Below are 72,089 nucleotides of genomic sequence, written 5' to 3'. Positions count from 1 at the left end.
ATAGTTTAACTTAATTTCCCACTGCCTTGGTTTAAACCCTAGCCAGTCAGCTTGTTCACTCACTCCCAGTGAGTGGTGCCAGGCTGACAGCAACCGAGGCCCCCCCCACCCCCCACCGCCCCCCGAGGCTCTCCCCTTCCCCGCTCCCGGAGGAACGGGGAGGAGGATCGAAAGAGTGCAACTCCCACGGGTTGAGACAAGAACAGTCCAGCAACCAATGTACAACACAAATCACCACCGCTACTATCAACTACAACAATGATAAGAGAAAATAACAAGGGAAGAGAATACAACACCACCGGCCAAGAAACGAGTCCCACCCGGAAGCCCGTGTCCTTCTGGGTAACTCCCAGTTACCCGCCACCCCAGCCATGACGTGCTGTGGTGTGGAATACCTCCCCAGCTAGCCTGGGTCAGGCGCCCCGTCTCTGCTTCCTCCCGGCTTCGCCTCCTCCCTGGCAGAGCATGAGCCTCACAAAGTCCTTGGTCAGGGTAAACATCCCTTAGCAACAACCGAAAACATCGGTATCACCAGCACTGTTCCCAGGCTGGAAGTCAAAACACAGCACTGCACCAGCTACCACAAAGGAGAAACATGACTGTTACTGCTGAACCCAGGACACCCACCAAGAAGAGCTGAACTGAAATTTTATGCAAATGACAGAAAGAATACCCTTTAAGTATTCTGCAAACTTCCTGATACCCGAAATGTTTGGTGCTCCCTTCTTCTGAGACTGGGACCGTTCATGTCAAAAGCAAACTATCTTTACACAACTGAAAATACTTGCAAGTGTTTTGCAGTAGCAAGAGTGTTGCAAGGAGGGAAAGAAGGACTTCAAGTTAAGCTGAACTATTTTTGTAATATATTTGTAAATGAAAACTAATGATGCTGACTGAGTTGAAAACTCAGTAACCAGTACAATGAATAAATTTTTAAAAACCTGCCTTATTTCTCTCTCCTAAATAATGTTTTTAAAAATAAATCTGCTATGTAGCAATAGTAAGATGAAAACAATTTCCTTCTTTTGATTTTAGCAACTTATGTAATAAATAGAAATAATGTTAGGGGACAAAAAAATTGCATTTTCCCTCACACTCTGGCTAAGAGTCTAAGGAAAAAAACCTGCATATAGACCAAACCTTTTCCAAAAATTGGTAGTAAAAAAATCAGGAAATGGAGACTGGTCAAAGGAGGTGATCCTGCCCCTTTACTTTGCTCTTGTAAAACCTTACCTGGAGTACTGTGTGCAGTTCTGGTGTCCTCAACATAAAAAGGACATGGAACTGTTGGAACAAGTCCAGAGAAGGGCCACGAGGATGATCAGGGGACTGGAGCACCTCCCGTATGAAGACAGGCTGAGGAAGTTGGGTCTGTTCAGCCTGGAGAAGAGAAGGCTGCGTGGAGACCTCATAGCAGCCTTCCAGTATCTGAAGGGGGGCTATAGGGATGCTGGGGAGGGAGTCTTCATTAGAGACTGTAGAGATAGGACAGGGGGTAATGGGTTAAAACTTAAACAGGGGAAGTTTAGATTGGATATAAGGAGGAAATTATTTCTTGTTAGGGTGGTGAGGCACTGGGATAGGTTGCCCAGGGAGGCTGTGAATGCTCCATCCCTGGCAATGTTCAAGACCAGCTTGGACGAGGCCTTGGGTGATATGGTTTTGTGTGAGGTGTCGCTGCCCATGGCATGGGGGTTGGAACTAGATGATCTTAAGGTCTTTCCAACCCTAATTATTCTATGATTAATTTGGTCTGAAGATCTGCATGCCTGTCTCCACTACCAGCCCACTTCCACTTCACATTGTGAAGCTCAGAACTTCCCCAGGTCCATTACACCTCTCTTGCCACTTCTTCTCCGTGCAGCCTTTTGCTCCTGCCCTGCCTTTCTGTTTGACAGCTATTAGTGGCTGTAACAGAAGCTATACAACAGTGGCAGCTTTTTTAGTCATTTTTCATGCTACTCTGTTATTTCAGATCGTTAATACAAGTCTCTATGGACACACCATTTAGAACAAGTGCTTCAGCAACATATTTACAAGGCACTTACATTTTGTTCAGCTAAAACTGTTTCTTCTACTCTCTCTCCTGCCTCAAAGGAACTATCACTAACACAAAAGCTCATCTTTTGCATACAAATCAGTGACAAGATGTAGTGGCATTAGGCAGACCATTTGCCAAGTAATTATATATGCTACCTTAAAAAACATGGGGAAAAATAAAGCAAGACTTTCCAGATGCTACAAACTTTTTCTTTAGTCATTGAAATTAAAATGTAAATTAGGAATATGTGTGCAAGTGAAGTTAGTATATTAATTTAAATGACTAGACAGATATAATTTGGCCTGTGTATACTGGAAAGCTCATCCTATATTTTTTTCAGCCAAGATGAGAACCACTAGCACCAAAACCTCTTTCCCAAAAGAGGTGTTCTGTGTAAGTCTCCTTTAACAAAGACATTCAGAAAAATCTGCAACTGTGCAACAGAAAGTGCTGAACCTCATAAGCTGGAGAGATATTCAAAGTAGCAGCCCTGGAAATCTTGATCACAGAAAGAAATAGTTAAGGGTAATTTTAATATTGTTGTTTGCTGTGATTGCCTTTATCTCTGACTCTTCTGTGAAGCAAAGATATGAGTATGTTGCCTTTACAAAAAGACTGCAACGGACCACAGCAGGGTGTATTTTACCCAGTGCTTAACTGTATTCTTACCCTAATGGATAAATCTCAAAAGACCGGAAAATTGTCTTATGTCTATATTTGCTCAGGGAACTTATTTTCAGAGGGGCTTAGTTTCCACATAGGCTCTTAAATAAAGAGGCCAGACTTTCAAAGTAGTCAATCATTTTTCTTTTCCATGACTCCATAGGCACCACTGGAGCAGCCATGATGTTACAGCTGATTTTGGTTCCTGCTATGTAACAAGGAGAACACCTGGGGATTAGATCTAGGTCAACCCTGCTGGCTACCTCATAAAGGAATTTTTGGGTACATCCTGCTTATCAGGATAGACCTGAAAGTGTACCTGAAGCATCTCATTCTCACACAGCACACCTGAGTGTTGGTCTCCTGAACATCTGTCCAGGAGCTGTCCTGTGGCCCACACAAGGCAGACATGGGGGTATAAAGATTTTCCTGGACAGCGGAATGCCATGTGCAATATGGGTGGGCAGATAATGCAAGCAGATTTTCCTGAGGCTGGGTCTGAGCCCCTAAAGACAACATGGGCCTAAATTGCCAGGTGTCACGAACATGCTGAGCATCCTGCGGTCCCTGAAGAGGCAAATGTAAATATAGACAACTCTTGAGTGGTACCAAGGGATTTTACTTGCTTGTATGATACCAAGGGACTTTGCCTTTTCTCTCCTAAACAAAGGTGGTTCCCTGCTCTGCATAAAATATTCTGTGTGTTTCATTTTCTGATCTCTAAATCTGTGATCACTGCAGTCCCTGACACTAGGCATCAGCATGTTCAGAAATAGTTAGGAAAAGCTATTATTGCTTTTTTTTTTGTTTACTGGTGTTTACAACTGCATAGTACAGGAAAGACATTTCCAAATTCCCCTGTTGCAGCCTTTGCATCTGCAGATAGTGCAGGTAGAGTATTTATTGTCAAATTCCATCCAAAGAGCACTACTTGCTTTAGTGTCAGGAGAATGTTCAATGGGTTTTCTGTGCTCACAGGCCTGATAATCTAACTACATCCTGTGGGGATTCATACTAAGGATTCCTTTTGAAAGTCCCGTTTGTGCAGATTTAAATGCTTCTCAGATTTAGTTATTGTGAATAAATAAATCAAAACCACCAAAATGTCAACTGCATGTTTCTTTACAAAGTACTGCATGTTCATGTTATGCACTGAGAAGCAGCATACTCAATAAATGGGATTACTGAATCAGAACTGAGAAATCTAGGTTTTATCACAACTCTGCCATGATTTACGTTGTGATTCTTGGATAATCCTTCATCTTCCCAAACTTCCAATTCCTTCCTTTTTTTTTTGTGCTGTAGTTATTTAGAATACAGTATTTTCATGATAAACACATTCTCCCTTTTGCCCTTAGCACAAGAAGATACAGACTGAAGTGCAACATCTAAATTCAAATTGCTTAAACTGCACTGCAGCTGCAATAAACAAGAATCATTAAGATAAATATTTCCTTTTTACCACAAAGATGTGTAGCATTTCTTGTTTATTCCAACAGTGCTAACTAATGATAAATGCAATCTGGACTTCAAGAAGAATATGCTTTGCTTTCGTATTTCATGCACTGCAGTTCTTTGGTTTGAAGCCAGTCTGTTTTTATATTCCAAATGCGATTCCCCAGAGCAGGTCACAAATAACTCTTGTTCATTCCAGGACCAAACAAGAGATTTCAAAACCTGGGGAAACAAGACTAGACTTTTGCTATTGTAGGGCTTTTTTTTCAAGTCTATTGTTTTAGTTTGGGATGCTTTTTACTCACAGTTTATATGGGAAAGATGCTCTAGAACATCATTCCTCAGGCAGTTTACTTATAACATATGCTTGTTAATGGAAATTTGGCACTTTTTTAAAGACAAATGTTCCAAGACAAAAAATAAAACCCGCTTTTTCACCCTGTAGGTAAACAGTATTTTACCTTTGACTTCCAAAATTATGATGGAATTGGGAAAATCCCTTTGGGAAAATTGTGCTTGTTAACTTCAAAAAGGAGGAGCTGTGATGCGATGTAGACCCACAACACCTGTCTTAAGTAGAGAACATTTTTAGCCTCAGCAGCTGAGGCACCAACATTGAGTGGAAGGTAAATTAGCTTACACTGACCTGCAGTTTGGCCAGCTCAGCTGTATCTGCAGTACTGCCCAGATACTGAAGCATAGATATAACCTTGTTTATAACATTTTAATGTTTGCATTGGATGTTTCACTTCTGCTTTAAATACAACCTTTTGCAAATTAAAAAACTTATTCAGAATTTCTCTGTTATAGGAAACTGACCTGGTATAACAATACTGGCATTTTCAGAAAGGAACTCTTGTCTTTTTGTGGACACTTTTTGCCACTACAGAGGTTCTTTACCTCGTATAGCTACTCCTGTACAGGAAGAATAATAAACCATACAGATAAAAATCAGTTTTAAACTGCTATAAATTCCCTTATTCTCAGAATTTAAGCTGTGGCAATTTTATGGTTTTTAAAAATAACTTCATATTTGCTTAAGTCTGTAGTAAACCCACCAGATTTACAGATTTTAGCTAAATGGGGAAAAAAGAAGAAAAGGAAAGGGGAAGGGGAAGGGGAAGGGGAAGGGGAAGGGGAAGGGGAAGGGGAAGGGGAGGGAAGGGAAGGGAAGGGAAGGGAAGGGAAGGGAAGGGAAGGGAAGGGAAGGGAAGGGAAGGGAAGGGAAGGGAAGGGAAGGGAAGGGAAGGGAAGGGAAGGGAAGGGAAGGGAAGGGAAGGGAAGGGAAGGGAAGGGAAGGGAAGGGAAGGGAAGGGAAGGGAAGGGAAGGGAAGGGAAGGGAAGGGAAGGGAAGGGAAGGGAAGGGAAGGGAAGGGAAGGAGAAAAGAAACCAAGCCCCTCCTTCAAGAAAACCAAAAAATAAAGAAAAAAAACACACAAAAAAAAAACAACAAACAAACAAAACAAACTTCAACCCTGCCCCAACAATTTAAAATAAAAATCACAAAAGTGAAAATAAACTGCTGTAAAATCTCTCTCATATACAAAGGATTACCTCCCAGGCTAGGAATTCCGTTCCTCTTTCACCCTGTTAGCTACCACTATTCCCAACTTGCTTATAAAAATAAGATGAAAAATAGAACAGCATAAGTCTCTTATGCTCTCCCCAAATATTTCTCTGAGAAACATAAAAAAAAAGCGAATATTATATATAAATTTGTTTGTTCTCTCAGTATTTTCAGCTAATGGGTGGCCTTAGTTTTGAGTAAACTCAGGTAAGAATCCTTAAGTCCAGGAACACCTAATTCCAAACACCAAATACTAGGTGATTTTCATTCTTTGGCATCAGTGCCCAGGAAAGTGCATTGCAAGTTCACATACATAGGCATTTGAGTAAATCCTAGTTAGGGCAGGTTAATCCTAACAGGCAGATTTGATAAGTGAACAGGGATACCAGCCCTCATCCTACCTATCATTGTGGTTAGACCTTCAGCAACCCACCCACCTTCTGCACTGTCCATGCCCTTCAGAACTGTCATGACTCAGGTGTGCTGCAGAAAGGCTGGGTTTCAATGCAACCTGATCAGCACATGGTAAGACTTACTGTGCCAGCTGCACTAAGGCTACACAAAATCTTAAAGAAGCTGAAGGAATCAGCATAGTCCTGAGCAATCCTTAGGTTCACTCTGCTTTTATTTCCACAAGACCCTGACCCTGGGTGTCTTGGATTAATTGATCTGAGCTGGTGGTGGCCCCTGAACACCTTTGTCCTCTGCACGGCTTCTCTGTGTTGCTCAGTATCTCACAAACAACTCTGCAGCATGCTTCATTAGTGATAATGGATAAACTGCTCTGGTTGATAGATTGTTAAAGTGATGCTGTGTCTGCATGCCTTCACCCTTGGTGCTGCTGCTGAGCACTTGAATGGTGGGTGAGCAGTGTAACGGAGGTTTCACAGCCCCTGGATTGCACCAGCTCTTCTACCCTGCTTTTGTGCCCATACTGGCCTCTGATAAAGCTTTGCTTGAGTGCTAATGATTGTATAATGTGCTGCCTTTCCTGCTGATCTGTGATGAAAATGCAGGTTGCTACACTTCATCTCAAACAAGCCACTGACTGAGTCATTGGTCCCAATAGAGTAATGCTGGTGTCTACCCTTGACGAAGGCATTTGTGTCATTAGCCATGCAAGGTTATAAAATGTAAAAATATCTACCGCCTTGTGACTTAAATGTTCTGCATTTTTAAAAGACAGAAATTCAGAAGTATCAGTTCTCTGACCATAAAGAGAACAGTATCTAGCAGTGCACACTATTACACTTTTATTCAGGATAATATTGACATTGCTGTAAGTCATCAAGCTATTCTAAATCTAAATATTTATAAAGCAAATCAGTATGGTAGAAAGCCATGGGTATATGCAGAGCTGTTCCTACAACACTGCAGCAGCAAACAAGGGTCAGATCATTAGGCAGGTATGAACTGTAAGATTTTCTTCAGTTTCCAGGAAGAAATTTTGCATATTACTGAAGATTTTCTCTTCCTTTCTCTCCTAAATGTCTGCATTCAACTTATGGTATTAACCAATGCAAGCTTAGAAATGCAAAACAGTTAGTTTTGATATTTCATTCCTTTCTTGCACCTGACAGAATATAAATATGAGGTCTTGTATTTATACCTAATCTGTGCTTGTTGAGCTAAATTACATCTCTCAGAACATGATGGGAGTGTCATGTAGATGATCCATTCCCAGAAAAATTCCCACCAGTTTCTCCAACAGCAGTTTGTCCAGAACAGACACTGGAATAAATGTGGAGAAAAATATTAGGTAACTTTTGATTTAATGTAACTCTGCTGTTAATGTCACTGGGACTGATGTCTCAGGCAGTGATTCCAGGCCATATATTCCTCTTGAATTCCCACAATATTTAATGATTTCATAATCTTTTTTTAAAAAGTACATGGTCTGATTCCCTGTTAATATAGAAAAGAAATCAAGATGCAAGCAGTTTATCAAAATCAAATAGACAGATGAAAAAATAATTGTTACTTAAAATCTTACAGATTTCAAGTCTTATTTTTAAAAGTTATGAATGCTTGTGATGGCACATAGCAATGTGTCACACAGATGTAGTCAGGAGTGAGACTTTCAGTGTAGGTTACTTGCACATAGGTAGTGAAGTCCATGGTCACTTTTACGCTGTTCCTTGCCCATTGTGGGCACACAGAGCAGTAGTAGCATCTTTCCACAACCTAGACCTAACTTTATTCTCTCAGGCTTGGAGAAATACCAGCTGGAGGTTGCTGTGAGAGATGCTGCCAATGTGCACAACGGTAGGGCTGCCACCCAGAGGGACCAGGGTAGAAGGAGAGGGGAGTCAACAGGACCCCCACGCACATGGGGCAAGATCACTCAACAGCCCTGCCCTGGGCAGTAAAAGCCTCAGCAGAAATGCCAGTGGGGCAGGAAGCAGCTCTGAGAAGGTCCTGTGACTTCAATAAGATTGGGATCGTGCCTCCATGAATAAGCAAACTCTTCACTAAGGATGCAAATCCAAGAACATTTCCAGAGGTCTGATTTTCCCCTTAAAAGATCAGAATGGAACTGAAACTGAAAAGCTTTTGAAAAGGTAAGACAAAAAATAGGAAGCTTGTGATACATCTCTTCAGCTCATTAAGCTTTCCTTTTTGGAAAATATTTACTACAGTGCATTACAGCTAAATTAAATATGGTGAATGGATCTCTCCTAAGGGTATAAAGTAAATTAAACCAGGAAGAAAACAAATCTAATTGTATTGCATTTTGTATAATCAAGCAACAGGAATTCCTTATTCCGACTCAGTTCTTTACCTTTGGTAAGACTTACACTTCATCAACTAGAATAATTTTTCTTTTTTTTTCACTTTAAACCAAAAAGGTGGCTGAGGAAAATAATTGAAGACAAAATATTTTTCAGACCTTTCTTCATTTTATATGTGAAGGATATACAGAAAGTTAACAAAAAGTCTGAAGTTTCCGCTCCAAATTATACCATATATTATACACATTCTTCTCCTACTTCTTTAAACTATAGGGGAAAAAGTATATGACCGAGTTAGCAAGATTATATTTTAGCTTTAAAAAATCCATTTCATTATAAAACATGACTCCCCTTGTATGGAGACATTATAGTGTATCTACACTCCAGAATTAGATAGATAACTAGAAGGAAAGGACATAGTAGATAAGAAAAGCTATATTCAACATCACATGGGTGTCCTGGGTTCAGCAGTAGCAGAAAAGAAAGTGATAGAAGAAGCTTAACATTTAGAAGAAATGGATGTTAAAAAAAGATGTAAATCTATGCCATTCACAGATTAAGAGGCACACATCAAATATAGCACTAAGAATTCAAATGTCTTCTGCACTTTTTGAGAATTGTTTTTTGGGAAGGGTCACTGGAACCATATGAGAGAGTTTGCACATTGGTCTGAAGTGCCCAGAGCCTGCCTCTGAAATGGCTCCAGGGATAAGGAGCACTACACTTCCCACTGAAGACTGAATAGTAGGCAGTATTAAAATTTAACTAAACATACCAAGAGTCAAGTATTTCCTTGTTAGCATATTGACATCACTCCACAAGGGTCGACCTATCTTCAGTGTACTTACTTCTTTCAGTATAAACACAAATAGACCTTCATTCACATAGATCTGAGATAACAAAATGTAATATTGAAAGAGTATGAAGCTTACCATGAAAGTATCTAGTATGTTATTGGATTTGCTTACTCCTGGGAATGCACAGTACATGAAGTGAACCTAAGAGTGACCAGTGAAAATACAGATAAACAAGTAATACCTATAAACATCAAATTGTAGACACTGCTAAAGCTCATAAGTGTGGAATACCTCCAGAGTTTCTACTTTACTTATTTGCAGGTCAGAAAAGGTAGAATGGTACCTCCAAGTTCCCATTTACGCTGATTTATCGTTTCTTTACTGGAAGTGTTGGAAAAATTACAAGTACCTAAAGAAATTAATCCGACCGAGGTCAGTGGAATCACTGGAAATGTGCTGTGATTTATCTAAAGCACACAGAAAAGTCACCAGCAAAATAAACTTGCTTATTCATACAAATATTGTAATGATATATTGGTAATGGACTGCCCATATATACCTGCAGGACATATGAGTGGACAATTAAACACTTTTTTGGAACATGAAAGCATTTTGTATAACACCCTCAAGTTCTTAGTGTTAAACAATGGGCTCAGTCTGAGCCAACACTCACATGAATAATTCTAGTTTTAGTAGTCGTTAGGGACTTACGGTGTGGCAATTTTTATATATTTTTTTTTTAATCTGCAAATAGGACATTTCTTAGATTTAATTATTCTTTCATTAGTTCTTGCAGAAAGAGAAGTAAATGAGTTTAGGTTCCCTACCACCACCACTTCTCCTAGCTACTGTGATAAGTGGCACAAATTCAATAAGTAAGCAACAAAGGGACTGGTTCAATGAATGCACACATTGACTTAGGAGCCTGAAAAACAAAATATATAATATAGCTCTACTAATGTGTATTAGCTGACAAATTATGTACTGGAAGGGTAATATGGGTACATATGCTCTTTCATAAATGTGATGTTCTGTTAATTTAATTTCAAGTCTCTTGCAAAAAAAAATGAATATTGCCTACTTATTTTGGCATTCTGTGTAGTGGAAATATCGTAACTGAGAATTCTGCTGTTGTTAGGGCAGACTGTTTTTCTTTCAGCCTCAGAGCTATCTGTATGCTTCTAATGTCTCTCAAGCAGGTGCCAAGGCAGGCACCATGCAAAGCAGGCTGGTGAGCCACAAGCCCAACAGACCAATCCTACTGGCAGTTCACAGAAGAGCTGATACTGCTAGGACTATCAGCCAGCACCACCACTTTTGCAGGGCCACCAGTCTTCTGTTGTCATCTACTATTGAGGCACTGCTTAAGAGAAGTCTGTCTGTGGCAAAATTTAGATGTTTAAAGTTGTTATTAAACTTTTACTGCCCTGACTATATTGATCCAAATTCTCTCATAAGAAAGTCAATGGCAACGCCAATAGCAGGCATGAAAAAATGCACCTTTATTTAATGCCATTTGTCTTCATATTCATCTGTTAGTTCAAGTCAAATGTACCTTAACTGTTTGTGTTTTACCTTGACACAAACCTTGATGGTATCAATTACTTATGCAGTGTGCCGTAAGTCTGAAGGTTATTTGAAGACATGATGGATGCAGACTGTTTGTTTTTTTCAATCTGAACAGCTCCATTGTCTCCACATGCAGGGTAAAAGGACAGAAAGTACCTAGTTAATCATTTAAAGAAATCCTGGTAAGAAATAAACTAATATTTTGCTGAAAAATATTGCTATGTGCAAATATAGTTTGTTTCTTACTTTTATGTGAAGAGATTGAATTAAGAACATTAATGAAACTTAAATAAAACAATCTAATTAGGCATCTTCTAGGAAATTCATTCCTCACCACACAAACCAAAATAATTGGGTAAAATAGATAAGGTTAATTAGATACATTTTATGGACCAATATAAAAGTGATACACAGCACAACACTCAGACAAAAAATAAGGAAATATGCCTATAAACATATTAGTGTAATGCTGTGACAGAGATTTTTAGATGTGCAAGAGTTGGAAAATTCTAAATTACACCTCCCACAGCAACTGTATCTCAGCAGTAATGTGTATATAAAAATGTCAAGTCTAACACTACATACTGTACAGTACTTAAAAAATGCCTCTATAAACAAGTTGATTTATTTAGGGCTATTCCGGGATTCAGATGCTCCACAGAATGTCTCATAGTCTTTCATTCCCCAGTTCACAAAGTATTTAAGCAAACACCTAATGTAGGGCATGTAGCCAGTCTTTTTGATGACACTTTCAATCACATAGTTATTGCAAGAAATAAAGTTAGTGTTTCACTAAAATACAGCTATGTAAAACTTATAAGATACGTTCTATGTAGCATGGGCCTGACTGTGGCTCTCCGGTACGAGAAGTGGTATAATGTTAAGCATGCTATATATGTCGACGTTATCTCTTTTCAGTGGTGTTTATATAAACCCTATCGTATTTTTCTGTATTTGTCACTGACTCACAGAGTAAAGCTACATTCATGCTGCAGCTAACATAAGGCCTGATCCTTCATTTTGAAGTAATCAGCTTTTCCTGTCTCCAATGTCAAATGCAAGCTCGTAATGAACCAGATAGCATTAACCTCCATCATATGAAGCATAAGGCACTGTTGTCAAGTTACAGATGACTGAGAAATTATTACTGCAGAAAAAAAGTGACACCACAGACAGACAAACACATACATTTGTGGCAGACACAAATTTCTTTTGTTAACATAGTGTGAGATGACACCACCTAGACAGACTTACTGAACATCAGAAACTCTGAATTAAGGGGGAGGCAGATGAAACCATAACTTGGATTCATCTTAACAACCATGAGTAATTCCATAGTTACTGGATGAAGAAATTCTGGTGAGAGTGTGGTGTGACTAAAATAAACATTTGGGGAAAAATATGCATAAAAAGAAAGTTACATGTGAGTATGTAACTAAAATAATCTTTCTGGAGAGAGTGCTCTGCAGAGATAGTTTGTACCAGTTATGTTCCTTACTATCTTGCTTGAGAAACATCTGCATAGCTTGCATAGCTTGGAGGCTGAGAAATAGAGAAGACAATGAAAGTAAAGGTTTGGTAAAGAAGTAAGAGTAGAGAAGTACATGTGGTATCTTTTTCTTTTTTTTTTTTTTTTCAATTCATGTATTTCTAACAGGCTCTGAAATCGTTCTGAAAATATTTAGTTAATTTAGCTAAAATTGCGTTTTATTTTTCCCAGAGATAATTAAAATAAGATATCCCTTAAGACAGCTGCATATTAATGAAGAGTCTTTTTTAAAGGAAAGCAGTGCCTTACTATGTATCTTTAACACTGGTTCAAGACCAGTGTTTTGAACCCTCCTTTGGTCATTTTCAGTGACACCCAAAAAAGTCAGTCAACCCTTTCAGAGGCTTTAACAGTGGGTTAACAAAAGAGGAGCTAAGTGCAGAAGAAATGGTCTGCGTTGCCCAGATTTAGCAAGGAGCTCTTTCCCCAAGGTTTCCAGCAGCACTGGCAGTATAGCCGGTATCGACAGACCTTGGTTTCTAGCGCTGCCAGTTCTGCCTACAGACCCTGGTGCTGCCCACTGTGGGCTGCTCATGTGCCTTGCCCAAAACTTGTTGCACCTTTCAGCTAAGGTACTCTGAACCAAATTGCCCTAATCTTGATCCCAGCTGTATTCTTGTATGACAACTGCTTCTGTACATCAACTCCTAAATTTCGCATTTCTACAAACCTGAAGAGGAAAACCTTTGCATGTAAGGGATGCATGTCAGTATGCTTTGCCTGCCCTAATGTACTTTAGTGGTCCAAAGAGGAGATATGGGAGTAATCAGAGTCCTAACTAAGAGATGTTGAGCATCCTCTGTGCCCTTTGGGGATTTGGTGAGGTGCTGAGTGCTCAGCATCTTGTAGGATCCAAAAGTTCATCAGCCACAGAAAGCCTGAGGGCTGTAGTACTCCTGCTCATTCAACTACATATGCAGCTGGGACTTCAAGTTTAAAACTAATGCTGAAACATTTGTGAGGCAGAGGGAGAGGACATTTTTCTAAAGCTGGATGATCATTTTCAGGAGAAAGAACCAAACAATTGCCAACTGCAAGATGATTGCATAAGGTTTGGGATTGTTGTTTTATTGTTCTTGTTTTAAATCATATGTAGAAAAAGCCTATGCTGTATGTTGTTGATATTTGTAGGAGGAGGTTAATTAGTGTTGGCAGAAGTCCCGGCTAGACATATGATACTGTCTGGTCCAAGCCTTATAGAACAGAGACAAGTTAAAAAGGCAGAGGGAAGGAGGAAGGGTTTCTTCTCAACAGTCCTTGACAGAAAAAACATTCAGCAATACAAACATAAAATAATTGGATTCTTTTTCTTTGCTTTCTTCATTTCTTCTCCAGTGAAGTATTTGATTTATCTGTTTTTTTTTTACCTCTTTCCAAGTCTTACTTCTGTTGAGTAGCAATAAAGGTGGCTGTGCCTCTTTTCCGAGCCAACTACCAAAGCACTTTGGGAGTTATTTCAGCATTCTGTGTGGTGCAGAGAACGCCTGTGAAATTTTGATAATATAAATCAAGGGCACAAATTAGTCAGATTAGCATGGATTTCCTCTTTAATAAATCCACCACACCATACAGTATTCACTGGGACCAGATTCTTGTGCTTTGCTTTTTCCACAATAAGGACTTTTCATCAAAACAGTGATGTTTTCTGTTTCTTTAGGGGAGAAAAGAATCTTCTGCAGTGCATTCAAGTTAGAAGATGGATTTTTTTAAAGTGCTAAAGCTACAGTCTTGCACTATTGTTTTTAACAATTTTGAAAAATGCTTGATATCCCTACATGTCTAAATAGTAGCTGAACAAAACTTTGTTTATCGTCTAGTCAGTGTTTGAAAGCAGTATGCTTCCTATGGTTCCTATGGTTTTCCAAGTCATGTAGATTTTGTCCAATAGATCTCAATCAGAAGCATTTTTAGACATGAAAATATCTGCCAAGATTTGACACTTTCTTGAAAGGCAGCAGCAACTGCACCTTTTATGTAAAAATTGCTCATTAGACAATCTCACCTAAAATAGTACAAGAGATTTGTTTTTAACTAATTTCTAAGAACTCCTCATTTGTTTATGTACCAGAAAGGACAACTGTCTACATAAAAAAGCAGCAAAAAAAATGGTAAACAGTGTCCTTTTGGTAACAACTACGTTTCAGGGTCTTATAGGCACACAGGTCCTATAGGGTCCTTGTAGCCCCCATCTGAGAGATCACAAGTTATTGTAAGGCCTCATGCCTGTGTTTTGACAGCTAGTCACTTAAATCTATGCTGCTCCAGGCCCTACTCCCTGTTTCATACAAAGATGAATCTACAACCCTTAGAATTAGTTTTGTATTGCCACTTCTCGTATCCAAAATATGTCACAGAGTTTAGGTTTCCAACATAAAAAAGGAAGAAAAAAAGAATGTTATTAATATGTTTCCTATGTTTTTAAAACAGCATTTTAAAGTACCTGGCATCTCCCAGTTCAATTATCTTATATATGTGCAAATTTGGTGTTTGTGCACACAGTTCTGTATATTATTCATTGTAACTAACAGATTTTTAATTCAGATTTATTAGCTGCTATTGCCATTGCATCTGACAGCTCTTTAGAGACATAGTGTCTGCATGCCAGACACTGACGGCTCTTTAGAGACATAGGAACAGCAAAAGCAGATGGAAAATGTAGTCGAAAGTGAGTTGACTCCACCCACAAAGAGCTCTTACAAGGCCTTTACTGATTCACTACAAGTTTTGAGGTAAGCAAAACACAAGAAAGCAAAAATAATGCTAGAATACAGCAGAAATGCTGAGCAAAAATCACAAAAGATAAAAATCAGAAAATTGAACTCTATAGTCCTTACCTGACTGTTCTACAGGCAATGTTATATGTGTGACCGGTACACATATATCACTATATGTAGATGAAGTATCACATTTGGTACAATTGTTTTTAAATGTAATGTATGGCTTAATATTATATAAATTGTACTGCAGAGCATTTATGAGTCTACTATTAAATGCAGTACTATACATAAATAATTTAAATCAAACTATATTTGTCAACTAAACCAACAAAATATCTTTAATGATACATTACCCTTGATTTTTTTATTGTGTTTGTCCCCTTAGCTGTTGACTGGTAAAAATCAGTATTCTGCAATTGATCTCCCAGTCATTAGAATGAATTAATGATGTCCTACTGGGTTTCCAATGTAAAGCAAAGATCTTTTCTTTTAAATTTCCATTTTGTCTGACACCACTGTGTAAACAAATGCTCTACCACAAATACAAATTATCAGGTGGGAAGTAAACAAACAAACAAAAACTAAAAAATCATCTCCATAATTAAAAAAATGTAGTAAATACTTTTCTTTCTTTTTTTTTTTTTTTTAATTACTAGCCTCCTGTGAGATTTATAAAAACTATTCCACTTAAATCAGCTCACATGATAGAGCTTCTCTATCCATGATGCCAGCATCACTGCAGGTGATGGCCAATATACCCAACAGTGCAAACTGCCCATCAACATCCTCACCACCTTGGGTTACACATTCCATCAACTGGGAAAGCAAAGGAATTGCCAAATGTAGGGGTGGACCCAAGGAAGGAGATAACAGTAGCCTTTTGTGAACTCCAGTCGCTGTCCAGTGTGTGAGTGGGAGATTGCAGTTGAAGCTGAACTGTTAAGGTTGGGCTCGGCTGTCCCCACTCATGTCAAGTCTCCACTTACTGATGGAGACCATTGTATCAGTGTGTTATGTCCAGCTGCTGTCCCCCCTGTCTGGGGACTGACACTGGATGCACCTGGGACCTATGCACAGCTCAGGAGTTATAGCTTTGCCCATTTCCCTTGTTCTTCCTTATACATACAAAGACTTTAAGTATCTTTTCAAAAAGATATGACTACAGAAATATCACTCTTCACCAGGCCACTCTTTTGCTTTATACTCCAGAGACATCAAAAGCCTAGAAGTCACCTGTGAAAGACAACCACGTCACAAGAACGATCTGAGCAGCATACAGAAGGAAGAGAAGACATCAGCACGAGATGTGGTGAATGTGTTCTTCTAATCCCCATCAGAAATAGATACCAAGCTCCTCTGATTTCTGCTTACGTATCCTCACAGACTCCATAACAGATCCCTCACTTTCCTGCACATGATTTACTGCAAGAAAAGATCATATTTTTTTGTGTTATCAGCATTTTCACTATTTGCTGTGCAAAGCCATCTGCTCACCACGGCTCTGATAGTGAAACTGCCAAAATACTTGAATCTGTATGCTCAGTAATTTGTAACTCTGTGTATTTAGTTAGTTACCCTTCAGAGATTAAGTATCTTCTAACAATAAGGCAGCATTGGTATTCATATGTTGAAAAGATGTGACCAGCCAAGAGCTGGGAAGCCCTCAGAGTTTCTCTGGCTAAAACTGAGAAACTATCTCCATTCATTCATGTGGCTGAAATGTACAGCTACACTAAGAGAAATTCTCCAAAGTCAGTGCTGAGCAACAGAAAGGCTTTAAGAAGCTAAGTCTTAGTTCTTCTACATTTTGTGCTCATAAATTGTATTCTTAAACTTTTAAATGCACAAAAAAAATCTTAGAAGAAAATGTGAATTTTATTATATTTGCAAATTAATTGCTGAGACAATTTTTTTTTTCCCTTCAGCATCTCAAATATTTCCATTTTACAGGCAAAAAAAATTTCAAGCACAACATTTATTTTATTTTGTTTTATCTTATTTGCAAACAAATATTATTTTATTTTATTTTAATTTCTGTTCTTCCAATAAAAATCCTTTAAATACTCTTTCTTGGAAATAACACTTCAAACATCCCACACAAAACAGAGTAACAAAATGGAAGTGGGAATCTGAGCACAGGAACTCCTGGAAGGAGGAGCTTGATATGAAGATCAAGAACTTCAAGGGCAGCTTTGGCTGCAGTGACCATGAGACAGCAAAATTAAGCTCCTAGGAGAATTCAACAAAGCAGAATTATAACTATGGACTTCAGAATTATTGATTTTAGCCTTTTCAGGGCTTCCCAGGTCTCTATCAGAGCTTGTAGGAGGACAGCAGTACCCACAGTAAGGAGGAAAGGTAGGGAGCACATAATCTAGCAAAGAGGAAAAATCCAAACACTGTACCCATCTTAAGGAAAGATGAGGAAAGAATGGATCAAGGCGACTCACAGGCCATTTGACCTCACCAAAGCCCCTGGAATGGGAAGGGGCTTCCTCTTACAAGCCATTTCTAAACACACAAAGGTAAGGAGGTAACCGGGAAAACCAACATAATTTGTTTCCATGATGAGGTAGCCAGCACTGAGGATAACGAGAAGGCAATGGGTGGTGTATACAATGATTTGAGCGAAGCTTTTGACACAGCCTCTGTAGTTTTTTTCTTACCAGATTGGTAAGATATGGTGATGGATAAGTGGACAGTAGAGTGGGTGGAAAATTGCCTGGACTGCTGGGCTCAGAAAGCTAATATCACTGATGCAAACAGCAGTTCTGCAGAAATGGCTTGCGGCACAGGGAGTAGCAGCTTGCCAGAAGGCAGCAAAGCTGCCCCTGCACCCAGGTCTGCAGCAGGACCAGGCACGGATCCTGCCCTGCAGCTCAGCACTGGTGAGATCGCACCAGGACTGCAGAGTCCAGGTCTGGGGTCCTGATGCAGGACATACCCTGACTTGCAGGAGTGAGTACAATGGAGGATCCTCTGGTGGTCAAGGCAGGAACCTGGGAAGTATGAGGGGAGGTGGCTTGTTCATCCTGGTGAGACCTCACTGCTGACTGCAGATGCCGGATGGGAAAAGACAAAGCCAAAGTCTTATTGCAGATGTATGGTGATAGTAAGAAACAAGAGGCAAAAGCTGGAACATGGGAAAACCTGACAAGAAAAACAAAAAATACCATGAGGGTAATTAAATACTGCAGCATGCCCAGAGAGGCTGGGAGTGCCCCATCTTGGAAGAGTTTTAAGACTCAACCACACAAGTCTCTGAATAAGTCTGCTTTGAACGGGCTTTTTCAGCCTTTTCATCTGAAAGGTTCTGGGTGATTCAGTGATTCTAAATATTTGGCTACATGCATTTAGACAGAAAGCATATTTAAATTTTTCACTGCAGTACCCTTTCTTTTTTGTTACATTTTCTGACGGCTCATGTCTTTCATGGTTTTACAAGGCAGATCTAATTTACACTTCTCATGTTTCCTTAGAACATACCATGAAGCTGTTCTGCAATCATATGTATAGAATCCCTCAGAATTTAAACCACAAGACTTTTCCAATAATATGAGTTCTTCATCAATTAGACCTCAAGTTGCTTCCTTGGCAGGCTCTGTGTTATGTAGACTGTACAATCCGTATATTCTGAGCTTAGCTAGAAACTACTGATTTGTTAAGAGTACTCGGATTTTTTTCTTTCAGTGAGGAAGGAATGGTTAGAAAATCAATCAATGAGATGCAAGTGTCTCTGAAAAAAAAAAAAAAAGAAAGATTTGTCACAATGTCACATTCATAGCCACATTATTCAATTAACTAAAATTAAGTATCTACTATGGAAAATTACTTTTCTCATTGTAATATAATAAAAAACTACTCTACGGGATTTAGTCTAGTGAATTTAATAGAAAGACTGCATTCAAATCTAACACAGTCTTGATTTATTCTAGTGCATTTTTTTGTTGTGGCTTGTTTGTTTCACTTTAGACAATACTTTGTCCCTAAAATCATCATAAAATGCTTCCTAACTGAGCCTTAGTGTGTGACAGTTTTTATATGTAATTGAATCACAAAGTGATAAAGTTGTAACTTTTTGTTATTCAAAATTATACCCATGCTAATTTAGCTGTGGAAACCAAAACTGTGAGATGGGGATGGCTTCCGATCATGATGATTTAAAAATATGATAACTTTCTCACTCAGATAGCCCAGATGGGAGAGGGAGGGAGGTAGCACTATTTCTTTCAAACCACTTATCCATAAAATGCTGAGTTTACAGATATTTTAAAATGCTACCATATGAATAATATTCCTGTGTATATATTCTTAGTTTATGGACATTTGCCATATGGTGCTCCAGCAATTCAGTCTTTTTCTTTTCTACTTTTAAACATAGATTGCATATGCTTGTGTCAGTCTCTCCCCGTTGAATTCAGCTCATAATTAATGTCTCTGTTCACGTAATCACCTTTTCTGTACATTCACCTAGAAAAGGAAGTGAGTTCTCAGGGTGCAACATCTTAGGCAGAGAAAAAAGGCTTTACTTTCCTCTGTCTGTGTTAGACAGTGCTAATGTGATTCTCTGTAGCTGAGCTTTTTAGTAAAGAAACTGAGGATTTACAGTCTTTCAACTTTCTTGACTAAGGGGTTTTTCAAGGCTTTCAAGAGATGACCTTGCAAAGGACTGTTCTTTTAATGCACTCCCTTTTAGAAGAGAGCTTACCTGTTTTCTCAGCCTGATACAGATACTATTAAAAGGGGTTTCCATGGATACTGACATCAATAGGAAATGAAAGACAGCTGTCCTCCTTTCTGGCCCACTGGACTTCCTCACTGTTGCTATGGCAAAACTTACAGACATTGCTGGTATTGTTTTGCATAATTCGATTTAAAATCTACAGTATAGGCAAAAGTATTCTATAGGGATTGGTAAACACTTCTGGATAGAACAGGTGAAAATTTGGGATTGGTGATGGCCTTGGAAGGTTTCTCAAAATTTAGGATAATTTGTAAAGCATATGGATTTTTCTACTAAATATCTTTCTCATGGGTTTGTCAAAGCCAGAAGTTCAAAGGCGAATGAATCTCAGCAGCTTTTGAAATTCTCTAATAGTAATGATTAATGAATTTGGAGTTAAACTTTGTCATTTTACACAAGCTATCCCATATGGTTAAAAGTAATTCTCAAGTTATAAACTACCAAAGAGCTACATTTCTGAATTTCCTCATTTTGGAGATCAAAGACCAGGTAAAAGGAAGTACCTCAGCTGATCTGAGTCGGATGTAGATTCAGCTGCAATTTCCAATTTAGACATTCATGATAAATGGATACTAATATTTTAACATCCTAATATCAAATAATAGCTTTTGGTATTATATAGCCTTTATTTTATCCATTTTATTCTTTGACCAGGAAGGTTTTTAGGAATGTTACCCCATTTAATAAAAAGTTTCCTTCAAAAAAAAAAAAAACAAACACAAACCACTCTTTCCCCAGTTTCTCCAAAATACAAAATAAAACATTCCCCTGAGATCCATCAACCCTTCAAGCAGCATAGATGGGATTCCTCTAGCAGGTAAGATTTATTGCCTGTGTCCTAATACTTAGAGAAGGATATAGAATGGTCATCCAAAAAGAAGAAATTGAAAATTGGTAGCAGAAATAACTGTAGGGGCACAACAGTCAAAGAAAGGGTCTGACCTCCCCAGTAAGGCATTATTTTATCATTTTATGTCACCTGGATTAGTCTGTTTGAATCTTCTGTGTGTATGTTTTATTGTTTTACATCCCATCCTGGTTATAAAGGGCACATTTATTGTTTAGTAGGCAGAATTAGGGTGGCTGCAGTTTACATAGTCTATAGCAGTCAAACAGTAAGGTCAGTGTCTATTGTGTCTCGGAAAAATTGAGGTTAGAGCAGGTGAAATTATAATTCCATTTTGGTTTTATGGCTGTAACAGAAAGCTACAGAGTCCCTGACCCTTGTTGCCACTTGTGTCTTGCTCTAATAGTAATGTATAACCTTCGACACTCAATTGAAACAGGAAATAAGTCAAAGAAAGGGTCAGTATGCATGTTTGGCCAGTCTGACTGAACCTTTGGAAAAAAGTCCAAGACAGATTTCAGAGTGGACGAAGGGGGAAAAAGAGGAATGAAAAGGGGAAACAAATGGGAAAGTGAGAAAGGGAAGAGGGAAAAGGGAATGAAGAAAGAAAAGAAAGCCCTTACATATTTGTATGTTGGATGACTTCAACTCCTGAAGGATGTATTAAAGCATCCTACTGAATGGTAATTCACACACACACTGTCTCGATGCTAAAATCACAGGTTTGTCTTCCTGAATGACTGCGTGGGACAAGGTTGATACCTTTGGGTTCAGAATTTAATACGCAGCCCTTCTCTTTAAGTAATTTTGCTATATAAATGAAAAAAAAAAATTATGTATTTTCACCTGGTTCCTGTGTGTGAGGGAAAGGCAGAAGAGTCACTTAATTTTGAAAACTAACCCTAAGTAACATTGCAAGCAATATGGGGTCAGCTAAGAGGAAAGGTTTACATAGTAGACTGATATCTGTCACTGGATCTCAGAGAAAAGGAAGCCATATTACTCACTTATACTTGCAGGAGTAGGTTTTCCTAAGAATAAAAGAGCTTTAGCTATTCCCAGTCTAATTCTAGATTTCCATTGTGGGGTGCATGCTGTTATAGATTTGTAAAACTATATGAATCTACAGGAACAGCATAATCTTACTTGCCGTAAACCACAAAGGCAACCTTACTAACCTAATGTCAAGTCACCATGGGCATAGTTACAATGGCAGTTTCAGAAAGCTATTCTGTCTTGATTGAAACAATTCAGCTAATGAACCACCTGGCATGACTAACTAAACTTTTTATAGGGGTTAATACCCCTTGCTCTTAGAAAAGCAAGGTTTATTTTCTATTTGCAATTTTCTAAATTCACTTTTTAATTGCTGGACAAAACAGACATTTTCTCAATAAATTATTTTTCAGTTTGCTGAACAAAAATTGTAAGAAAAAGATCAGTATGGGATTGACAAAAAGAAAATTTTTTACTTTACCTTAAAAACTGTTTAAATTGATAACGGATGAGTTTTCAGATAGTTTAGAGATTTATTAAAAGCTGTTTGACAGTGAAATATAGACATGTTTCAGAACTAAATTACCACCATAGATTACACTAAAGAAAAGCAAATTGAAACAAAGGTTTGAATTTTTAGAAAAAAAAAATGAAGTTTCACTGAAATAAGTCAACAATTCAGATAACCTTTTCGTGCAAAAGATTTTTTTGCCATCAAAAAATATTACTGTATTTCTTCCCACCGTGACATATTTTGTGCGAGAACAGACTTGTATATTGCTGTAAAATGGGTTCCTTTCTCTAACCAAGGCAGCCAAGCTCTATAAGTATTGCTAAAGACTATTTCAAAGGAGTTTAAAACTGCATTTTTGAATTTGCAGCACCAGGATATAATTGTCTGTCTGTAGGCAGACAGATCAATGTGCAAGCAACTGGTGGCAAGTTTAGGTTAGGGATTTCTTTAACCTAACCAGAAACTAAGGATAAATTCCTCCTACAGTTAGGACAGATTGTAACTGCATTTTTGTTCATTCTGTTTGTGGAGTATGCATTAGAGTTTTGCAAAGGCACCCAGAAAGGATCATGGGCATTTTTCCCAGAGGCCTGGAATTACATCTGGGCTAACTAATGCATTGCTACATATTTTCCAGTAAACAAAAAGTAATAATATGGCTCAATAATTAAAGAAAAGGAACAACAGAAACATAGCCTTGAGATGTTGTGGCCTTAAAACATCCATAGTATCTCAATTCATGGATACATCTTAAGTTAGGAGGCTTCCATAAATTCATGGCAGACTTCAAGCACACAGTTAAGTACTTTCCCAGCTTTTCAGGAATTAAAACATTAGTTTTGGGGTGTCTTACAAAAAAAAAAAAAAAAAAAGTATATCTAAGCGTAGCTGCTATTGCGTAAAGCTCATGTCTTATTTGGCACCACAAAGGCTGAAGCGCTTAAAAAAAAATCAGTGTTACAAGCTTGTGCCCAAGCAAAGGGTCACAGAAATAAAAAAGAGTCAGTTCAATGACTTTTCAGCAGCAATTTTCTCAGCTGCAAGTGTTACTGCAGTCTTTTGTTGTGCAGGATCCTGAGCAAGGAAGTAGGACCACAGGTTCCAGTAGCTTCAACAAAAGTCAATGGAAATTATATTCCAGTCAACTCTGTTTAAGATTTAATGGTTTGCAGCCCTTTGAGTATTCCTTTCTAATTGTCACTCTTTCTTTCTTTCTAGAGAGGCAAAGCTGGACTCCCTGGCTTCTTGTACTCCCTCTTTCTGTGCAAGACTGACTGGTTGATAGCAAATGATGAGAAATGTTCTGAGTTTGGATGTCACCACAGCTCTCCGAAACTGATGAAAGGAATGAACTGTAATTTAGATTATATCAGCTAGCAAGGACTCTCATGTTTCATTTCTCTGAAATACTTCTGCTGCTGCTGGTGAAAGCTGGAACAGACCTGTGATCTTCACATGGAAAAAAAGTTCTCATTCTCATTTCTGGTGAAGCAGGAAGATCTGCTCTGCCACAGCCTTCTACTTGAATGGAAGACTTGGAAGAAACAGGGAAGAAAAATGTATTTTGAAGGCCCAAAACAAGTCAGTCCATTTTGTTTTCAAGAGGAAGCAGTTTAGTTGCTGTGGTTACAATAGAGGGTTCTCCACAGGTGAATTTAACAAATTTAGCCATTCTGAGCTTCTCTATTTCTTTTAATAATCTGTGTTACCATGTTTTCTGTTTTTCAGCTGTTTTCTCAGCTGAGAGGTGAGAAACTTCCAAATAAACTTTAAAGCATATGTATTTTATCTCTAGATAAGGTTTGTTTTGGTTTTGCTGTTTTTTTATTTTAATCTCCCCCTTGTGACTGCATCAGCTTCTCATTTCCTGTATTCTTCCAAATTTGAAAACCATCTGGAGATGATTTCTTAGAGACCTTGCAGGGTGGTTCCTAGACCTTGCTCTGATCTCCTCTTCTGTGACTGACATGAAGTGCACTGAACTTCATGTAACGTTTTCTATTGACTTCTTGCAGATTTAACTGGACCGCCAGTGGAAATAGCCTCATTTTGCGAGAGAAAACTATTATTTGCACTAGGCTATACTGGAAAGCATTGCATCTTGCCTAATGTCTGCCTTCCTTTTTCTGCATGTGGAAACTATGGACTGAGTTAAGAACAGGCTTTCTTTGGGGTTTGCTTACTTACTGCAACTACAGTTAAAATTATTTTGGCATACATTGCTGCATTCAGCCTTCAAGAGTGAAAATAGAAGGTAAAACTAGAAATACTATCTCATTTTAACTCTAATGCCATTGCAGTCCTTAGTAACAGTCCTGTCTACAGCTAAGAAAAAGGGGTGGGAGATTGTCTATTAATATTACATAGTATATAATCCAAATGAGATGTTGTTCTTATGATGTATTAGATCATGCATCACTAGAGCCAGCTGTCACTCCAATGATCTACTGATGTAATAAAACATAGTTGGACATTCTGATAAAGAAGTATTACTCAAAAGAGAGTGGTGTCCATGAGAAATGCAGTACTGCAAAAAAGTCAATGGCGTTAAAAAATACAAAGCAACACAGAGCTGTGGCTGGAACTTACCACCAGCCAAATGGAGGAAAAAAACCCTGAAATAGAACTCTGATTGAAGAAAACCAAATTTTACCTCAAACAGGATTAGCCCTTGAATGTCCTCTGAGTTACAACTTCTGGCACCAAAGAACCACTTGTGGAATATTATTTCACACAGCTCAAACCTGAAATTCCAAGTGGACAGTTCAAAGTTTATAAGAGGTACCTAGTTGAAATTATTTTCAATGGGGTTATACTCATCATTCAGAAATAAAAACCTGACAAAGAACAAAGAGTTCTGAATGCGAAAACACTTTGCTTTAGCCGTTTCAGGCAAAATGTGTCAATACCTTGCTTTTAAATATTTTGAGTTGTATATTAAATGTTGGAACACAAAATGTCACTCTGAACCCAAGCAGGGAGGGTTTTTTTATTATTATTTTTTTTAATAAAATGTTTTTGACTGCTCTAAAGGTATATCTTTTTCAATCAATGTTTTTTTTATTTGTGATCATTTTGCTTCAACTTGCTTTGGAAACTTAAGAAGTGGAACTTTTACCATAGTCTAATCTCATGCGACTGAAGATCCATTTTTTCTGGTCAGAACAGAGCAAACCTTTATACATAAATAGAAAGATGGATGGATGGATGGATGGATGGATGGATGGATGGATGGATGGATGGATGGATGGATGGATGGATGTGTGGATGGATGTGTGGATGGATGGATAGACGGACGGATGGATGGATGGATGGTTGGATGGAAGGATGGATGGATGTGTGGATGGATGGATGGACGGATGGATGGATGGATGGATGGATGGATGGATGGATGGATGGATGGATGGATGATCTATCACAAACACAGCTGCTGGAGAATTTCCATAAAATTATTCTTTTTCTTTGCAAGTACTGCAGCTCCCACAGTCAAGTGAGGAATTAAATGCTTAGGTGTCTGTTCTACTTTCACCAAAAACAATAGCCCAACTCCCCCAGCAGACCAAATCAGCTCTTAAGAACTACTGGCTGTTTTTCACATTGCCTGTAGGAACTGGGCCTTACTGTCTTTGACAGGTAAAGACTTGCAAACCCCTATGAAACAATGAAGAAGTTTGTTGAATATCTGTAAAAAAACAGCTAAAGATACTAAGACAAGGGATAGATTATGGTAATATTTTTCTCGATTGTGGTTAAAATATAAAACTTAATGCAAATGATAATTACTTCAAAGAAGTATAAAACATTTTCCACCCTCTGGAGGTTTCATTTGTAATATCAAATTATAAAGGAATGCACTTTTAGTTATAATATTGATCTCACCTCTGCCAGTCTGCAGCTAATTCAATTATTTCTAATTACGTGAGTGGTGTGGCAGGGATAATTTCAAAAGACCATTCTGCAGCAAGCTGCTGTGGAAAGCTATGTATCTTCTCTTGCTAAGAATGACAGGCAGGTAGAGGGTCACTATGAAATTCACGTTAAGCAATTGTGATATTTGCTTGCAATCTGCAAACAGGTTTAAATCATTCCCTGGCAAGAGAACTGAAAGAAGTCAAAATTGTCAGGAAAACACTAGCTTAGACCTTCAAAACCTCAAATAGACAACAGATTTGTATGGTCACAAGACTGAGCTCTGTAACATTTGCAGAATTAAAATCTTTTTTTTACTAAATTATCCAACAAATTAATACATTGGGAATTTAAATGGAGAGAATTTCTTAGTGCCAACAAAAACACTTCACGTAAAAGAAGAAAATGACATTTCCATCCATTATTACAGATTTAGCTTAGGTTAGTCAGCTCCCATAAAAGCCCTGCAAACCCATGCTTCTGGGTTGTTCAGTAACAGCTGTCCTTCCTCTGTCAATATTACCCACTTTAGAAACTATTTCAGTCGACTGGATGTCAAATACCTACCACATATGATATGGAAAGAAAATATCATGACCGAGATCAGAATTTACCCTAACTTCACACATTTTCTGCATATTTATATATCTTTACTTGAACAGCCCAAAACATTCAGATATGCAAGAACCCCTTTATACATTTAACACCCTGTTATAATTACAAGCCTGCCTGTATTGGCCATGTTGAGGATCCACAAATAATGCAAGCGTTGTTTTTAAACTTTTGATGTGAAAGGCTTATTCTGAAGGATAAATCACTTCAGTTTCTCATGCGTATGGAAGTAACAGTTAAGAGTGGTGCCTACAACTGAATTTTACACTGAAGTTTGATGTTAGCACATATTTCAAAGGAAAGAAATTATCTCATAAGAAACCATCTTCACACCCCTAAATAATAAAATCTACTGTGTACCATACTCCAGTAGCTGTCTCTCAGACTATCAAAACTTGGCTGGAAATCTTGTGAGAATAGTTTTCATTACTGTAAACTTTTGAACACTCTGGTTTACACTGGAAATAATGAGAACTAAATTTCTGATGCAATTGGGTAATTCTGCTTCCTACCAGGATAGAAATATAAAGAAGGTGAAAAATAAACCATTTTTTTTTTTTTAAAAGGTAATTTTGTACCTCAGAAGCCACTGGACTCCAATCTAGAGAGGAGGATTGAGCAAATGTTAATATCAAGAAAGTTGATTAATCTGTTCTTCCTGAATATAATAATAAGATAATTTGGGTGTAAGACAGCTATAGCAAAAACACTCTCTAAAAACCTTTGAACTGCACAAATATAGTTGTTGATCAATAATTTTCCAAGTACACATTGAAATTGTATATACGATCCACAAATTTGCTGCCTGTTGATTTTAACAGGAGAGTTACTCTTCACACCACATAGGTTATGTATGGTGATCTTAAATATAATCTTCTGCATTCTTTTTTCTTCCCTTGATTTTACTGATATATACTTTACTGGAAGGCACGTAGCACACTCACAAAGCAATTTTGGTTCTACAGAGAGCAAAGTCGTAAGTCTCAAAGACTTTTGTGAGTACAGTATTTCACTTATAACACCCATCCTAAGACAAGATACATAGTATAGGATTCAAGTAGTAAAATGAGAACCTTTAGGATTTTCCTGATTTTACTTTATCTTTGTTCAGTGATGGAACTAGATTTTATTTAACAACAATTTTTAAATAAACTCAAGGTATGCTGTTTACACTAAAAAAACACAAAACAAAAACCAAACCAAACAAAACCCCTAAAAACCACAAACAAACAAACAAAAAGAAAGAACTGCTATGTAGAAAGGAGGGATAAAATGAGTGAAATCAGTTTCTGGAATTAATTAAAAGATAATATTCACAGAGGAATGGGCCAGTGCCACGGACAATTATCACTTGAGATTACACACTCAAAAAGACTAATTAAGGCACCAAATATAGCTAATGAGAATTCTTAATTGATAATTTTTCACCCTCTTGGATTAATCTTGCATTTCTATCCACATACTGAATCATTTAGTCTGCTGCCACTGTGCTCACTGAGTAAGAGCTTTCTCAGAGAATGGGTGCTGAACAGATCCCTGTGTAGCTAGAAGGAAAGCTTGCATTATCCTTTAACCAATATTGTAAACATGGTGGAGAAAAAAAAAGCCCAAGAATTTGCTTCTCTTCTCACTTATGACTGTGACTAAGTTCCATGATACCCACATGGTCACTGCAATATAAAGTAGACATAATCGAGAAGATACAGCCCAAAGACTCCACTAGTCATCTCTGTACATGTCACACAATTCTCTCTCACTTTTGTGAGTCAAACAGAAACAAACACAAAGGAGACTGGGATCCCTTCACACCCATCTTCTGGTTTTTTGCACCTTGCCAGTTTCTCCTGCCTCCTTTGTTCAGTCAATATTTCATTCAGGATTTGCAACATTAAGCTCATCTATTTTGATAATCATTTTATCAAATCAAAAGTTGCTCATATTAGAAAAAATAGTGAAGTTTAATTATTTATGGAGAGAAAAGAAAATGAAACCTTTTTGCTTGAAGCTTGTAAACCCATTTCTTGGATGTCTGTAGCAGTCAGCTTCACAGACAAGACAGCAGACATAAGCAAAGAAAGGTGCAGTGACAAAGGCATTCATGATCTCCATCAAAAGCATAACCTTTAATGAATGTTAGTAAAGAAAATGAATTTTATTTCTAGTTTTCATCTTCTTCATCCATGACAAGCAAAATGAAAAATTTTAATAAAACCTTTTAACCTATTCCCCTTAAGTCTTACATTAACCCTGGGGCAGACACATGCTCACTGAGTGGTCATGGCTTGGTGGAGGTAAATTACTTCAAGATGCTAGAAGCCACCCCTGTGCACCAGGATGAACAGCATATCTACTCCTGAAAAGACAGAGATTCAGTGTTAGCCAAACAAAACTATACTAAAGGAAGGGAGACTGAGGAGAAACAGAAAGCCTCAAAAGAAAACCTAGGAAAGGGGTAGATCAAAATCAATGGGTTTTTACATTATTCCTGAACCCAGTCTTCCTCTCACGCCTCTGTGTAACTTATAAAGCATCTATTCCTTACCATTATCTCTCTATTATATTGTACTCTCTATTTTGTATTGGTTCAAGATGTTTGTTTTTTACCTCTTTCTCCAGAAAGGCATACATACCTAGTGTCATTGCTGCTCCTGTCACCACTCTGTGTCAGCTTAAGCCGTTCCCTCTGCCAGCCTACTAACATTTCAGCAGTGACTGTCAGGCAGGTAATGGAAAGCTTACTCGCTAAAGCACTTTCAGATGCAAAGTTGTGTCATCCTCAGGCTCAGCAGACTAGAGGGTAGACTAAGGTTCCCTGTTCAACCCTGGTATACCAAAGACTGTTTTCTTCAGATAAATGCCCCCAGCAGCCACTAGCACCCTATGCCACCTGGGCATTCAGGGCATTCTATACAATTCCTTTGAATTTGCACTAATTTAAATCAGGAGTAGGTAGGACTAAATGTAAATTGTGAATAGCCACAGAATTTAATAGAAAAAAAAATCTTGCAAGGTGCCATCCTGACTGTTTCAAATAATGTGTGGCACAGGACAGCCACTGCCTCAATTTTAAAAACAATTTAGCAGCTCAATGGCATGTCTGCTGAGCATAATACATGATCAAGCAGCAGTCCCTCGGCTGGTACTAAATGAATTAGCTCTAGAAACAGAAGCAGCATAGTTACAACATGCAGTCATTATACAGGCTAACCGGGCTTGCAGCAAACTGCAACTGTTCAGCCCTGTTCAAATCATGAATCAAAACATCTGTCAGAGCTTGCACTTAAGTTTCTCTGCAGGTACTCATTACAATTTATCACCCGCATTGGTCTGGAAAATAGCTGAGATGATATAGTTAACACAGCACTGACTCATATGGTGTAGATGGTCCAATAAAAGCCAGTGAGATTTTGCATTCTATCTAGATAAGAGAGTTGAGACAATACCTGTCTGATATGCAAAACAAAATTCTATTATATTAGCATAATTGTGACCAACAGATTAATATTGCAGAACATGTACAGCAGAAGAAGCTTAGATCAGAAATGGACACCCTTAAGTATTTTATGTAGGCTATACTTCAGGATTTTCCATAGGATGTACTATCAGAAGTCTGTTGTCTTGCTAAAAGAAGTTATGCATAGAAAAAAAAAAAAAAAAGTCAGAATTTTACCTCACCAGTTCAAAACTGACCCATAAATTAAAAAATTACTTTTTTTTTTTTAATTGTTATTTCCAACTGTTTCCTGAGTTAAAGTAATAAATGTTCTGCTTTCTAATTGCATGCCACTGAGACTTTGAATTGTTGCTTGTCATTTCATCTCTCACTCACTGAGATGTTCAAAGGCTAAAGTTTGTCTCACCATTTTCAGGCACTAATTAGAGCTTCTCTTAGTTGTAGAAGGGACAATATCAGCCTAATGCCAGCCAGTAATGCAAGTTCACGATGCTGCTAATATTCCTGCTAATATAGTAGGTGATATAACTCATCCTCTCATTACGCTCAATATCATTGTTGTGGATTTTTGTCTTATATTTTCAGGTACTTACTGAGTTTAAAGTAAAGTTACAGTAGTTCAGATATCAAGATCTTCTTTCATCAGATAAGAGACAAATGTGAAGACCTACTGAAGACACTTTTTTTTTAGGCTATGTTTTGCCATTTAACACACCAGTTCATACTCAGGAGAGCTATAATAACAGCAGAGAATGCCTCATGATGCTCTCAAAACTAGTAACTTTAATTAGACAGAGGAACAAATCAAAACTAAGAAGACGTAGAAGAGTACAGACATCACCATCAGTTTTACCAGAAATTAGACTTTCTCCTTACAACAGACAGAACAAAACGTTCTCCAGTAATGGAAAGCACTCACCAGCTGGTGTTTCCTAATGGGCTTTCTCCACCTTTCCCTTTTCCTTCTCACACTGGCTTTATGTTTTTATATCACAGCAAAATTGAATGTTTAAGAAGTCCTGCTCTGATGTTATCTTTTAACAATAAATAGCTAGGTACAAGGTATTAAAGTTAGGTAAAAGATATTAAAACTTCCTCTGACATAAAAAAATCTGCTCCCATGACAGCTCCTTGTAGTTATGATTAAAAAACTACAAAATTGAGAGATCCAGATTCACCATTTATTTTTAAATTATGACAGTAATCACTAGAGTCAATATATTCTGTGTGCTTTCAGCAAGCTTAAGAGAGACTCAGAAAACATAGTACAGACAGTGGTTTTTTTTAATACTTTCTTTCCATTCATATGCACCTACCTACTCTGCTGTATCACAACGGACTTAAAAGGCCCCCCTGTTTAATTCCTGCTGTCAGATATAGTGGTGCCTAACTGAAGTTATGCATCTTGGGACTGTCTACACATGTTTGTGCTCTTTGCAGCCCACACCTGAGGGGTGGTAGCACTCTGGAGATCTTTTCAAGTTTTGGCTGGACCCAGAAAAGGTAATAAAGGAGTTGCTTCTATTGTGTTTGGCATGAATTCACCCACATAGTAAAGCCAGCATATGAAATAGTTGCATTGTTAATTCTCCACAGTTAATTACACTGGAATATTTTTCTATCAGCTTGTTTTATCTTAAGATGGGGAAATCTGCAGCACCATGATCTCATTTGTATTAAAAAAATAACAATAAAATATGTAGAGTAAGAGATGATAAGCAAAATTAATAACAGTGGAATCTGAAAGCAAAAGCCGCTGCTGAGGCATATACCAGCTCGTAATAATAATAACCAGGAACTTCGAAACAGATATCTCCATCAGCAATACTAAGATCCTAGGATGAAGCTTTCTATGCACACAATGTACAGTGGAAAGACAGAAGCCTCAAATCTTGGATACTTCAAGCAATTTTTTCTTGTTAGACCAATGGCTACCTGCAAAGGCACTTTCCTATGGGTACTGCCACTACAAGGTAAAATAAAATGCATGCACAAGATGCTTTTCAAGCATAACAAAATTTCACCTGTGACCTACACCATCATTGGTTTAGTGAATCTGGTCTCAGCAAAAAATACTTGAGACACAGTAGTTCGTATGAATGGGGCGAGAGTTTTGACCTATTTCTGATGAATCTCTGATATGACTCTCTGCTCTATGTATTTTGTATTATTTTGTATTTTGGTTATAAAATGATCTGGGTTACATTGTTTTAACAATATTTGCAGAAAGAATAATCTGGGAATACAACGAGGGAGTGCTCAGCAGTAAAAAGCATCCCTACTCATATGTACTTGTAGCACTTCAAAAGTCAGATCAACTTTGATCCTATTATTGCTATTAAACTCTTAAAAATCTCCAAGAAAGAAACTGATAACAGGATTGTTCATGGGTTGTTTTCATTAATTTTATTCTGGTTTTTCTTCAGTTCATGGAGTGGAAGGAAGCCTTTTTTACTTCCTTCAAGCTGATTTGAATCAAGGTCTTTGATTTTGACTAAAGAACAAAATACCCAAAACTTTCTGTGCAGACTATTTATTCCTTTAGTATGACCCTACTCTTTTAATACTAGATAAACCTGTGTGGCCTTTTGACAATGAGCATCATTAAGCTGTCATTCTTTGACATTAATATTTGGATTTCCAAGTACCATAATTATTTCTACCTAATGCTCTTACCTAAAAAAATACAAGAAAAAAAAACAACCAAACAAATAACCCAAAGAAGGTAAAGTTAGACAACATAGCAGTATACAGCCTAATTTTCCTATTGGCTCTCTTCTTGCTTAACTTCTTCATTTTATGATTTAAGATACTTTCTTAGCTACTTCCAGTGCCATTTTGGTTTTAAATGCATTTTTATTCCTCTTCTGTAAAGAGAGTAAGTCCTCCAACCAATTAAAGGAGTTGATGTGTTTTTTCTGGCTTTGCTATAATTCCATTGCTGATTCCATTCCTCTATGACTTCTCCAAAAGTTATATTTTCTATCTGGTTTCTATTAGTTAAATTGCTAGCCTTGACAAAGCACTATCAAACTGCACTCCTCCTCCCCCTCCTCAATCCCACCCCCAAAGAAAAACAAAACAAACTAAACAACGTTTGGGGAAAAAAAATAAAATCAATTATTCAGTGAAGAAACCTAATAAATGTGGCAGTAATGAGATAACTCATTAGCAAGTACCACAGCTGTGGGTCTTCAAATGGAAAGTTCTCTCAACTCTCTCTGATTTTCTTTGCAGCAGTCACAGGAGAAACAAAGCAGCAGTGAGAGAAATATTTAAAGCATTGCTGTTTCCAAACTGCTGTGGTCTCCATGAAAGATTTCATTCTTCTTGCAGCTCTCAGAAGAATGTGTGACATAGACCATGCAGGTAGAAATCATGGGTAAAGGCAAGAGCTTCCTGTAACAATAATCACGAATTTGCTGGGGGAGCAAAACTTATTTTACTGGGCTGTGCATCATCTTCATACAGTGTGTGAACCTGTAACTGCTTGCAAGTACTGTGTGGCAGTATAGGTAATATCATATTATGCAAAGAAAAATGAAAGTTACTGTAGCAAAGCAGAGGTCTAACACCTGTAAGGCAGCAATGACACTTTGATTTCTGCTTCTGAAAATAAAATTACAAAAGCAGTTGCTTTTAAAATATACATTACATAATTATATATTTTATATATAATAATTATGTATAATATTATATATAATAATACATATATAATACACCTATAATATGAAGTGGTTGAAAATCTGCTTCCCTTCTGAGCCCATGCAGCTCCACTCATTCAGCAGAACTGTAAGATCTAGATCATTCCAGTTTTGGTATCTGCATCACTATTTTATAAATAAGTATTGGCAAGACTAACTCTCCTTGTCGAACAGAATTAGAAATATATGGAAGTAAAATAGTCAATGTCTCACAGGCCTTTGCAGTCCTCATTAGGTAAGAAACATTTGCAGCTAATGGTCTTGCCAGTCAGCACCATTTAATTAAAAAAGGAATGGATCATTTGTAAAAGGCTGTAATGTCTGGAGCCTTTTCTGTCTGAAGGTTTTCAGTGCTGTTGTTATTTACCACCTCCTGCTTATATAACAGGGTTTGTGAAGAACAGGTTGTACACATAAAGGTGTATAAACCCCCAAATGCCCTGCTTGGGCAGAGGCTGTCATTCTGCTGCTCCTTTGTCTCTCCTATAGGATTATACTGCACCTGCTCCCCTCACCTAAATCAAATTCCCATTATTCTGTGGAGAAAGAGGGTACTATGAGTTGAAATCCCACATCCCGTTGTGGGTGGGGAACACAGCAAGCTCTGTCTGCCTGGGGCAGAGACACCCCCCAGGGCTGGACTCCTGGGTTTAGTATCTCAACAGCAACAGGGGATCTGCTTCACTGGACAAGTAACGCAGAAAACTTGTGTAGCCCTATGCACTGAACCAAAGTGTCACTGTGCCCATCACCCCCAGCTGAGTGGGGCCGTAGAAAGGAAAAACTCCAACTTGAAAATCAAACTGGCAATGGTTTGTGCATAGACTGGCCTGAAACGTCTGGATGCTTTACTTCTTCAATCAAAGTACATAAGAAGCATTGTGTATAGAAAACAAGGGCTGTCTCTTTATGAGATATTCTAATGGGTAGATCCATATGGTTGCTTTACACAGCACCCTTAACTCACATACAGTCCATCTTACAACTGACAGACGATGCTTTTCTAAAATACTGTCAGGCATTAATGAAATTCATAAGGACTTTCCATAAACATCTGGAAGAAACCTCACCTGAACCCACCACTGATGTCTTGTCACTCCTCGACTGGGTCTATATTAAAGTACATTAGCAAAAACATGCACTTCAGATGTACTGAAAGAGGCCTGTTCAGTAGCGGTAATTACCCAATACTGGGGTGAGCTGTGAAAGGTCCTGCCCAGTGGATCCATGCTTCCTAGTGTGAAAGGGCAACACCACTGTTATAAAATCACAGAATCATAGAATAGTTATGGGTGGAAAGAACCTTAAGATCATCAAGTTCCAACCCCCCTGCCATGGGCAGGGACACCTCACACTAAACCATGTCACCCAAAGCTCTGTCCAGCAGGGCAGAATGTCTCACCTACCATAGTACATGACAACAATCCCAATGAACTTCCTTTGATCAACTGTCATTAGAAGTGCAAGCTACAAGCCTGCAAATAACAAAAAAGTCCTTTTCAGATCATTTTCAGCAGGTTCACATCTTCCAGCAGATTTAGGTATTTTTCAGCAAATTTCTGTTTCAAAGTACAACTGCCTTTCAAAACCAGCTAAAATGTAAAATGTACTAGAAAAAAAAGCCTAGTTAGGAGGAGAAAGACTTTCTAAAAGCAAATGAAAGAGAACACAGTATGCAGCTGAAAGACTTACACTTTTCATTTCTCAGAAAAAAATGATTTAGAAAAGATGCATGGTAAACTGCTAGATCCTTTAACAAAGAGTATTTTGATACTTCAGACCGAGTTTTCTGGATATTACACACACAATCAGAAGTCAAGTAAAAAATCTCTACTATCAGGTGTCATGAAAGATTTTTATCCTCTCAACCACTTTCTAAAGGCTAAGTGGGACTATGAGACAGAGTGAAATTTGTACAGTTTAAAGAAAGTAGATGAGTTAGCTTCTGGATGTTTGCTCAACAATTCGTTCAGATAGAGAGAGATATATATATATACACATACACATACACATATACTTACATACATATCTATATGTATATCTGTAGATAAGTCCAGTTCAGTGAGTGAATAACCGTGCAGTTATGTGCAGTCCTTACTAAACCTACCCCTGGTGCACTGGATTTGGATATGCTCCCAATGACAAGGCATTTTCCCTGTCAACAGTGCCAGGTTAAAAGGTTTCTGTCCCTTTTCCTGTCCCTGGTCAATTTGTTCCAACCTCAGTGCTGTAGCTCACTTCCAAAGCAGCTTTGTGAAAAGTTGTTTTTGAAAGCTGGGTGACTGAAATTGTGCTAGGTTAAAAAGAGGCAAAATACCCTGCCTCAAAGTGGATGAAATCAGGAAGAACACAGGAGGACATAGGCACACACTCAAACAAGGGATATTTTGCACCATCTTTGTAGGAAACCAGGCTAGAAACAAGGCCGCCTTTCCAGCCCTGCAGTTGCTCCCAGTTTCACTATGAATTAAAAAAAAAAAAACACCAAAACCGGATCTTTCTTCAATTATTATATTCCGTTCTACCTTTGAAATTTTGGGACTCATCAATTACTTCTTTCAAACAAATAAGTTAGCAAAAATATATGCCACATTTGGAGAATAATCAATGTGATGGTACTCAAAAGACCTGTTGTGAAATAGCTCTGCAATCTACTTCACCTCAACATCAATGAAAATCGCGATTTTGCATCACTACAAGCATCTAATTTTAATTGTTCTGTGCTGTTTGTTTAAAAAACTAAGCTCTATCATGTCAGTACCTTTTGCATTTGAGGCGGGGGGAGAAATATATGGGAATGGAAAATGGCCATTGCTGAACACAAAAATAGTAATAACTGCCACCTCCACTTATCAAAACAGGTTTTGTGTTTTTTTTAAATTGTATCATCTATGTTCTGAATTGCTTTCCTTTCTGTCTTAAAAAAGGTAGCTCGGATTCAGACACTGAGGCCTCTATCAGGTCTTCAGCAGGTATATTTTTTCCTTTCCTTTGAAGCTACCAAGCTCAAAAGCACATAGAAATTTATTAATATTAATTAGTCTGCATTTCCCAAACACTAACATACTGACACATGCATGTTCCTACACAAACAGTGCCTGAACAGATACCCATAACAGCCTGGCTGATACCAGGGTGGCAAAGCAGGGAAATATATCTACAGATTGCCTAACGTTTAACATACTTGCTTTGTACGCAGGAGATCCAACAGCAGCTCTTCAGGCTCCCTGATGTGAGGATCTCTCATGATCCATGGAAATGCCCAGCATGTCAGACTTGGCCTGGGAATGGACCTCATCCAAGAACACACTTCCTTGCAAAATTACTCACCACTTGATGTTACTCAGCAAGAACGCACCGGCCTTATTTGTTGCTGTCCCATTCCTGACAAAAGCAGTTGTGGGAATTGCCCAAAAGGAAATTGGCCAACACAGAGCTGGCTGAATGCCCAAAACTGCAGACAGCACTTGGTATGTGTTCTGATTTCCACCAGCAACTCCTAGTTATGTGCATGGTGCCTGTGACAGCATGGCACACTCTGTGCCTGTTTCACTTGATAGCAAATTGTCCCTCCCATGGCTAGCATCTTGGTCCCTTGCTGGTGGTTCTCTGGAAGGTGAGGTCTGGGCTCTGGTAAAGTGACATCTGCACTATGGTATGGCCATCCTCTGCCTCCTGAGGCAACCAAGTAGTCACTATTACATTTTTTTCAGTGCAGTGCTAAGTCCTCTCCTTTCACATATCTACTCTTCTTCAAGCAAAGGAACAAAATTGCAGGATTTACAGCAAGGAGCTTTGTAAAACATGATCCCTTAGTATTAACAACAATTCAGAGAATATTCAGTGATTTCTTACCGCAGTTGTCATGTTCGCAGTAACTGTCTAGATTAGCCACTTCATCACCAACGATAATTGAATATGTTGGGGAATAATCTTCCTTTTCATATTGATTTGGCTGTTCTCTTCCTGTAACCAGAAGTTTTTCAGGTCAATAAGTCAGAATTCATTACCCTTCCTCATACAGAATAGAGCCTTACTCCACAATTACCTCCACTGACTTCTGACTTCCATAGGATCATTCCTGGTAGAAGGTATTTAATAAGGTTATCGGCCTGCACATTCAGATTTTAGCATCGTCTCCAGCTCTTACCACAAAGATTGCCTTTATCAGCCTTGCAGAATCTATAAGAAGGTAATGCCACATTGTCTCCATCAAATGTTTTTACACACTTAGCAGTTTTAGCTACACCATTTTCCAGCACTTTCATAATCTTACAACTTTCCCGCTGACTTGTTTATCAATTTATCAGTTTTAAAATTTCACCTTTTTTATATTGTTTGCATTATACAACCAGCATTTCTGAATTTACCAACTCCTCTGTGCTCATTCTCCCTTTTCTTTCCTTACCCATGAAGATCCTCCCAAAATCCTCATCTATCATTTCACTTTCCCTTTTCCCGTTTGTCCTGTAATTCATTCTAAAAGTTAAGACTTACATTTATCTTCTACTTATGCCATGTCTTCATTATTTTTCTGCACTGTTCTTTCTTCCCCCCCTTCAATATAATTTCCCCTCTACACTACAACAACCTCAGAAATCTCTGAAACACTGATAGCTAGAAGTTGAATAAATATCACAGAACTACCACACTAGATCTGAACATCTCTTACAATTTTTTCCCAAACCATTTGCTATTAAGCTCTAGTCAGTACTACAAAATACTTCAGATTGCCCAGAGAACGGCAACAAAGCTGGTGAAGGGTCTGGAGCACAAGTCTGACGAGGAACGGCTGAGGGAACTGGGGGTGCTAAGTCTGGAGAAGAGAAAGGTCAGGGGAGATCTTATTGCTCTCTACATCTACCTGAAAAGAGGTTGTAGTGAAGTGGGGGCTGGTCTCTTCTCCTAAGTAACAAGTGATAGGACCAGAGGAAATGGCCTCAAGCTGTGCCAGGAGAGATATTAGATATTAGGAAAAATTTATTTACTGAGAGGGTCATCAGGCATTGAACAGGCTGCCCAGGGCAGCGGTGGAACCACCATCCCTGGAAGTGTTTAAAAACTGTGTAGATGAGGCCCTCGGTGACATGGTTTAGTGCTGGTCTTGGCAGCTCTGGGATAAAGGTTGGACTTGGATGTGTTCAAAAGTTAGATGTCCTCACACATAATGCAGAGAGCTATTCTTCACGTGCAGAAGTAGTCCAAGTCACTTAGCAAGCAGGAAAACTATAGTTTGTTTAATGTTGAGGGTGTGTAGGTTTCAGGTTTTAAGATAAGACAGAACTATCACAACTTCTAGGATAAGACAGATCTGCAAAAGGAATAGCCTATGATGGCAATAAACCTTCACTTTAGAAATATTTAAGCGCTATTTTTCAGCTAGTAATGAAATCAGTAACAGACTGACAAATGCCCATCTGGAACGGATTGGTAGCCATGCACATAAATTTTATGGCTGATTACAGATAACAAGTGCATGAAATATAAAAACATTCTTCTGTAATATTTGTAAAGTGTTTTGTATATTTTATTTCATCAGTTTTAATGGTTAATTGGCAGTTGAAACCTAGCACAAAAATTGGTTACAGACACCCTGTTAGTTGGGCAACGTGATACCCATTTCTCTGCTGTAGCACAGAAAGACTTATGCAGATACTAAGAAACTGTATTCTTTACAGTTGCCAGCTTTATGAGCCATTTAATGCAAGTGCAGCACTCACAACTTTTTCCCTTTTTTCATCCCCATCTTCAGGGCAAGGAGAATTTTAGTGATCATACTTTTGCAACAAACAAAAAAAATCAGTAAATACCATCACTTCAGAAGGATCTTTTTTTTTTTTTAGGCTTTTCTCACATGATTCCTTCCACTTTCAATTAATAGACTATTGTATGAATTAGTATTTTTTCCTTGTCCATCAAAATATTAGCAGTATCTAAAAGAAACAGTGTTCAACAACAGGTGCTCAGCAAGACAGGAGAAAAGAAATACAAAAGCAAAAAAGTTCCAAGCTGCCACCAAGTATAATTACAGACATAAACCTCAAACACAATTTAATCAGTACAACATTAATCAAATCACATTACAAATCTCCTTACAAGAAGAATGTTTTGATCTTGTTCTTTGGTGTATATTTGGTTTGTGTTGAGAAAAAAGTTTTGTATAAAATCCTATAAAAACTATCGTATGCGTGTGCATACATTTACAGACACACTCACACATCTGTATCAATGCAAATATATGAAATGAGAATGTGCCGTCACCAGCATCCTTGGAGGCAAAGAAAATAACAATTCAGCCAGAAATCTTTGGACTTAACCACTGCATCTGAAAGTCTTTGGATCTATGCTGCAAGTAATGGGGTGTCCTGGGTTAACCAGTGTGGATGAGAGCAAGGACAGAGCCAGGGAATCCATTTTGCCATCATAACCTCTACAGAAATCTGTATACAAGTAAACTGATATGCTCCTGCTCTTTCCCCCTAGCTGGACAGGTCCAAATGGAAGCACCAATGCTGCAGTCCCAGACAGACCTGTATCTGCAAGCTGTAGCGTGCTGGAATATAAGTGGAATCAGCAGAGCCTACAAGATGGACTTACAAGGAGAATGTTTTGATCTTGTACTTTGGTGTGTATTCAGAAAAAATTGTGTATAAAATCCTATAAAAACTATAGTATGTATGTGTATACATTTACAGACACACACATCTGCACCAGTGCAAAGATGTGAAACTAGAGTCCATACCCACACTTCACCCTTTTTCCTCAGATTATTATAACTGATAGGTACTCCTACTCACTACTCAGTTATCTGGTAAAAGGTACCAAGCTGGGAATTTGCAGGAGAACACCTGCCTCCTACAAACCTTAAAAAAAAAAAAAAGCACACTGTGCAACTTCGTGGCAGTGCACAGCTCCACTACATGGAATTTAATCTTTTTTTTTTTTCCCTTCAAATAATCAAGGGTTACTCAGAAGAAAGAAAGAGGTACCTAAGTAAAAACGCCCACTGCTGTGCAACTTCTCAGTTGACTGTGTTTAACTGATGTGCTCAACCCAGCTCACACTTGCTTTTTGTTGTCATGGCTCAGCTAAATCAATGAAGTTATACTGAATCACACTACTTCACTATCTTGCTTATTAGCACACTGTTTCAAATTCAAATGTACAATCAAGGTCCTCTGATACAGTCTGTATCCCAGAAAGTGCATGAGCCATTTCAATCGAAAAGGCACTATATAATGTATATAACATTTCATAGAAAATTATTATAAATACATAATAAAGTACAACAATTTTTCTAGTGAGCCAGCAGCACTGAAGTTTGCATTCAACATAAGTTTGCAACTATACTCTAGAAACAGCCTCACAGATTCAGGTAAACCAGAATCTTAATAAGCTGCATCATCACCTGAATTTAATTTTATCAAATTTATACTAGTAGCTGAAAAGAAATTTCTTAAGGCAGCTGCTAGGTTATTAAGACACCTGTTTGAAAAGAAAGGAATTGGTGTAAAAAGTCTGAGACTACATAAATGTCCTGAACAATCATGTCATTGAGAAGATTTAGCACAAAAAGGATAAAGCAAGTTTTCATACCTGTGTTTAAAGAGGAAAAAAACTTAATGAAATTCAACAGCTGATACCTGTTTTACACAGCTTTCACATAGCAAAACTAGAAGCTTTCCTGCTCTGTGTTGTACCTCATTTTGTAACAAGAACAGTGGTCAATGACAATATTTTGGCTAGTTGCTCCCTTATAAACAGAATAACACATTTTCAATTTCCACAGGAAAGGGTCATAGAAATACATCTTTCTCCTTTTCTTCCTGAGGCAGCAGCAGTGATAGTAAGGAATGCATTTATGAATAATGTTATGAAGACCAGTGTGTTGGCTTTATCAGTGAGAACCCTCGTGGCAACAGGTTTGTTACCATAATAATAATTCTTTTCTTTTCTTTTTTTTCTTTTTTTTTTTTTTCCAGGGTACACTGTGGAAATCTTTCAAAGAAAGAGAAGATTCCCTACTAAACCTATCCCTGTTGTGAACTTCTTAACCCAGGAGTTCTAAAGACAGAAACAAATGAAAAATCCCTTAATATTACAAATTATAAATGAACCTCAGCATACTTTAAAATAGGTTTATTTATTAAGGTAATTAAAGGAAGGCAGGGAAAAGAAGGAGGGGGGAGGAGGGGAAATAAAGAAATGAATGTATCAGGTACCACTATTAGAAATCACTGTACATTAGTTTTCTGGACGACAGTCTGAGGACCATTACTCCTGCTGAGTTGAAGCTTATTTCATACAGCAAGTTAATCAGTATATTCCCATATTTACTCTTCTTCTAGCCACTCTTCTGGCCTCTTAATTGGCCTGTAGTAGAACTTGCCAATCTACAGCAGTTTTACCCTCCTCACCAGCCACTGAGGAGGTGGAGAAATGCCCACTGAGGGCACAAAAGCTTCTTTAGCTAAAAGCTAAAATGAAACCCTCTCTGGCGGAACACAAAGAAATATTTCTCTGGTACCAACAGAACGCTAGCAACCAAGATGACTGACATCTGAAGCCCCCTCCTTCAGCATCTCTCCAGTTGTCCTCTAAGGAAGAGACAATTCAAATTTAACCAAGAGCATCTAATCATGCCCCGGACAAAAGCAGCTTTTCATGGCCACTCTTCCAATTGGTAGTGGTTTTTTCAGTAGTGCCATACAAGCCTCAAGCACACAGGGCTGAATTTGATTTTTACACTAGTTTTACAGCTGCTTCTTTCACAATAAACAGGTTTAAAAAGTAAAAACATTGCTCTGTTAATAAAGAAAGCCCTTTGGTACTGTTTTTTGGTAGTAAAGACCTTATATTTAGATTTCTCAGCATCTTTAGTGCTTTTAGTGCCTTATTTCAGATTTTATGTGCCAGCGGCCCTCAACAGATCCAGTCACTTAAATTTACAGTACAAAATCATGAAATATTTAACTGTCACTAAAGTTACAGTTCTTATATCACTAAAAAAATTAAAACCAGAGGAAACCCAAAATCTTCCATAGGATTTTTTTGAAAACTTCTGCTTTTTTACATCTTACTTTTGGATTGTTAAAAGTCCTTGGGAAACGTATCAACTCTGAGTCTAAATAATTTTGCAGCATCCACCCTTAAGCTTTCCTTCCTCACCAGCACAGCACAGCAAAACTCCCTCAAACTGCAAAGGCAAGGTAAGATATTTGCTAAATAAAGAAAAAATTAAAAAGAAAAAAAAAAGAAAAATCTGTCACTTCTATGTGAAAAACAATACTGAAACTCAAAATTGTAAGTCACACAAGCCTCAGAAGGGAACAAGGCTTTCTAACAGCCAAATAGAACAATTTGACCGTCTTCACCATAAAGAAACAATTACTGAACGCCTAGAGTCATGGTTCTAAGTGAGGAATAGACAACAATACTTTGTACATAGTAAGGAGGAGAAACACACGCACAGCTAATTACTCACAAGTCACACAAAACACACCAGCTGTTATATCAGTAAGCCCATATGATTTTGTAGGCTGTCATTATAACAGAAGTCATGACCATTAACGTTACGGCTGCTGTATTTACACACTTTCCAACCACCTCACCTTCAGGTATGCCCTGAGCTCTCAGACGCTAATCAGCATCAGACTGGGCCAGGTACTGGGAAGCAAGTTTGTCAAAACACAGCAACTGGATGCTGCTGTCTGATTGCAGTACATTCCTCTATATTTCATACCACTACTTCACCGGGTGGGGGAGTGGAGGGGAGGGAAGGTTTTAAGAGTCATACTAATTTAGCTGCTCAATTGCAAACAGTTGTACAAAGCACTTGAGGTCATTGAAAATTCTACAGCATTTACAAAATTGAAATACTCGATCTTCTGGCCCTCACAGATTTTCATGAGATAAATTAACCTGAAGGAGCACCACTGCTCATAATCTCAGCACATGTTACGGATTGTTTGTAGAGCAGCTCTCCAAAACCTGCCCTCACTTTGAAGACTGTCATGCAAGCCAGTGCATGACAGAGTTGCATTTTCCTCAATGCTAATCTCTTACTTTATCCAAACTTTGCATTCAGTACTTTTATTCATCAGAAATACACCAATATATATGGATATAATAATTCCATTAGCTTTTGTTTGATGGTCACATTATTTCTCTTTCATAAAATGTTCTCTCTTTGGATTACCCAACCAATTTGCTGTTTTCTCAGCTTTATATCACACTGGCTCCTATAAAGCTAGACCTAAAGTAGTCTCTTTATGCCCTTTAAATGTAATGCCTATTATCTTCTCTTCTGCTACAACTATATTGTGACTGCACAAAGACCCTTGACAGCACAAAGGGAAGCAAATGGCCTTGAAAGTCATGAAATAATACCAGCTGCAGGTTTTTTTAGAAAAAAAGCTTTATAATCACACGCTGCTATTATTCTGTGAAGGGTTTATTTTGGAAGGAATGTGGCAGTAAATTCAATATGGATATTGTATAGAATGACAACTGTTTCCAGGCAGTTACACCTAAACTTCTCAGTGTGGTACCAGGTATCACATAAAAATATGCAGGAAAGACCTGCTTAATTTCTGACCACTAAAAATTGAGCTTTAAACCACTCTACAGCATTTGCAAATTTGAAAAAGTCTTTCTATACATCTTGCAAACAGCTTTGCTGAAGCGTACAAAATCAAAAGGGATTACTGAACACAGTGAGACAGACGGAAAGGGAAGAGTAACACATGACTGCTTTGGTAGGAAAGTAGCTGAACTAAACTATTCTGAACGGCATTAGTTTATGATACAAAGACATTTAATTTACTTCATTATTCTCTGTGGGCAGCTAAACCACCCTAAGGCCCTAACATATTCAAGGAGATGAGCACACCGGACAAAGACTCCTTCAGAGTGGAATATTGAATGAAACTTAAATTAGATCCCAGAAGAGCAGTAGAGTGTACATTAAATATGGCACCAACACTGAGCCACTCTGTTCATATGCACGTGTTTTAAAGCCATCAAAATCAGGGCCCAGAAGATTCTGATGCAGTTTTAACATAGTCATGCATATAGCTTCCACTTTAACATACACTTCATAATCATTTGTTTACATGAGGCACAGGACAGAAGGGTAAGGAAAAGTCTGCACCTAACACCAAATACTTTCTTAAGAAACAAAAGAAAACAATTTTGTTGTTTTCACAATGAAGTGAAAGACTACAGGATTTTGGGGTTTGCTGGCCTCTATAAGTTTATATACATATATACATCAAAGAAAGTTAAGAGAATATGTATTCATATTTCAAACACTGCAGTTTAACAAGGTGATCTGGAAGGTATCATTGCAAATGTTTTATATATTGTTATGTTTCTGTCTTTTTATGTAGGAAAAAAGGAAACCAAAACTAAACAAATCACAAAACACCCAAGGACCCCAATGCAAACCAGGATTCAATCCCTTCTCCAAGGCACTGTAGTACAAAATGCTATTCAGTAGACGCTAACTTTAAGCAAAGTATTTTTTAAAAAAGAAACTAATCTACCTACCTTTAAAAATCTGGCCTTAGCAAAATAAACAAACAAACAAACAAACAAAAAGCATGGGTTTTTTTGTTTGTTTTGGGGCTTTTTTTCAGTACCTGTGGCAAAGAAATAGGTACAAAAAACCTAGAATCAAAATCATGAAAAAACATATGGGCTTAAAACTCATGGTTTTGGAAACAATCAGTATACAACTAAAATTATTTTTTAATTTAAAAAAAAGTGAAATTATAAAAAGGTCAATGGGATAGCATGGTTCTGTTTGCTGAGTATAATGTAGCAGCTTGTTCTGCAATGCATTCTATTTCAAACCCTGGGACATAACATTGTTAGGCCAGAGAAAGAAAGGCTCAACACAGCAAGACAGTGAAAAAGAGACACTACCACAACAACTAGAACAAAAGAAGGATAAATACTTGTCACTGTCAAAAACATGATAAAGAGAATTAAAGACAAGATTTGTGAGTAAGCAGCAAAGGCTGGAACTTCAAGATTTGACTGTTTACTGGACAGAAAGGAGACAAAACAAGACATTAACCAAAAGTATAGGAAGGTTTAAGCTCTTAATACAACTGTAGTAACACTTCTTCCACCAATTCTGCTGTGGAGATGCTGCAATCTATCAGGCAATTCCAAAGATGTATCCTTTGGGATATACCTGTGCATTCACTTTACCTGTAAACCACAGTATTCGTAGTTTCCTGTAGCTGAGGATCATAAAAGTGTGTCATAAGGGAAATCCACCTCCACTAAACCATTATTTGGGGGACAGCATAGTGAAGTACCACGTTTGCAGCCTAGTACAGACATTTCCTGAATCTCGTATTTTCTTTTGATCTCAAAAACAAACTAACAACCAGCTCTGTTGACTAAATGAAACTTTTGCAACTTGACTGAAATAAGCAGTAATTTACTGCAGCCCATCTGGAAGAAGCAATTTCAGGAAATAATCAAAATCTTTTCTTCGGCACTCTTCACATCAATTTTAATCTTACCGAAATATTAATTTTTTTCCTCCTCCATGTTTTGTAATCTGCATGATTGTTTTATATGAATCGGAGAAAAAAAGCAAAGACTCCTTTTTATAAACTTGCATAGAACTTAGTACTCTTGCATAAAACCTCCATTTATTGGGAGTGCCCCCAAAATTTAATTGAAAAATTTTGTGTATCAGAAAAGGGTGGAATCTTTTCTTTTGCCAATACTCAAACTTTTGAACTTGGCATAGTTACAAACTTCTAGCATTGTACCTTAACAGCTGTACCTTGTACTATTTTGACAGATTCTTCACGTTACTTTGGTACTCATGCTTTACTGGAAACCGCTACTAAAAGAAGACATTCCTGTTAATATTTCAGGTACTGTAATTCCTGAGTATTTATCAATTTAAGCTTTTCTGGTAATATTTTGTTTATAAAACAATCAAACACCACATCCAGTTTCTCACTAAGGACAACACCCACAACTTCTCATTAAGAAGATATTAGCTGCACTGTGCCAAATGGTTTTTCATTCTGAAAATGCACTTACTTGAAGCGGTGGATCTGGAAAGACTTAACAAGCATTACAGCCATTTTATTATTAGAGGCTTATGCTGACATTGTATGGAGGATCGACCCTTTTCAGAAGGTGCATTACCAAAGATACTTAGAAAAGATGGGGTTTCACCTTTTCATGTTAACTTTGAGCTGTTGGCTACTAAGGCTTTAGGGAAGCAATCCCAAACTTGATAGCATCAGACAGCTTTTAAGCGCTACAAAACCAACTGATGCCTCAGTTCTTTATAACAGTTGCTTTCAAACAGATTTTCTAAAGACAGGTCTGAAAAAATACTAGGTAATTTGCTTTTAAATAGCAGATTTTCTCAAGGAAGAAAGGTAAAAAAAACCCAACAAACTCCTCTGATTTTGAAGAAGTGCATTACAAAGGCCTGATATGTATTTCATCTACAGCTTCAAAATAAATCCATGTTAAAAATCACACATAAAACAGTTGGTATGTCATAATTTTATTTTTTTATATGAAAGTGTGAAATCCAAACCAATATTCATGGGATAGTGAACAAAGCCCATCATAAAAGATACAAATGCTGTTTTGCAGTAAACATCCAGGCAACTGAGAGAACAGCTCAAATCACCAACTTTTACTGGGGTGCCAAAGCAGCTTCTGAGGTTCCTTAGCATAGACTACTAAAAATCAGCCAGAGCCATCTTTTGATAGTCTCCATGGTTACTGAGGTCTGCTCAAAGAGAACAAAGGTGATCCATAGCTGGTCCCCAAAGGATGCACAGTTCAACGCTATGAGGTGACACGAGACCAACTGTTCTTTTCACCGTGGCTGTTCTCCATGTCAACTGCTGCCTCGAGGCATACGATGGCAGGCCTCTTCCCAGCATCAGTTTTCCAACAAACCCTGCTTCCCCCTGATCCCGGTTAATGCTTCCCGCTCACACACCTGCGACAGGGATTTAGAAACACCCAGCCAACTCCCCTCCCACCCTTCCTTGGGAGGAGCCCGCCCGTGGCCGGCGGCAGTGCAAGAGTGCCGCCCAGCTCCACCCAAGGTCCATCGCTAACGAGGCCGAGCGGACCAGGAGCGCGGCTCGCCGGAAGAGCGCGGTAGCCACGCCTTCTCCCGAGGCCAGCTACAAGAGCGACACCGGGGTCTTCTCCTCTAGCGGCTGCTGGGGGGGATACGGCGGCTGTTCGTCTTCTTCCCCCTCCAGCAGCTCATCCAGCTCGCTGTCGTCGAATCCCGAGGCCTCCGACCCGCAAGAGGTCCGGCAGCGCCGCAGGTGCTGCAAGGCCCTGCGGTGCCTCTCCTGCAACTTCCCCAGCTGGGCGCGCAGGGATTCCGCTTCCTCTACCGGGGCCGCGGGCTTGTCGGGGCCGTCGGGGCCCAGCAGGGTCTGTCGGAAAAGGCTGCGGTTCTCGCGGCGCAGGCGGCGGTTCTCCAGGCGCAGCCGCGCGTTATCCTGACGGAGCCGCGCGTTCTGCGTCTCTTGCTCCGCCCGCTGCCAGAGCGCCTCGCTGTAGCTAGCTGCCAGGTCCGCGTACCGCTCCGCCAGCTGCTGCAGAGAGCCCCGCGACTGGCCCCGCCAGCCCTCCTGGCGGCTGCCTTGCCCGCCTGAGCCCTCCGCGCCACCGCCGAGCCCCGGCCGGCCCCGCCGCGCCGAGACGGTACAGCTCCAGCGCCCCTCAGCAACGCGCATGCGCCTCATCCTGCTTCCCTCGCGCCGCCGCTGCCGCCGTAAGGGAAGGGAGGTGCCGGCACCGCCTTATGCAAAGCCAGGGGCGGGTCTTCGGGCAGCGGAGGTGGCCGGGGGCCAGGGCTCGGGGGGTGGAACGGCCGGCGCGGCGCCATTTTGGGGGCGGTGTCATTTCGGGCGTGGCGCACCTCCTGCCCCAAAGGGGCGAGTACCGCTCGTCGAGCCTGGGCCCGGGTCCGGAAGCCGATGAGCGCCTCCTGGGTCATAACTTGTGCTGCTCCGGCCTGCTTCCTAACCGTGACTGATGGATTTGGGCAGTCGCCTCTCAGAACACCCCACTCCACCCAGATGCCCGCCTGACAAGGTGGGTTTCGCTGGTTGGCATAGTTGCGAAGTCCTTCAGTGTTAATGTGGGCTTCCTTTTTATTGTTACTTATCGTGGTGGCTGCTACACAGAAGAAGGTCGATGTTAGCCCTGAAAGAGATAGACTTACAGTTAATAAATGATAACCAGAAATGATACTTACAGTACAAAGTGTTCATGTTGCCTTGATCTTTATGCTGACATAACAGTGGGGTTCAGCATGGGATGAGGAACTTAAGCATCTATGTTTACTCTAGTCCGTGCATCACCATTAAAGATAAAATGTGGGCTTCTGCCAGGAATTAGATTTGACGTAAAAAATAGCAACATGGGAGTGCACCAGAAGTTTGATAACAGTCCTGGAAATAATGTAGGAAAATGCAGGTCAATCTGTGTCTCTTTTTGAGCTTGAGGGGAAGGAATATCTTTGGAGAGAGCACCTGCGGTCTTGGAGTATCAAGAGGAACATTTCCTTTCCTAGTGGAGAATATTTGGAAAGAGTCCCCTTACAGCTTGATTTCACCTCCCAGCTTTAGTTTTCAGTGCAATGGAACTAAGTAAAGCTTAGTTTAAAGAAAAAAACCAAATCTGGTTAGGCAGAAGGAGGGCCACTGCTGTCATACTGAGGGAAAGTCTGTAACAACAGAATCACAGAACCATAGAATGGTTGAGATTGGAAGGGACCTTAAGGATCATCTAGTTCAACCCCCCTGCCATGGGCAGGGACACTTCCCACTAGATTGAGTTTCTCAAAACCCCATCCAGCCTGAACATTGCTGGAGATGGGCAGCCACATGTTAGACGCAGTTCTGACAGGTTTGCTGCTGATGCTTTTAATCGGCCTTCGTGTTTTATGCAACTAGGAGGAGATGCAGTCAGTGTTCTGAGCTTAAAAAAGATACGTGTTGTTAAAGCTTCTAATCTTACCAGTTACTTACTTGTAACACTTTGTAAATTAGCCCAGATAGAAGACACAGCATGTCTCAAGAGTCTGTACACTGAATCCAAGAGTGAATAGGGAGGCTTTATCCTTACCCCTTTTCAGCAATGTAAAGCAGAAATGCTGTTGTCAAGAGCAATGGGATTGTACCTATAACCTACTGTCACTGTGGAGTAAATTAGATCAGAACTCTCTGTAACCAGAGATTTGCAGTGCAGTGTTGCGAAGAGGAATAGGGTTTGGAAGCTGATTTACTTACACTTTTGCCAACCTGCCTTAGGCATTGTCCTTGACTGTTGATAGTGTTGAGGAAAAGGGCACATTAGAAGTTGTCTTGTCATTCTTGGAAGAAGAGATGTTTCGGGAATTATATAAACCCACCCATTCACACAGCCTAAGTATGGATGTGTGACCTCGGAGGGTATTTACTGCTTAACTATACTGCTGATCTTTGCCTGTTAAATGTAGACCTGCAACGTGAGCTGCTGCTTTCTTATACTTTGAGTAAATCTTTGAGTTTATTACTTTCATACATTGAAAAATCTTATAAAGTACATACCAAGCTATTGTTCTTGTTACTGCTAACATCACTTTCAAAACCATCACTGGGCGTACCTTAAGACCACCAAATAGACTTACTAGTTGGTACCAGCATTTCTTGCTCATACTTGACAGCATAAATATAACCTTAATGAAATAATTACTAAACTAGTAAGAATAAGTAATATTGGTGGCATTTATTTATTGTCCTGCTATGGGTAGCAATATTAAATGCCATCAAACACCAGCATCTTTGATAGCACTGTTTAATCCTATTGATGTGTTGTCATGAGAAGAACTAAGTATATATAAGGGAAGCTTGACATACCCATTTCAATTAGAATTTATGTTGTCGTGATAAAAGAATGGTCCCCCAAAATACTGTGGACTAGGATAAAGAAGCTGAGTTCAGAGCTGTGCATATGTTAGTGGAGAAGAAAGAGAATGGTGCATTAAGGATAACATACTAGTTGACTGTAAGAACTTCAGCATGCAGCAGACAGCCCATCAGCTCTGGTTCCTGAACAAAGCCTTATAACCTAAAATAAAAGCACTGGTTAGACTTAGAAATACAGGCAGTGGGTTGCTTGTGCTTTCTCCAAAGGTCCCCATGTGTGTTGTGTGTACATGTGGGCTTTTGTTTTTAAGATGAAAATGGAATTCTGTATTCTGGGACTAAGAAACATCACATTAAAAGAAAAAGCTTTCTGATATGTAGGTCAGCCCTAAACCTTTTTTTAGGGTGAAACATAAACATTTTGGCCTTTGAACCAGTAATAAGGCCTGTGAATTGCATAGGAATAATAATAACTTAGTTGATTCACCAGATGTGATAATGCAGCTAAGGATAATAGTCAAAAATTAACCTCTTAATTAAGGGTAGTTGTTGAAGTCCCAGTTAAAAGGATGGGAAAATGAAGTTTAAAATTGCACATTGAAAATTAGAGCAAGACTTCTGGACAGCTGAAATAGTGAATCAACTAATACATGTCTTGCATTTTTGTATGGCAAATCATCTGTAAGCCATGCTATAAAAAAAGTGTTATAAATTCAGAGTATGGAAAATACAGATGTTAAAAAAAAAGTATAAAAAAGTGATAGCAATGTTTTCAGTGAAAAATTTGTTCTCTAGGGGCAACTGTTGCAAGAAATATTAGTCATCGCTGGTTTCCAGCAGAATCTTGGAAAATATATCTTGAGATCTGGTATGATTTCTCTGAAATTGGAATTAAAGTTTGAGGGAGTATGATCTTGGTGTTTTTGTCTCACAGGAGTACTTCTCGTTTCCATGCAGTCCAGCAGATACATCCCAAAAGACTTCCTGGTTAAGAATCTGGTGTTTCTGTAGATTAAACTGGCAGGTGCAACACACAACTGATGCTCAAAGAAAAGTGATTGAGCAAAATAGAAAAACAAGATAGAAATATGTCAGGAGGTTATGCTTAAGCCTTCAACCAGCCCATTGTCATTTTGAAGAAAAACTGCAAAGCTGGCAGCAGCAGATTCTGTAATTGCAAGAAAATTAAAGTTCTTTCCACTTAGTGATAATCAGATTATACCTTGAAATCTGTAAGAGATTATGTATCTTTAGCCATTTTGTTAAACATAGATTATATGATGGTGCATATTAAAATGGGAAGAAAAATGATTACTCCAGAAATGGCCTATGGTAAAACAAAATTTTCCAGTATATACTCAATTGACACAAAGTAATGTGAGATGATGTTTACCTTGGCCACGTGCTCAAGAAAGAAGGGGTTTGTACCAACAGACAGAAAACTTGAGTTTATACATAAATATTGGTACTAAAGCCTCATTTGACAATCAAGAGCTTCTTCAGAAAAGAAATTTATGTACACTGTGACAATATATAAAATATACCTGTATTGCATCATTAGTTTTCTCCCAGCTGGAAAAATTTTCTAGACCCTGCTATTTTTCTTGTTCCATTCAAAATGGTAGATACAAGATAGAAAAGCTGTCAACTGTAAAACTGGAAGGTCCATAGGAGAGTGCAGGTGGTGTCTACATCCAGGTTCACCAGGGGGTTTCTCGGTTGTGTGGGAAGGGAGCTTCCTCTTGAAAGTGGTAGAGGAGCCAACAAGGAGGGATGTGATGCTTGACCTCATGCTCACCAGCGGGGGGGGGGCTGGTTGGGAGTGTGACACTCCAAGGCAGCCTTGGCTGCAGTGATCACAAGATGTTGGAGTTCGAGATCTTCAGTGCAGTGAGAAGGGCACGCAGCAGGGTCATTGCCCCGGACTTCAAGAGAACAGACTTTGGCCTCTTCAGGAACCTGCTCAGTAAGGTTCCATGGAATAAAGAGAGCAGAGCAGCCCACGACTGCTGGTTGATATTCAAGGATCACCTCGTCCAAGCTCAGGAGCAGTGCGTCCCAACTAGAAGGAAATGGGGCAGGAAAGCCAGGAGGCCTTCATGGATAAATGAGGAACTGCTGAGAAAACTTAGGAGGTAAAAAGAAGCTTGTAGAAGGTGGAAGCAAGGACAGGTGGCCTGGGAAGAATACAGGGACATTGTCTAGGAAGCTAGGGATCATGTCAAAAAGGCTGAGGCCCAGTTAGAATTGAATCTGGCCAGGGATGTCAAGGATAACAGGAAAGGCTTCTATAGGTATGTTTCTAACAAAAAGCAGGCTAGGGATAATGTGGGATCTCTCTGGAAGCTATCAGGAGAGCTGGCTACCCTGAATTTGGAGAAGGCTGAGGTTCTCAATGACTTCTTTGCCCCAGTCTTCACGAGCAAGTGCTCTAGCCACACCACTCAAGTCTTGGAAGGCAGATACAAGCACTGAGAATGAAGACCTTCTGCCCAGTGGAGGAGAGGATCAGGTTCAAGATCATCTTAGGAACCTGAATGTGCGCAAGTCCATGGGACCTGATGAAATCCATCTGTGAGTCCTGAAGGAGCTGGTGAATGAAGTTCCTAAGCCAGGGCCCATCACATTTGAAAAATCATGGCTGTCAGATGAAGTTCCCGATGACTGGAAGAAGGATAACCCCGATTTTCAAGAAGGGGAAAATGGAAACCCAGGGAACTACAAACTAGTCAGTCTCACCTCTGTGCCTGGCAGGATCATGGAGCAGATTCTCCTAGAAACCATGCTAGGGCACATGAAAAACAAGGTAGTTGATGAGAGCCAACATGGCTTCACTACAGGGAAATTCTTTCTGACCAGTTAGGTGGCCTTCTGTGATGGGGCTACAGAACTGATGGGTAGGGGCAAAGCAGTTGATGTCATTTACCTGGACTGAGTGCAAAGCATTCAACACTCTCCCGCATGACATCCTTGTCTCTGAATTGGAGAGACATAAATTTGGTGGGTAAAGAACTGGCTGGATGGCCGCATGCAAAGAGTTGCGGTCAACAGCTCATTGTCCAGCTGGAGACCAGTAATGAGTGGTGTCCCTCAGGGATCAGTGTGGGGACCAGTCCTGCTCAACATCTTTGTCAGCAACATGGACAGTGGGATTGAGTGAGCACTCAGCAACTTTGCCAATGACACTAAGGTATGTGATTAAGTTGATACGCTGGAGGGAACGGATGCCATCCAGATGGACATTGACATGCCTGAGAGTTGGGCCAATGCCAACCTCATGCAAAGTGCAAGGTCCTGCACCTGGATGGGGGCAATCCCAGACACAGCTACAGGTTGGGCAGAGAAGAGATTCAGAGCAGCCCCACAGAGAGGGACTTGGTACTTTCGGACAGTGAGAAACTTAACATGAGCTGGAAGTGTGTCGCTCACAGCCCAGAAAGCCAACTATATCCTGAGCTGCATCAAAAGGAGCATGACCAGCAGGTCGAAGGTGGTGTTCCTGCCCCTCTACTCTGCTCTCATGAGACCTCACTTGGATTTTGTATGTAGTTCTGGTGTCTTCAACATAAAAAGAGCATGGAACTGTTGGATCATGTCCAGAAGAGGGCCACGAGGATGATAAGGGGGCTGGAGTGCCTCATGTACAAAGGCAGGCTAAGAAAGTTGGGGCTGTTCAGCCTGGAGAAGAGAAGGCTGTATGGAGACCTCATAGCAGCCTTCCAGTATCTGAAGGGAGCCTACAAGGATGCCAGAGAGAAACTTCGTCAGAGGCTGTAGCAGTAGGACAAAGGGTAACGGGTTAAAACTTAAACAGGGGAAGTTTAGATTGGATTTAAGGAAGAAGCTCTTTACTGTTAGGGTGGTGAGGCCCTGGAACAGGTTGCTGGAAGAACTGATAAATGCTCCATCCCTGACAGTGTTTAAGGCCAGGCTGGACAGAGCCTTGGGCAGCATGGCCTAGTGTGAGGCATCCCTGCCCATGGCATTGGGGCTGGTACTAGATGATCTTAAGGTCCTTTCCAACCCAAACCGTTCTATGATTCTATTGTACTGCTAGCAATTTACTTATATAATAGAAGTGGGGCACAGTGGTAAATAGGGAATAACACAGTAGCTTTTCCCTTTGCATTCAGAAATGGGCAGAATGAGAATTTTAAAATCAGTATGTCTAATCCAGGAAGTCCGTTTCTGTTTGCACTGAGCTGACAGAAATGATATCTGAAACACACATTGTATAAGTTTGCTTGCTTGGGGCAGACCTTAATTTAGAAACACTACTTTTGCCTAGCGCAGAGAAGGATGGGTAGAAAACAGTATAGTAACAGCAAAAGTCAAAATAGTGTCTTTTAAATGGTTGCTGCATGCTAAGAATGCAAAACTTCTATCTGTAGTACTGTTCTTCCTTTATTTTACAGACAAGCATAGAAGAACAAAGATTATCTCAAAAAAAAACAAACCCTGTTCATAATGTAAACAATTGTTATTTGGTTTGTCTTCCCATTCTCTAAACTGCAGCTTGGATAGTCTTGATGATTGCTAAGGCAGCAAAATTTTAAGGCCTGCATAATTGATTGCCAGAATGCCTCTGCTCCAAGGCCTCTCACCTGCAGACTCATAAAATACCATGGGATTAAGGCCTAATTATCTTTCACAACTGATTGTAATAATGTAATCTATTGATACTGGCAAGCAACTGCCTTTAAGAAGAGAATGACTGGCTATTGTAGTCTCTTCTCTTTAAGCTGAAAATAATAGAGGTTTTCTGTTATTCACAAAGCTGGCAGAAAGTTCAACCTCACCTGCTTTCAAGCAGTTCAGAATTAATCGAGCATATTAGTATCATAGCAAGCACCACTGTATTGTCTGCTAGCTCTGGAGGTGCCTTTATTGTGTTTTCCTGCATAGTCAGGTAATTCACCTATTGAAATTAATAAAGGAAATAAAATACCATGAGCTAAGTTTGAAAGAAAGAGGGTACTGTGGAACCAAAAGAAGTGATAATTAAAAGGGAAGTTCCAAAGATACAAGCCATTTCTACTGAAATGCATTGGGTGTGGTGTTATCTGCCTGCCTTTGTGACTTTGAACATCACAGTTGCCTGTGTGTCACATGAAAATAGGGTTGGATAGATCTCCTTTCTGTGAGATTTTTACATAAAGCATTTGTCCTTTAAACTAGCTAAATCCATCTGGTTTAAAATTCTAAAAATGCTGCTTTTGGCTTGCAGAGGTTGCTAGCATAACAGTAGTATTCAGAAATCTCACTATGGGGACACTGTCATGCTTGGGTTTTTATTGGCATCAGTATTTAATACCACAAACACAAAGCTGGGAAGCAAACTCTATTAAAGACTACCTTGTGGGAGGACAGTAACTCCTTTATAGTTAAAAAAAAAAAAATCAGAAAAAAGTAGAGAATATTAATACTCATCATAGACTGTGTAAACTTTGAGATATGGAATTGAGACCTATAACCTCTATTACGGATTATAATTTTTTTAAGAACTTGTCTGTGCATTGCCATCTTGCTTGGTGTTTCAAGCTCCTGTGTGCAATAGGAATCAGTCTCAGCATTTACTTGAATTTGCACTTAGCAGAAAGGGATTTTCTTTCTCAGTTCCCACTTAATTCAGAATCACTGAGAGTTAAGAAACTCCTACAGGAGCTGACCAAAAACAGGAGGCTGTTCTCAGTGTTGAGCAAAACAACAAGATTAATTCAGATGATACCAAAGAACTACATTTTTTTTTTAAATAGCCCTTATTTTAAAGCCTGGAAGGAAGTAAAAATTTTCTCCATATTTAAATTATTAAATGCTTAGCAGCTAAATTAAAGAATTATAACTCAGCAAGACAGATACACTGAGCAGTCCAAATGAAAAAAATATTTACAATCACTGCAATAGAGAATCAGGAAATTACAAGAATTAAGCAGCCTGACTTCTCAAAAGCAAAATTTTGTTTTATTGATCTTTTAGAAACTATTTATTTTGGCAGTATTTAGTTGTTGGTGTACTGAATTTTAAAACTTTTAAAATGTCCTGTCCCTGAAATGAATCACAGGCTGTTAGTTTTCTATAATGTGAGAAGAAAAAAATATCTTGGGGCACAAACTAAGATATAGAAAACAGATGGATTACAAGCTCAGTTTTCATCGTGTCTAAAGGTTAACAACAAGATGCCTCAGAATTCCTTATTAGGTCTTGTGTTTGATGCATTTATTGATCTGCAAAGGTCATCAAAGAATGATATAGCAGTATTTGTGATGGCATGGTTATGAAGCTGTTCTCCAGTTATGTGGTACTAACCACTCTCTGAGACTGGTCCAAATTCATGGTCATCCAATCCTCATCAGTTGCTGTGTTTTGTAATCATAAATACATGTGCCTATATAATATAAACTCTGATAGTGAAAATATTGGCAGAAAAATGATACAAAACCATGTAAATAATTCAGTGAGAAAGCTGCATAATTGTTGTATTACCTGTGTCCATGAAGAAGGTAGAGAATAATGTTTATTTCTTCATTGCCTGAGTTTAGTGATCTGATTGCTACACGTTTTGCTTAATCTTAGATATAGCAAAATTAGGAAATTAGTCCAGAATTAGATGGGAAGAGGTATTACCATGTGTATATAGAGAAAGGTTATACTGAAATAGCACAAGGCAGGATTTATTGAGAAACAGGATAGTCTACAAGAAAGAAACCCCTTGATCCTGATCATTTATGGACAGAAAACCCACCAGATCTATAGAACTGCTAACCAATCAGGTAATTGTTTTGGTAATCCAAGTATTGATTGCCCATATCTCACAGATATTCTGTTGAATAAAGCTTTATTTTACAGATAAGTTGTACTCTGGTCTCTCTTGGAGCAAATGGGTCATGCATAACCAAAAATTTCATTTGGTGCCTGTTTCATTTTCTTATTGTACTGTCCTGCACTCCTCAAGTCTTCCAGTTTACCTACTGATTCTCTCATTATTAAATCCTTATTGAGGAATTTATCTTAATTGTTTTAAGAACTGGAAGTTCCATCTTCCTATGATGTGTCAGGCAGTGGAAGAGAGGTAGCTAACTCACCACTTTCATCTGTAGGAGCAAGCTGCAGAAGTATGGGGTGAGTACTTTAAATCTTTAAGGAAATGTTTCTACTACCACCTGAAAATGTAAATAACTCTGAAAACATACTGCCTTTCCTCAAAGATTTCCAGTTTAAGATGGATTTCTTAATAGAGGATTCTCTTCTGAGATACGTGGTCTATGTATGAGTTGGGAAGGTCATTAACTTGAAATATTCCTGGCATGCACTGAATTGTATGCTTGTTTTGACAGAATCAACAGTTGAAAACTGGATTTCAAATTTATTAAAATTCTGTCTAAATTTCTCACAATATTGTATGTTTTCCATGAATTCTTAGCTACCTCATGTCTAGGTATGAACTCTAATTTGTAAAGATTACATATTTTTGTATTAACCCAGGGATTGAATTGGCATAAAACATAAACATGATTGGCATAAAGCAAGAGTTCTCTCCAGACCACCCTTAAAAGGAAGCATGTTGGTGCCCTACAGAAAAGGCTATTATTCTATTTTTCTTCTCATTTAAGAAAATAAAGTGATAGTATTGAATCTGTATAATTCATGGCCAGTAAATTATTCCCAGTTTGGTCATTTATTATGAGTAACCAGAAATTTTGATTAATACTCTTGGATGTCTCTATACAAACACCCATAGCATGGGGAACAACCAAGAGGAATTAGAGATGTGTTCACGTCTATGGGGATATGATATAAAAGGTATCACAGAAACATGGTGGGATGGCTCCTGTATCTGGGGTGTTGGAGTGGAAGCTTACAGGCTCTTCAGAAGAGAGAGGCCTTGCAGACGAGGCTGGGGAGTTGCTATTTATATTAGGGATAAGCTGGAGAGTATGGAACTCTGCCTGGGGACAGGTGATCAGTCAACAGAGAGTTTGTGGGTCAGGGTTAAAGGGAGAACAGCTATGGGGGACATTACTGTGGGGATGTGTTACAGACCGCCTGATCAAGAGGGCTCTGTGGTTGAAGCACTCTATAAACATAGAGAAACAGCCTCATGCTCGCAGGCCCTTGTCCTCATGGGTGACTTCAACCACCCTGGTATCTGTTGGAGGGTTGGTATGGCATGGCAGAAGCAATCCAGGAGGTTCCTTGATTGTATGGAAGACAACTTCCTTCTGCAAGTAATAGAGGAGCCGACAAGGAGAGGTGCCATGCTTGACCTTGTGCTCAACAGGGAAGGGCTGGTTGGAAATGTGACACTCCAGGGCACCCTTGGTTGTAGCGATCATGAGACGGTCGAGTTTGAAATTCTCAAAACTGAAGAGCATGCAGCAAGCTCACTGCCCTGGACTTCAAGAGGGCAGATTTTGGCCCCTTCAGAAACCTGCTTAGTAAGGTTCCATTGGATATAGCCCTAGGGGGCAGAGGGGCCCAAGACTGTAGGCTGGTATTCAAGGTTCACCTGCTACAAGCTCAGGAGTGTTACGTCTCTACTAGAAGTGCAGCAGGAGGCCAGGAGACCTCCTTGGATGGATAAGGAGCTGCTGAGGAAAATTCAAGGGAAAAAGAGGCTTATAAAAGGTGGAAGCAAGGACAGGCAGCCTGGGAAGAATACAGGGATGTTGTCCGGGAAGCTAGGGACCAGGTTAGGAAAGCTAAGGCCCAGTTAGAATTAAACTTGGCTAGGGGTGTGAAAGGTAACAGGAAGCGATTCTGTAGGTACATTGCAAATAAAACAGACTAGGGCCCTCTCTGGAAGCTATCAGGAGAACTAGCTACCCTGGATTTGGAGAAGGCTGAGGTTTTCAGTGACCTCTTTGCCTCAGTCTTCATTGGCAAATGCTCTGACCACTTGTCGTGGTTTAAGTCCAGTCAGCAGCAGCTCGCACAGTCCCCTACCTTCCTCCCCCCGCTCATGGAGGGATGGGGAGGATAATCAAAAGTATTTAACTCCCGCGGGTTGAGATAAGAACAGTCCAGTAACTAAGGTATAACACAAACCACTACTGCTACCCCCAGTTATAATAATGATAAGGAAAATAACAAGGGAAGAGAATACAACCGCTCACCACTCACTGACAGATACCCAGCCCGACCAAGCTGTGATCTAGCCCTTCTGGGTACCTGCTCAAAGTTTGTATAGCGGGCATGATGTGCTGTGATATGGAATGCCTCTTTGTTTACTTTAGGTCAGGTGTCCTGTCTTTACTTCCTCCCAGCTTCCCCTCCTCCCTGGCAGAGCATGAGACTCAGAAAGTCCTTGGTCAGAGTAAACATTACTAAGCAGCAACTAAAAACATCGGTGTTATCAGCGCTGTTCCGAGGCTGAAAGTCAAAAACACAGCTGCACCAGCTACTAAGGAGAAAAATGACTGCTACTACTGAACCCAGGACACTACTCCGCCCAGGTCTTGGAAGGCACATGGACTGTGAGAAGGAAGACTCTCGGCCCACTCTAGGAGAGGATCTGGTTCAAGACCATCTTAAGAACAGGAACGAGCACAAGTCCATGGGACCTGATGAAATCCATCCGCGGGTCCTGAAGGAGATGGTGATTGAAGTTGCTAAGCCACTATCCATCATATTTGAAGAATCATGGCAGTCAGGTGAAGTTCCAGACAACTGGAAAAAGGGTAGTATAACCCCCATTTTCAAGAAGGGGAAAATGGATGACCCAGGGAACTACAGTCAGTCTCACCTCTGTGCCTGATAAAATTGTGGAGTAGATTCCCCTGAAAGGCATGCTAATGCACATGAAAAACAACAAGGTGCTTGGCGACAGCCAGCATGGCTTCACTAAGGAGTAATCCTGCCTGACCAGTTAGGTGGCCTTCTATGGTGGGGCTACAGAACTGATGGACAGGGGTAGAGCTGTTGACGTCATCTACCTGGACTTGTGCAAAGCATTCAACACTGTCCCGCATGTCCTTGGCTCTAAATTGGAAACACATAAATTTGGTGGGTGGACACTCGGTGGATAAAGAACTGGCTGGATGGCTGCACGCAAAGAGTTGTGGTCAATGGCTGAATGTCCAGCTGGAGACCAGGAACCAGTGGTAGCCCTCAGGGATCAGTGTTGGGGCTGGTCTTGTTCAACATCTTTGTTGACGACATGGACAGTGGGATTGAGTGCGCTCTCAGCAAGTTTGCTGATGACAACAAGCTGTGTGGTTTGGTTGATATGCTGGAGAGAAGGAATGAATAGTTAGGGTTGGAAAGGACCTTAAGGTCATCCAGTTCCAACCCCCCTGCCATGGGCAGGGACACCTCACACTAAACCATGTCACCCAAGACTCCATACAACCTGGCCTTCAACACTGCCAGGGATGGAGCTTTTACTTCTTTGGACAACCTATTCCAGTGCCTCACCACCCTCACAGTAAAAAACTTCTTCCTTGTATCTAACCTAAACTTCCCCTGTTTAGGTTTGAACCCATTACCCCTTGTCCCGTCCCTACTGTGCAGGTGAATCTTAAATGTGTCCAATGTTGAGTCCACACCTTAGGATAATTGCAGGTATGCTGTTCTAAAATACCGCGTATCCTGATTTTGGGGTTTTTACTGCTTTGTTAATGCTTGAGGAAACAAAAAGTGAGTGAACAGGTTACTTCATCTGTATGTGTGTATGAGAGACAGGGAGAGGTCTAGCATCACTAAGCGTGATGATGCCTAGATCACGTTTCAGTTGTAGAACAGTAGTAAATTTGCAAACAAATAAAAAACATTGAGATGTCGTGTTGAAATTTTATTTGAAAGCACTGATCTATAATAAAAATGTCAAAAAATGTCTACATCTTAAGCAGTGTTGTTGCTGTGGTAGTCTAAAGATACAAGCAAGGCAAAGTTTATAAGGAAAGGAAATACATTTTTTTTTGGACTGATTTATGTGGAAAATGTGAAATTTGGGGCAAATAGGTATTATTTTTAGTCATACACAACAGAGCAACAATAAATACAACAACCAGGTGCAGTGGGAATAATTCATGGTTCACTCATGGTCTTTAGTGTGAGAGCTAATAAGAAAGAGATAAGATGGGCAAGAGATGTAAATTCTTCTAAGTTAAACAATTAGAAACCCTGTTTCAGGAAATGCTGATGCCCAACCTAAATCAGAAAATTGTGTAAGTATATTGTTAACTTTAAGAGCATGTTTGATTTGCCTCAGTGGAACACATAGTTAAGTACTTGCTCAGCTAAAAATGCCTTTTCAAGTTACAGCCTAAAAGATTTATAGAGGCTGAACCGAAGATGACACCTACTTTAAAGAAGACCTTTGCTTTCTGCATGCAAGAGCTGAGGGGGGTGGGAAAGTGAATTTCTGGCCCGTCAGGAATCCTTATACTTAAAACATGACATTCAGGACATCTTGAAAAACAACCAGGAAAAAAAAAAAATAAAGTCATTGAAATAAGCAGGCCCCAGAAGGTGGTTTCTCATAAAATGTCCTGATGTCTGCACTTGTGCAATGAAAGAGTAGGAGAGGAGTGAAAAGAAACAGTGACTCATCCAGATTGGTAGGATTTAATGTTAAGTAATCAAATAAAATCTCTGGTAGCCTCACTTTCTGTTGTTCTTAAAATGAATCACCAGCTTATTTTTAAAATGGCATGTACCGTTCCTGGTACTCTAAAGAGAATGTGGCATCAGGAAAAAGTTTCAAGAAACTTTTCAGAAAATGCTTTTTTTTCCAGCATCATCTGCAACAAGTAACACAGTATTTCAGTTTGGACCTTGCAGTTCATAGCTGAAAACAAGTAGAACAGCTAGCAGTAGCTGCTTCAAGAACAAAAGAACTGAAAGGAGCATCTTTCATAAGTTCTTTAATAGAAATATAAACCTTCAGTATCACAGTCATAAAGATATGATTGAATTAGAAAGAAGTAAAACTGTCTGAAAATCTAGTGACCCTAATCCTTAATAAACTCCTGAGATGAATTTTATACTCAAATGTGTGGGAATTTCTGTCAAGAAACAACCTCTGAGTTCCAGAAGCATACTCTAGAAATCGCATCAAAGTGGGTTATTTAACACAGGTGACAGGATGTCAGGAGATGTATCTCCTTTGACTATAGAGGAAGTCTCCAGGCAATTTTATCTTGCAGTACTGTTAAATTTTCAGACGGCTGAAGTTGGGAGAGATTAATGTGTTCTTATCATATATGGGGAGGATGTCTGATGTCTGTCGTGAGCTCAGAGGGAAGGCTGTCTAGGTGGAGGTTGGTGAGGGGGTTGTATAAAACTGCTGAAGTAATATTAACACAAACTTTCAGTGGCTGAGGCACCTTTTCTTGAACTGAAAACTAGGAGAAATTGTTATGATAATTTGCACTAATGTTTTGTTCCTGTTTCTGCCTCGGCAAAGCAGGTAAAGCTCTGGGTTGTCTTTGTTTTTCATCATTAAATAATATCAAAGTACAATGGCTTCAGACATGTAGGCTGATCCAGTGCTGCTAGTTTCATGAGCAAGGCCAGCAGCATTTATCATTCACTCTGTTGAAACTGAAAACTCTGAAGAAGGAAACTAATTTAATTTATCTAAAAAGTGCAATTCATTTACATAGTACTATACGAATTAAAGTAATACAGGACAAGGAGTATGTTTTTTATTTCTGTGTGGATAATGCATTAACTTCTGTAGGAAAAAAAAAGTCATTTGAAAGGAAAAGAACAAAAAAGCAAAGAAGATAAATTAACACTGAAAAGGCTGAAAATACTTTCTATTCATTCTTCTAGGGACAGAATGCTCTTACTAATAGTTTTCAAATACGCCATCATAAAATTAATGTGCCTTTAAAAAATCGTATGTCTAGATGTTGAAAATGACTTCACATACAAAACTGTAGTATTTCAATGTTTTAGAAGTCTAATTTTTGCTTTTTTATTAAATCTCTCTGCAATCACCATATGCCAAGAGCTATTTTTCGCTTCCCTCTGAGAAGCTTTCACCATCAAAAGTAGACATTAAAAAGAAGTGCAGGTGAATAACAGTAATACATATACAGGATGAAATCATCAAAAGAAGGCACACACCATGCTAGAACATGATCAGACAGACAGTGATGCAGTCCTAGCTCAACAGGAGGCTCAAACCACAGTGGGAATAACTAACAAAATCAGCCCTTAATTCTCAGATTCGTTCTTCCGAAAATTGGTCAGTCGTGGGCTGTTGTGCCACTGTCATTGTCTGCTCACAGTGAAACTACATTAATTTTCCATTTCCTCACTGTGCAGAAAAGACAGTCTGAACAGGACACTGATTTTTGCTGCATTTTGTCCGTCTCCAAAAATCTCTTTGTATTCCTGTTCCAGGAATCAGGAAAAGATTTGCTGTTACACAGGTCTCTAGTAAAGACAGAGAGGGGAAGAAAGAAGGAGAGAGATAGAAAACAGAGCAGGGGAGAGAGATGGGGGGAGAGAGAGAAAGTTAGCAAAGAGAGAAGGGGGAGGAACAAGAAGGAGTGAAAGGGAAAGGGAAAGAAAGGGAAGAGGAAGGGGAAGGGGAGGGAGGGGAAGAAAGAAGGAAGTGGGGAGGGAGAGGAAATAAATGGACAAAGGAAGGAAGGAAGGAAAAGGAAGGAAGGAGGAGGAAGGAAGGAAAAGGAAGGAAGGAAGGAGAAGGAAGGAAGGAAAAGAGAGGGAGGGAGGGAGGGCGGGAGGGAGGGAAAAGGAAGACATCCCTAGTGGTGAAAATAAATCATATAACATTGTCTTGCCCATGGTAGCAAAACAGGTTAACGGAAGTCTATATGGAGTATAGCAGAGACTAGTTTAGCAACATGCCATGGGAAGCCAAGTATGCAGTTACACTCCTTTCCTGAAAAGAAACAAACTAATTTTTCGGATGAAGGAGCACCACATTGTTGCAAGGCACAGTTAGTTCAGTTGGTTAGTTCAATTACTTGGTTCAGCAATACTAAACTTCATTAAAACTGTCAGGAGTTCAGGCAGGGTAGTGCCACTCATGGCTCTGGGGAACACAATGCAATGAGGGTATCTTGATTTTAGAAAGAGGGACAGATACAATATTTTAACCTGGCAATACTTTTTAGGCATCCTTATTTTCATCCTTTTTTTTTCCTACTCATTTTGTGATTCTGCCCTACTTTTTTATTTACAGCTGCTTTTTACACATTTTTTTTAAATGTGTGGGTGGTGTCAGGCGGTAGGCACTACTACAGCTGTAGACAATACAGGCAGGCATCAGCAGCTATGTGAGAATTCCTTTCTGCAATGTTGTTTCCTTGGTTGATTAGAGCCTAGTTTTTAGCTGTGGAGGGGTGCTTTTAAGAAGCTTGCAAATTTAAAATAATCAAAGTAGGCCGAGTGGAATCTGATGGGAGGGAAAGACAGAAGTAAGTAGATGTGGATGAGAAATGTGGATGTCTTAGCAACTGTTGTATACTTCATTGCAGTGTATAAATCATACTATCATTATAGTGTTCAACAAATGCTTTCTCAACATGTAATTGTGTTATTACACATCCTTGTGCATGCCTCTGTTCTCAAGGTGCCAGACAAGTTGCTGCTTTGGATTCTAAAGGCATGTATCAGCAGTTCCTTGAAAATGTGCAAATTTTTACTGAAAATTTATCCAGACCTCACAGATGAGTAATGCAGTGCAGGGTTTTTCCGTATTTATAACATTGTGTATTCCACGTATTTCTGTGGGATGCAGTCTTTAAGAAAGATGACTGTACTGACTGCCAGGTATATGCAGTGGGAAAATTAGAGCTTTAAGCTCCCTTCAGTGTTATGTGTTCATCAAGAGCTCTGTAGTATCACACATACAGCAGTCTTTTTCCTGCAAGACAGTGAGAACCTCCTGTTGGGGTGAGCTGACTGATACAGTACACATCCAAGTTTTTGTTTCCTTTGCTTTTTTTGTAATTTAATACAAGAAATTGTGAGGGCTTATCCGCCTGACCTGCAAACCTCTGTTTAAAGCATTTTGGTGGAAAACAGCTGGGTGTCTGGTACAGTGTTACTAATGGATAGATGCCATGTAGAAAAGAGACTAGAATGCTCTTCGTGTAATTCTGGAAGAATACACAAAATGGGGACATAATTACATCCGGTGTTCGTTCTGTGTCTTGCTGCTCTTACCGCAGCCATTGTAAATTCTATGCACAGAGCATGAGCAGCTATCTTCAATAAAGATCAAACTGTCTGTGCTGATTCTTCTACAGAGTACCATGATACAGGCTACAGACTGATTTTTCCAGACTATAGTACATTGAGCATTACCCCAATAAGAATTCAGATCTAGTAGATTTCCTCCAGCTTGCCCTGGATATGGAATTAATTTCATTCATTTCATATGTTTGTCAAAACAGAGAGGAAAAAGAGGAATTTGTTCTATTTGGGGAAAGCCTTTATAAGGAAAAACTGACATTATTGTGCATGTTCATGATGAGCATTGCCATAGTATTCATACCACAGACTCTTGGCTGGTTACATAACTGTGGATAATGGCAAATATTAGCCCCTTGGTCCATAACAACATATATTTAAGTGGCATGAGTTCCATATGTCTTGTTCGCAAAGAAGTTTTCATATGCAAAAATAAAACCCAAAACAAACAAACAAAAAAAAACAGTATATAACAGCTGCAGTTATTTGGCTGAGCTGTTTTCCTTGCAGTACCCTGATCCCACCATTTTGATGGAACCACCTGTCATACAACTAACAGTAAAGCACTTTATAACCTCTGCTGATTTTACTCTCATTTAAGTTAATGGCCTGCTCTGAATAGATGCTCTAGCATTGCAGCTCCCAGTGATGTCACTATGAACGGTGGGTGCTCAAAACCTCTTCAGACTGGGATATGAATCCTAATTTGCGGTTTGTGTCTTAGCGTGATGTTGTCAAGCTTGTTGGCATGGATGGTTTTGACACAGTCTCTTTTCCTTTCATTGACAATAAGTGCCTATCTGTGCTTCATAGCTTTAGGTTAAAAGCGCTCCACTGCAGAGACTGTCTTGATTTTTGAGCCCTGCACAATGCTAGTAATGTTGTCAGCTTTTTAATAGTAAACTAGAAAGATAACCCTTTTACAGCTTCCTATAAGCATGGCAGAACTTCTTAATCATGCCACAGCAGCAGACATCAGCTAAAGTGATGCTTTGCAAAGAAGCAGAAATAGTCACCAAACTACTTTACAAGACAGATCTAAACCAGGGAGGAGGCAAGGGACATCCATACTGACTCCAGTCTCTATTTACCTCTAGCAAGATGATCATAGAAGCAAGTCTGGGACAAATGGAAGTACCTGCATGGATGTTTTCTGATTATGGTTTGAAGAGATCAGAAATCTTGATAGAACAAACTAGACAGTGCTCTGGAATATGGGAATTTAGTGAGATTAACACAACATTTGTGACTTTTCCAGGGTATCATTCAATACTCTTTTGATGTATCTGGTTTAAAACCCAGATGTTAGCAGTGGCTCAGCTTTAAATTTGAACTCACACTTGATCTGCTGGTCCTTGTGATTCCCATTTTGGCTCTTCTCTTATAATCTACAAAAGCCTGTATCTATCCGAAAAGATTCTTTTGCTTAATTTCTCTGCCTTTAAATTGCACAGACAGCTTTCAGTTTTAAACAGAGTTTGGTGCTAGAGCTTCTCAGAGATTTGGTGGCTGAAGGCAGTAGTGATGCTTTCCCAAATGCTAAACCAAAGAAGACAATCCAAATATAATGGAGCAATACAAACCCAGACCACAGTCTTTCAGGTGAACTGAACATAACCGTAGAAAGCCAAAAAAGAGAAGCTGAATTTGAAAGACTTAATCTTAAATACAGCCAGACAGATGTGCATATTGCAGTGGGGCAGTGAGGTCAGTTCTCACCAAAAATTTAAAAACCTCAATAAAATCTTTCTTAGTTCCCTCCTGTGTTAGATGCACATGGTGCAAATGCCAGAACCAAGTTCAGCATCACAGCACTTTCTGGACAGTGGCAGTAAAACATCACTTGTTGACTCAAAAAACAGTGTTCCCTAAAAAAAAAAAAAGAAGAAAATAAAACCATATCTTTCCACAAAACTGCAGTGAGACACTTTGAGATTATTCTGGATCTGTACAAGAGATCACGAACATGATACAATGATGACTCCACAGCTCCTCCTGATTTACTGTCATCAGCAAACTCACTTAATATACGTTTGATTCTTGTGTCCAGGTCATTTACAAAACCATTAAAGAGCACTGGCCTTAAATTTGAACACAGCAAAGGCTCTGAAACCTACTGAACTGCAGACAGCCCCAGCCTGCTGGAAAGAGAGACTTGAAACTTCATGTAATCTGAGGCACTGAGCATCTCTGACACTGCTGGTAATTGATCTACCAACTAATAAAATGTTCAACAGATATGCACACTAGCAGCACTGTTATTTTCTGTGGCCAGCCTTTGAGATGCCTGTCCAGTTTGGAGACAGGATCATACACTGACACATGCTACTTCCTCAGAGAGTTTCTCTAAAATGAGATAAATAATGTACCCATGAAATGTCCCTTTGTCATTTAAGTACTCATTTGAAGCACAGCAGGTGGATGCTTAAAGGGTGTGCAGCCTGAATTATCTGTTCCTTACAGGAAGGTCCCCAGGCAAGATCCCAGTGCCATGTGGATGTATCTGCCCACACATCTCTCCTGCGCATATCTGCCCAGGTGTGGCAGACATGACACCTTCTTTCTCAAGAGGTCCCTGGAAGTCAGACAGAGTAACCAGGGAATTTCAAGCAGCCCCAGTTAACATTATGTGGGCTGCTAAATCCAGCACCATTGTCAGCAGAAGTCTTCTTGTCTAAGTCTACAAAATTAAGCCAGGTGACCTGTGGAAGTGGTATAATGGGTCTCACTCCTACCCAGAGACAATGCAGAATGGTTCTCTTCAGCAGAAGTAAGTTATTTAATAGCAGCTGATGCCATGAATCAGCTTGCTTATTCCAGCTTTGCGGGTGGGTATGGGGAGAGTAATGAGCTGGTTTACCCAAAGCAGCACTGGAGAGCCCTGGCTGCCTATGGCAGACTTCTGATTTCCAAAGTTTTCCATTTTAATGCCAGTTTCCTGAGCATGCCTGTTATGAAAATACACCAGATGAAGTCTGCATTATAACTGTGAGGGAACTCGCTCTCAGAAGGAACAAGGAACAGCATCTGGTATACCTAGAAGAAGCCATCAGCATTAGCATCCCACCTCCTCCCTAGGAAGAGGCTGCACTCTAATTCCACAGCTCCCTCCAGACCCCACCAACTGCAAGCTGCAGCAGACACCAGAAGGGGAAGGTGAGCGTACTTGCTGCTGTAAAGTGTTCTCCTGTACATAAACCTGTTCCAAGGTGTCTTGATTAATTTCAGTTTGCATAGGCATACTTTATATTCAGACTGATTTTGGTATTCTGACTTTGCTTTTATCAACAACTTGCTTCTCCAAGGAGTGTGATGGTGGGAATTTGATCCCTCTGCAGGCAGCAATTACTAGGGCTATGCTGCTGGCATCACTTAAGACCACATGGCTTGAGTGATTCATAGGAATGTGATGATTCTCTGCTGAGTTGTGATTTTTGTTCAAGCAAGAACTTTTTTAGTTGTTGCAGTATAGGATGGGAAATGTCAAAGTGAAGTGTCAAAGTGAAACACTTTTCTTGGTGCTTAAAGAGAGATTAATTCGAGAGAAATTTGTTTTTCCATGAAAATGAATGGAAAATTCTCCACCCATCTTTCATGGAAGGATGATTTATTTTTCCAGCTCTGTTAGTCACAGAATCTTTGAAACAGGTAGATTAATCAAGGAGACTTTATCATCAATTACAACAAAACAGTTTTGTAATTGCAGTTTTCCCCCATGTCCCCAAACAAAAGACATTATATCATCATAATACAAGGACAAAACTGAAACTTCACAAGCAAAACAAAATAAAGCATCATCTGTGCACGTTTCAGTGAAAAGTGAGAGGAAAAAAACCTTTAAAACCAAATTGTTGTAGTTGGATTCACCTTGCTTGCTTTTCAGTGCTAGATTACTATTAGGTATCAGAGATCACGGTGGAACTGATTGTACTTTGAAAACTACAACATACTTCTATTTTGCTCTGCTGAAGGCCTGATCAGGATGGGAGGTAATTGGAAACAGACCAGTGTTTTATAAGAACTTCCTTATGAAGTTAGGCATTCTGCCAATGGGTAACACATTTCTCTTATCCCCCAAACATACATGCAAAGTGCTTGAAGTTAAAAATTATATATAAAAAAAAAAAAAGGCTTAGTTTTGAAACAGTGTCATAGATGAGTTCAGTGGTATGCATATTCATAATCAGCATTTTGACTCCGTATCTGCCCTTTTTACTGTTTTATCATTGCTGAATTTGAGTGTCTTGGTAGTCAAAGTAGCAACAAATGTGAGCTGCAAGAGTGTTCCACAATAATTTAAATGTAGTGACTTGCCAGAAAATTGCACAATGCACTGAATCCCTGTTTTGTTTTGTTTTTAAAAAGGCTGGAAGATCTGTTCTTGGAACAGCATAACAATAAAGACTTATTATTGTTTTTCTAGTTAACAGCCCAACTTTGCGTCTAATGCTGAGGGATGGGTAGTTGGGAATTCATAGGCCAGCATCTGTATTCCTCCTTTAACAAAAATAACTGGATAAAGTATAAATGAATTAAGTAGTACTGTATTTGCCAGGAAACAGTGCAACTAATCATTTTCTCAATTGGAGCAGATTTAATGATGTAAATTTACACCTTTCCACTCTCAACTCTTTGCTTAGGCCTGCAATACTGTATCATCCTCCTCAGTTGTAGGACACATTTTTCTCTCTTTAATTTGTAAACTCTTTGAATCAGAGGCTATCTTTTTTTTTTTTATGTGTTGATGTAGCTCTTGGGACAGTGGAGTCATTACCAAAACTTGAGGCTGCCAGTGCTGCTGCAGTGTGAAATGTCTTTTTGTCTCTGTAGCACAGTTCTTTTTCCTGGTCATTGCAGTGTATCACCTAATCAGTGCACTAGCACTGTTTCTTTACATTACCATACAAAAGGATTTTCAGACTGAAGAGCTTGTGTTTGAAATATGGTTCCAGCTTGCAGATCGCCCTGCTGTCCTTTAGAGCTGAAATCGCCTCTTAATGCTTGGTCACCTTGAGGACAAATTGGACTGAGAAGAGTTGCCTGTCTAGACGTTGTCTTTTTTTTTTTTTAAACTAAGACCTTGGTAGAGCATTGCGTGGAGGTACTGCACAGCATGTGTGTAAAATGAGCAAACTAAGTTTTTATCTGATTATACATCATTTGTGCTTTGTTGCTAAACATTGTGAAAGACTTCTCTGGATCATCCTTTTTATCTATGGCGAAGAAACATGGACTGTGTTCATAGCTTATCAGGTTGCTTTTTCTGCCTTATCATTCCTCACCACAGGATCTTTTCAGAGAGTCGTGGACATCATCCAGGCATCTCTGTCTTACTGCCTGCCCCCTTACTTGCTTAGTATATCCTCACTTGTCCAGTACCACCCCAGGGATGAGGGAGGTCGTAGCAATGTCTTCAACAACCCTGATTCTCACAATCTGCTATGTCAAAATTTATGGCAATGCAATTCCCCCAAGAAGGGAAGACATCTGCTCAAATGTTTTCTTGTCAGTTTTTGAAAGTCTATTTAAAAAAATGCGGTCTTGTTTTTAACAAGCATACTTGAGAAGGTGAAGGTTCTAGTAGTTTCCATGGTTTCAGCTTAAAATGCCTGGTGCACAGCATATATATTTAGGAAGTCTTTCATTCTGGCTTCATTTTGGCTTCAGGTTTTCATGTGATTTGAAAATGACATAGGCTGGCAGGTGGGAGGTGAGTATTTCTTTGCAGGTTTACATACGGTGCTAGCTGAGGGAGTCACAGCTTAGAACAGAAGGTGCTTCTAGAAAAGTAATAGAAATGAATTATCATTTCTCAGTGGTAAGGTAGCCTCTATGCTTGCACTCTGGCCATCAGCCACAAAATGTGTTACAAGTCATTACATGCTGATGAGCAAAGGAAAGGCATGGAGATTTTACAGTCCAAATTTGATATCCTCAGGATATTGGACAGTGCTGACAAATTTTGCTAATGGTCATGTCACACAGAAAATACACTAGGTCTGAAATATAAGGGCATTTGCCCATCAGAAGTCTAGTTTCCTATTCTAGTTAGGCTATCTGGGTGACAGTGAGTCACCTAGCATTTAAATAACTGATGGCAATAAGTTAGC

The 72,089-nt window shown here is 39.3% G+C and overlaps 1 protein-coding gene across 1 annotated transcript; it reads right to left on the bottom strand.

The window, feature by feature from the left end:
• Positions 1 to 48,041: 48,041 nt before the first annotated feature.
• TUSC1 (tumor suppressor candidate 1) lies at positions 48,042 to 48,660 on the bottom strand. The gene has a single exon (XM_062604520.1). The coding sequence runs from the start codon at positions 48,634 to 48,636 to the stop codon at positions 48,061 to 48,063; it is 576 nt and encodes a 191-aa protein (XP_062460504.1). The 5' UTR covers positions 48,637 to 48,660; the 3' UTR covers positions 48,042 to 48,060.
• Between the last annotated feature and the right edge of the window lie 23,429 nt (positions 48,661 to 72,089).

Source organism: Pezoporus occidentalis, unplaced genomic scaffold (genome assembly GCF_034315485.1).
Source record: "Pezoporus occidentalis ecotype Australia unplaced genomic scaffold, CSIRO_AGI_Poc_V1 ctg86, whole genome shotgun sequence".
Classification (NCBI taxonomy): domain Eukaryota; kingdom Metazoa; phylum Chordata; class Aves; order Psittaciformes; family Psittacidae; genus Pezoporus; species Pezoporus occidentalis.
Note: the sequence above shows the minus strand (reverse complement) of the source record. Positions and strands in the feature narration are given on the sequence as shown.

What these genes read in the sequence shown, in the direction of transcription:
- TUSC1 (XM_062604520.1), bottom strand. Translation starts at nt 48,636, where the DNA reads ATGAGGCGCATGCGCGTTGCTGAGGGGCGCTGGAGCTGTACCGTCTCG.